Source organism: Pseudophryne corroboree (assembly GCF_028390025.1).
Source record: "Pseudophryne corroboree isolate aPseCor3 chromosome 3 unlocalized genomic scaffold, aPseCor3.hap2 SUPER_3_unloc_4, whole genome shotgun sequence".
Classification (NCBI taxonomy): domain Eukaryota; kingdom Metazoa; phylum Chordata; class Amphibia; order Anura; family Myobatrachidae; genus Pseudophryne; species Pseudophryne corroboree.
This window is the reverse complement of record NW_026967530.1, coordinates 1,197,501-1,260,682: the sequence shown is the minus strand read 5'-3', so window position 1 is coordinate 1,260,682 and position 63,182 is coordinate 1,197,501. Positions and strand designations below refer to the sequence as shown.

The window sequence follows — 63,182 nt, the reverse complement described above, 5'->3', positions numbered from 1 at the left end:
AGGTCGCCTCTCAACATAAGATCAGGCGCAGTCCTTTCGTTCCCATAAGGGCAAGCGGGCAAAAGGTTCCTCACTTCTGCCCCGTGACAGAGGGAGAGGAAAAAGGCTGCAGAAATCAGCCATTTCCCAGGAACAGAAGCCCTCTCCCGCTTTTGCTAAGCCCTCAGCATGACGCTGGGGCTTTACAAGCGGACTCAGGCACGGTGGGGGCCCGTCTCAAGAATTTCAGCGCGCAGTGTGCTCACTCGCAAGTAGACCCCTGGATCCTTCAGGTGGTATTTCAGGGGTACAAATTGGAATTTGAGTCGTCTCCCCCTCGCCGTTTCCTAAAGTCGGCTTTACCGACGTCTCCCTCCGACAGGGAGGCAGTTTTGGAAGCCATTCACAAGCTGTATTCCCAGCAGGTGATAATCAAGGTACCCCTCCTGCAACAGGGAAAGGGGTATTATTATTCCACACTGTTGTGGTACCGAAGCCGGACGGCTCGGTGAGACCGATTTTAAATCTTAAATCTTTGAACACTTACATACAGAAGTTCAAATTCAAGATGGAGTCACTCAGAGCAGTGACTGCGAACCTGGAAGAAGGGGACTACATGGTCTCTGGACATCAAGGATGCTTACCTTCATGTCCCATTTTACCCTTCTCACCAAGGGTACCTCAGGTTTGTGGTACAGAACTGTCACTGTCAGTTTCAGACGCTGCCGTTTGGATGGTCCACGGCACCCCGGGTCTTTACCAAGGTAATGGCCGAAATGATGATACTCCTTCGAAGGAAGGGAGTTTTAGTTATCCCTTACTTGGACGATCTCCTGATAAGGGTAAGATCCAGAGAACAGTTGGACAATATTCCAAAATCGCAGCTGGTTCCGACGACTCGTCTTCTGTTCCTAGGGATGATCCTGGACACAGTCCAGAAAAAGGTGTTTCTTCCGGAGGAGAAAGCCAGGGAGTTATCCGAGCTAGTCAGGAACCTCCTAAAACCGAGCCAAGAGTGTATCAATGCACAAGGGTTCTGGGAAAAATGGTGGCTTCCTACGAAGCAATCCCATTCGGCAGTTTCCACGCAAGAACTTTCCAGTGGGACCTGCTGGACAAATGGTCCGGGTTGCATCTTCAGATGCATCAGCGGATAACCCTGTCACCAAGGACAAGGGTGTCCCTCCTGTGGTGGTTGCAGAGTGCTCATCTTCTAGAGGGCCGCAGATTCGGCATTCAGGACTGGGTCCTGGTGACCACGGATGCCAGCCTGCGAGGCTGGGGAGCAGTCACACAGGGAAGAAATTTCCAGGGCTTATGGTCAAGCCTGGAGACATCACTTCACATAAATATCCTGAAGCTAAGGGTCATTTACAATGCTCTAAGCTTAGCAAGACCTCTGCTTCAAGGTTAGCTGGTGTTGATCCAGTCGGACAACATCACGGCAGTCACCCACGTAAACAAGGGTGGCACAAGAAGCAGGAGGGCAATGGCAGTGATAGCACTGTCAGCAGTATTCATTCCGGGATTGGACAACTGGGAAGCAGATTTCCTCAGCAGACACGACCTCCACCCGGGAGAGTGGAGACTTCACCCAGAAGTCTTCCACATGATTATAAACCGTTGGGAAAAACTCGACAGGTATTGCGCCAGGTCAAGGGACCCTCAGGCAATAGCTGTAGACGCTCTGGTAACACCGTGGGTGTACCAGTCAGTGTATGTGTTCCCTCCTCTGCCTCTCATACCCAAGGTACTGAGAATTATAAGACGGAGAGGAGTAAGCACTATATTCGTGGCTCCGGATTGGCCAAGGAGGACTTGGTAACCGGAACTTCAAGAGATGCTCACGGAGGATCCGTGGCCTCTACCTCTAAGAAGGGACCTGCTCCAGCAAGGACCCTGTCTGTTCTAAGACTTACCGCTGCTGCGTTTGATGGCATGGCGGTTAAACGCCGGATCCTAGCAGAAAAAGGCATTTCGGATAAGTCATCCCTATCCTGATCAAAGCCAGGAAGGATGTAACCGCAAAACATTATCTCCGCATTTGGCGAAAATATGTTGCGTGGTGCGAGGCCAGTAAGGCCCCGACGGAGGAATTTCAACTGGGTCGATTCCTACATTTCCTGCAAACAGGAGTGTCTATGGGCCTGAAATTGGGGTCCATTAAGGTTCAAATTTTGGTCCTGTCAATTTTCTTCCAAAAAGAACTAGCTTCAGTCCCTGAAGTTCAGACGTTTGTAAAAGGGGTACTGTATATACAGCCTCCTTTTGTGCTTCCAGTGGCACCTTGGGATCTCAATGTAGTTTGGGTTCCAAAAGTCACATTGGTTTGAACCACTTAAATCTGTGGAGTTAAAATATCTCACATGGAAAGTGGTCATGCTGTTGGCCCTGGCCTGGGCCAGGTGCGTGTCAGAATTGGCGGCTTTATCCTGTAAAAGCCTTATTTGATTTTCCATTCGGACAGGGCGGAATTGAGGACTCGTCCTCAGTTTCTCCTTAAGGTGGTTTTCAGCGTTTCACCTGAACCAACCTATTGTGGTGCCTGCGGCTACTAGGGACTTGGAGGACTCCAAGTTGCTAGACGTTGTCAGGGCCCTGAATATATATATATTCCAGGACGGCTGGAGTCAGAAAATCTGACTCGCTGTTTATCCTGTATGCACCCAACAAGCTGGGTGCTCCTGCTTCTAAGCAGACTATTGCTCGTTGGATTTGTAGTACAATTCAGCTTACACATTCTGTGGCAGGCCTGCCACAGCCAAAAATCTGTAAATGCCCATTCCACAAGGAAGGTGGGCTCATCTTGGGCGGCTGCCCGAGGGGTCTTGGCTTTACAACTTTGCCGAGCAGCTACTTGGTCAGGAGCAAATAAGTTTGTAAAATTCTACAAATTTGATACCCTGGCTGAGGAGGACCTGGAGTTCTCTCATTGGTGCTGCAGAGTCATCCGCACGGAAATTTTCAAAGCCCTAACTACATCCAGGGACTCGGAATCCTCCAAGTCTCGTGTAGCCATAGGCACCACAATGGGTTGGTTCATATCAAAAGATGACACCACCTTGGGCAAGAACTGAGGACGGGTCCGCAATTCTGCTCTATCCATATAGAAAACCAGATAGGGGCTTTTATGAGACAAAGCCGCCAATTCCGACACTCGCCTAGCCGAAGCCAAGGCAAGTAACATGACCACCTTCCAAGTGAGATATTTGAACTCCACCATTTGAAGTGGTTCAAACCAGTGTGACTTAAGGAAACTCAACGTCACGTTAAGGTCCCAAGGCGCCACCGGAGGTATAAAGGGAGGCTGTATGAGTATGAAGCACTCCCTTCACAAACGTCTGTACTTCAGGAAGAGAAGCCAATTATTTTTGAAAGAAAAAGGATAAGGCCGAAATCTGAACCTTAGTGGAGCCCAATTTTAGGCCCAAATTCACTCCAGTCTGTAGGAAGTGAAGGAGACAGCCCAGATGGAATTCCTCCGTAGGAGCATTCAGCCCTCATACCAAGAAATATATTTTCGCAATGTACGGTGATAATGTTTAGCTGTCACGTCTTTCCTGGCCTTTATCAGCGTAGAAATAATCTCATCCGGAATGCCTTTTTCCGCTAGGATCCTGCGTTCAACCGCCATGCCGTCAAACGCAGCTGCTGTAAGTCTTGGAAAAGACATGGTCCCTGTTGTAACAGGTCCTGTCTTAGAGGAAGATGCCACGGATCGTCTGTGAGCATTTCCAGTAGCTCCGGATACCAGGTCTTTCGTGGCCAATCTGGAACAATGAGAATTGTTCTCACTCCCCTTTTTCTTATTATTCTCAGCACCTTGGGTATGAGATGAAGAGGAGGAAACACATAGACCGACTGAAACACCCATGGTGTCACTAGGGCGTCTACAGCTACCGCCTGAGGGTCTTTTGATCTTGCGCAATACCTCTGTAGCTTTTTGTTGAGGCGGGACGCCATCATGTCTATCTGGGGCAATCCCCATCGACTTGCAATCTGTGCGAAGACTTCCTGATGAAGTCCACACTCTCCTGTATGCAGGTCGTGTCTGCTGAGGAAGTCTGCTTCCCAGTTGTCCACTCCCAGAATGAACACCGCTGACAGTGCGCTTACATGATTTTCCGCCCAGCGAAGAATCCTGGTGGCTTCCGCCATTGCTCCTCTGCTCCTTGTGCTGCCTTGGCGGTTTACATGAGCCACTGCGGTGATGTTGTCTGACTGGATCAGAACTGGTTGATTGCGAAGTAAGGTCTCCGCTTGACGTAGGGCGTTGTACATGGCCCTCAGTTCCAGGATGTTGATGTGAAGACAAGTCTCTTGACTTGACCACAGACCTTGAAAATTTCTTCCCTGTGTGACTGCTCCCCACCCTCGGAGGCTCGCGTCCGTGGTCACCAGGATCCAGTCCTGAATGCCGAACCTGCGGCCTTCTAGAAGGTGAGCACTCTGCAGCCACCCCAGGAGAGATACCCTGGTTCTGGGGGACAGGGTGATCAACTGATTAATTTGACCCAGACCACTTATCCAGTAGGTCCCACTGTTAAATCCTCGCATGGAACCTGCCAAAGAGAATGGCTTCGTATGCTGCCACCATCTTTCCCAGGTCTTGAGTGCAATGATGCACTGACACTTGTTTTGGCTTCAATAGGTTCTTGGCCAGAGTCATGAGTTCCTGCGCTTTTTCTATCGGAAGAAAAACTTTTTTCTGGTCTGTATCCAGAATCATGCCCAAGAAGGTCAGACGAGTCGTAGAAACCAACTGTGACTTCGGGATATTGAGAATCCAGCCGTGTTGCTGTAACACCTTCAGTGAAAGTGATACGCTGTTCAACAACTGCTCTCTCGATCTCGCTTTTATGAGGAGATCGTCCAAGTACGGGATAATTGTGACACCTTGCTTGCGCAGGAGCACCATCATTCCCGCCATTACCTTGGTGAAAATCCTCGGGGCCATGGAAAGCCCAAACGGCAACGTCTGAAAATGGTAATGACAATCCTGTACCGCAAATCTCAGGTACGCCTGGTGAGGTGGATAAATGGGAACATGAAGGTAAGCATCCTTTATGTCCAGAGATACCATAAAATCTCCCCCTTCCAGACTGGCGATGACCGCTCTAAGCAATTCCATCTTGAATTTGAACCGTTTTAAGTAAAGGTTCAGGGAGTTTAAATTTAAAATGGGTCTGACCGAACCGTCCGGTTTTGGGACTACAAACTGGTTGAGTAATATCCCTTCCCTCGGTGAAGCAAGGGAACCTCAACCACCACCTGTTGAAGACACAATTTGTGAATTGCATTTAACACTATCTCCCTTTCTGAGGGAGAGGCTGGCAGAGCAGATTTGAAAAACCGGCGAGGAGGCACCTCTTCGAATTCCAGCTTGTATCCCTGAGAAACAATTTCCATTGCCCAGGGATCCACCTGTGAGCGAACCCAGATGGGACTGAAAAGTCAAAGACGTGCCCCCACTGGAGCGGACTCCCTCAGCGGAGCCCCAGCGTCATGCAGTGGATTTTGTAGAGGCCGGGGAAGACTTCTGCTCCTGGGAACTAGCTGTGTTGTGCAGCTTTTTTCCTCTGCCCTTACATCTGGCAAGAAAGGACGATCCTCGTACTCTTTTGCTTTTATTTGAACGAAAGGACTGCATTTGATAATGTGGTGCTTTCTTAAGCTGCGAGGGAACATAAGGCAAAAAATTCGATTTACCTGCCGTAGCTGTGGAGATGAGGTCCGAGAGACCTTCCCCAAACAATTCCTCCCCCTTGTAAGGTAAAACCTCCATATGCCTCTTTGAGTCGGCATCACCTGTCCACTGCCGGATCCATAGGACTCGTCTAGCAGAAATAGACATAGCGTTTATTCTGGAACCCAGTAGACTAATGTCTCTTTGAGCATCTCTCATATATAAGACAGCATCTTTTACATGCCCTAGGGTCAATAAAATTGTATCCTTATCAAGGGTCTCAATATCCGCTGACAAGGTATCCGTCCATGCTGCTACAGCGCTACAAACCCAAGTCGACGCAATTGCCGGTCTGAGCAATGTACCAGAATGTGTGTAAATGGACTTCAAGGTTACCCCCAGCTTGCGGTCCGCAGGATCCCTGAGGGTAGCCGTATCTTGGGATGGCAGCGCTATCTTTTTTGATAAGCGTGTCAATGCTTTGTCCACCTTAGGGGAGGATTCCCACCGTATCCTGTCCATTGGCGGCAAAGGATACGCCATAAGAATCCTTTTGGGAATCTGCAGTTTTTTGTCTGGAGATTCCCAAGCTCTTTCACATAATTCGTTCAACTCATGTGAGGAGGGAAAGGTCACATCTGGTTTCTTTCCCTTATACATGTGTACCCTCGTGTCAGGGACAGGGGGTGCCTCTGTGATATGCAAAATATCTTTTATTGCAATAATCATATAACGAATACATTTAGCCACTTTTGGCTGTAACTTTGCATCATCATAGTCGACACTGGAGTAGAATCCGTGTCGGTATCTGTGTCTCCTATTTGGGATAGTGGGCGCTTTTGAGACTTCGAAGGTCCCTGCGACATAGGGACAGACATGGGTTCACTCCCTGGCTGTTCCCTATCTTCAGCTTTGTCTAATCTTTTGTGCAATAAGTTTACATTAGCACTTAAATCATTCCATATATCCATCCAGTCAGGTGTCTGCGCTGCCAACGGAGACCTCACATTCATATGCTCCCCCTCGTCCCTAGGCGAGCCTTCTACCTCAGGCATGTCGACACACGCGTACCAACACACCACTCACTCAGGGAATCCTCTTATCTGAAGACAGTTTCCCCACAAGGCCCTTTGGAGAGATAGAGAGTATTCCAGCACACACCCCAGCTCTATATGACCCAGGAAAAAACACAAAATGTTTACCCAGTAGCGCCTTTATATATATACCTGTATATGCGCCAATTATGTGCGCCCCCCCTCCTTTAAAACCCTCTTTCACCGTGAATAAGCAGGGGAGAGTCCGGGGAGCTTTCTCTCAGCGATGTGCTGTGGAGAAAATGGCGCTGGTGAGTGCTGAGGGAGAAGCCCCGCCCCCTCGACGGCAGGCTTCTGTCCCGCTCAAATATATTGAAAAACTGGCGGGGGCTCTCTCTCTCTCTCTCTCTCTCTCTCTCTGTATATATATATATATATATATATATATATATATATATAGTGCCCATCTGCATATATATATATATATATGTATTTTTGCCAAAGAGAGGTTTTCATGCTGCCCAGGGCACCCCCCTGCGCCCTGCACCCTTACAGTGACTGCCGTGTGTGAGGTGAGTGGGAGCAATGACGCACAGCTTTACTGCTGTGCGTTACCTCAGTGAAGATCATGAAGTCTTCTGCCGCCTCTGAAGTTTTCTTTCTTCTCATACTCACCCGGCTTCTATCTTCTGGCTCTGCGAGGAGGATGGCGGCGCGGCTCTGAGACAGACGGCAAGGGCGAGACCTGCGTACCAATCTCTCTGGAGCTAATGGTGTCCAGTAGCCTAAGAAACAGAGCCTTGAAACTCACAGAAGTAGGTCTGCTTCTCTCCCCTCAGTCCCTCGATGCAGGGAGTCTGTTGCCAGCAGGCTCCCTGAAAATAAAATACCTAACAAAATACTTTGTCAGGAAGCTCAGGAGAGCTCTCTGTAGTGCACCCATCTCCTCTGGGCACAGTATCAAACTGGGGTCTGGAGGAGGGGCATAGAGGGAGGAGCCAGTGCACACCCAGACCTAAAGTCTTTCTTAAAGTGCCCATGTCTCCTGCGGAGCCCGTCTAGCCCCATGGTCCTTACGGAGTCCCCAGCATCCGCTAGGATGTAAGAGAAATGTGATTAGAGATTAAAAATGTGTGTACGCGTGTTTATTCTAATGCCCACTTAGGCATACTATTGTTCCTAGTTTAAACCAGTGTATTAATTTGATCAATTATCAGTAAATTATTAACAAGGTCACTTACTCATATATCAAAATGCCGTAATTGTCCCACTCATATAATGATGTTAGTGGCTGACAGTATAATTCTGCTTTTCTCGGCCAATAATCATATGCTACTTGTCATATTTCCAGCACTCTCATAATAGTACTGATAATGTAGTTTGCAGTTATCCACACTGTATACTCTGGAGGATGATATTCTTTATTATATATTACTTGTTATCCAACTGCTCAAATAAGACTCCTTGCAGACATATGAGGTGTATATATATATATATATATATACAGTGGCGGAACAAGCAAGCGGTGGGCCCAGGTGCAACAAAATGCTTTGGGCCCCCCATCCAAGTACACCCCATGGGCAGTGCGCGCCGTAGGCGCGCGCGCAAAAATACATAGTGGCGTGGCTTCGTGGGGAAGGGGTGTGTCCACAAAATAATACCAATTCATAAAACGGTGCACAGTAGTCTCCATTCTTCAAATTACGCCGCACAGTAGCACCACTACACCAGGTAGAGACCCTTTTACTCCTTACAGCGAACAGATTCCCCTTTTTACACATAACGGCAGACAGCGTGCACTTTTTACACATAACGGCAGACAGCGTGCCCTCGTTACACATAGCGGCAGACAGCATACACTTTTTACACAATGGCAGACAGCGTACCCTCGTTACACATAGCGGCAGACAGCGTGCCCTCGTTACACATAGCGGCAGACAGCGTGCACTTTTTACACATTACGGCAGGCAGCGTCCCCATTTTACACATTACGGCAGACAGCGTCCCCATTTTACACATTACGGCAGACACCATACACTTTTACACATAACGGCAGATAGCGTGCCCTTTTTACACATTACGGCAGGCAGATTCTACCTTTTTACACATAGCGGCAGGCAGATTCCCCATTTTTACATTGCGGCATGCAGATTCCCCATTTTTATACATAGCGGCAGGCAGTCCCCCCTTTTTACACATTGCGGCAGGCAGTCCCAACAAATAAAAAAAGAAATTACCTGCTTGTTGCCAGGGGTTTCATGCACTTGGTTCCATGCACAGTGCCAGGATGTCATGCTCGTTGCCAGGGGTTTCATGCACTGGGTGTCATGCTCGTTGCTAGTGGGTAGTGCTTGTTGCTAGGGCCGTGCTCCCAGTGCCACATATGCTCCCAGTGCCAGATATTCCCCCACAGTGCCAGGTATATGCACCAAGTGCCAGATATTCTCCCACAGTGCCAGATATTCCCCCCCAGTGCCAGGTATATGCCCCCAGTGCCAGGTACATGCCCCCCCAGTGCCAGTTATATGCCCCCAGTGCCAGGTATATGCCCCCAGTGCCAGATATTCCCCCCCAGTGCCTGCTTCCCCCCCAGTGCCAGGTATATGCCCCCAGTGCCGGGTATATGCCCCCCCAGTGCCAGATATTCTCCCACAGTGCCAGATATTCCCCCCCAGTGCCAGGTATATGCCCCCAGTGCCAGATATTCCCCCCCAGTGCCAGGTATATGCCCCCAGTGCCGGGTATATGCCCCCCCAGTGCCAGATATTCTCCCACAGTGCCAGATATTCCCCCCCAGTGCCAGGTATATGCCCCCAGTGCCAGGTATATGCCCCCAGTGCCAGGTACATGCTCCCCCAGTGCCAGTTATATGCTCCCAGTGCCAGGTATATGCCCCCCCAGTGCCAGATATTCTCCCACAGTGCCAGATATTCCCCCCCAGTGCCGGTATATGCCCCCAGTGCCAGGTATATGCCCCCAGTGCCAGGTACATGCTCCCCCAGTGCCAGTTATATGCTCCCAGTGCCAGGTATATGCCCCCCCAGTGCCAGATATTCTCCCACAGTGCCAGATATTCCCCCCCAGTGCCAGGTATATGCCCCCCAGTGCAAGGTATATGTCCCCAGTGCCAGGTATATGTCCCCAGTGCCAGATCTGTCCCCCCAGTGCCAGGTATATGTCCCCAGTGCCAGATCTGTCCCCCCAGTGCCAGGTATATGTCCCCAGTGCCAGATCTGTCCCCCCAGTGCCAGGTATATGTCCCCAGTGCCAGATCTGTCCCCCCAGTGCCAGGTATATGTCCCCAGTGCCAGATCTGTCCCCCCAGTGCCAGGTATATGTCCCCAGTGCCAGATCTGTCCCCCCAGTGCCTGCTCCCCCGGTCCCCCCTCCCCCCCCTATGTGTTGGAGGGACACGAGCGCATCGCGCGTCTCTCCTGTGTCCCTCCTGGCTCTCCCCCGCTGGTCTAATGAAGCATGTGCCGTTCGTGAGCCAATCAGAGCTCACGAACGGCACATGCTTCCTTAGAGCGGCCGGGGGAGAGCCAGGAGGGACACAGAGAGACGCGCGATGCGCTCGTGTCCCTCCAACACATAGGGGGGGGCCGGGGGAGCAGGGGAGCAGCAAGGAGGGAGAGGAGAACGCAGATTGACATGCGGACTCTCGTCCGCATGTCAATCTGTTCTAAATGCCGGCCGGCGGCTGTGGGCCCCTGAGTGCGGCGGGGCCCCAGTGCAATGCACTGCCTGCCCCGCAAGTAGTTCCGCCCCTGTATATATATATATAGATGTGAGTATCAGATCACTCCTCCTTTTGTACACTGACAATACAGTCTTTTCTTTTTTCTACTATGTTTGCCAAAATGCACCTGAAGGACTCTCAGACCACGAGAAACAAAATTCTCTGGTCTGATGAGACAAAGATTGAACTCTTTGGTGTGAATGCCAGGCGTCATGTTTGGAGGAAACCAGGCACCGCTCATCACCAGGCCAATACTATCCCTACAATGAAGCATGGTGGTGGCAGCATCATGCTGTGGGGATGTTTTTCAGCGGCAGGAACTGGGAGACTAGTGAAGATAGAGGGAAAGATGAATGCAGCAATGTACAGAGATATCCTGGATGAAAACCTGCTCCAGAGCGCTCTTGCACTCAGACTGGGGTGATGGTTCATCTTTCAGCAGGACAACGACCCTAAGCACACAGCCAAGATATCAAAGAAGTGGCTTCAGGACAAGTCTGTGAATGTCCTTGAGTGACCCAGCCAGAGCCTGGACTTGAATCCGATTGAACATCTCTGGAGAGATCTGAGAATGGCAGTGCACCAACGCTTCCCATCCAACCTGATGGAGCTTGAGAGGTGCTGCAAAGAGGAATGGGTGAAACTTCCCAAAGATAGGTGTGTCAAGCTTGTGGCATCATATTCAAAAAGACTTGAGGCTGTAATTGCTGCCAAAGGTGCATCCACAAAGTATTGAGCAAAGGCTGTGAATACTTATATGCATGTGATTTCTTAGTTTTTTTATTTTAATAAATTTGCAAAAATCTCAAAAACACTTTTTTCACGTTGTCATTATGGAGTATTGTGTGTAGAATTTTGAGAGAAACATTTTATTTATTCCAGTTTGGAATAAGGCTGTAACATAACAAAATGTGGAAAAACTGAAGTGCTGTGAATACTTTCCGGATGCACTGTATATACAGTGCCTCGCTAAAGTATTCACCCCTTTGCATTTTTCATGTTTTGTTGCCTCACAACCTGGAATAAAATGGATTGTTTGAAGGTTTGCATCATTTCATTCACAGAACATGGCTACATCTTTGAAGATTTTTTTTTTTTTTATTGTGATGCAAACAACAAATAGGACAAAATAACAGAAAACTCAGCGTGCATAACTATTCACCCCCCTGGAGTCAGTACTTTGTACAGCCACCTTTTGCGGCAATTAAAGCTGCAAGTTGCTTTGGATAAGTCTCTATGAGCTTGCCACATCTTGCCTCTGGGATTTTGCCCATTCCTCAAGGCAAAACTGCTCCAGCTCCTTCATGTTGGATGGTTTCCACTTGTGAACAGCAATCTCCAAGTCTGACCACAGATTCTCAATTGGATTGAGATCTGGGCTTTGACTAGGCCATTCCAACACATTTAAATGTTACCCCTTAAACCACTCGAGTGTTGCTTTAGCAGTATGCTTCGTGTCATTGTCCTGCTGGAAGGTGAACCTCCGTCCCAGTCTCAAATCACAGGCAAACAGGTTTTGCTCAAGAATATCCCTGTATTTAGCACCATCCATCTTTCCCTCGACTCAAAACGGTTTCCCAGTCCCTGCTGCTGAAAAAACATCCCCACAGCATGATGCTGCCACCACCATGTTTCACTGTGGGGATGGTGTTCTTGGGGTGATGGGATGTGTTGGGTTTGCGCCAGACATAGCATTTGCCTTGGTGACCGAAAAGTTCACTTTTAGTCTCATCTGACCAGAGCACCTTCCTCCATAGATTTGGGGAGTTGTCCACATGCCTTTTGGCAAACTCAAAACGTGCCTTCTTATTTTTAACACTAAGTAATGGCTTTTTTTCTGGCCACTCTTCCATAAAGCCCAGCTCTATGGAGTGTACAGCTTATTGTGGTCACATGCACAGATACACCAGTCTCTGCTGTGGAACTCTGCAGCTCCTTCAGGGTTACCTTTGGTCTCTGTGCTGCCTCTCTGATTAATGCCCTCCTTGCCTGGTCTGTGAGATCTGGTGGCTGGCCCTCTCTTGGCAGGTTTTTTGTGATACCATGTTCTTTCCATGCGAAGATGATGGATTTGATGGTGCTCTGGGGGTTCATCAAAGATTTGGATATTTTTTTTATAACCCAACACTGGCTTGTAATTCTCAACTTTGTCCCTCCCTTTCCCCGTTTTCCCCTTGTTTTTGCAAGACGTTTGTTGTTCAGGAGCGTCTTGACAAGAGGAATCTGACATTTGAAGTCCTAGTCCAGGATCAGTCTGTGTGTGGTGGCTCTTGAGGCACTAACTCCAGCCTCAGTCCTCTCCTTGTGAAGCTCCCCCACACTTTCGAATGGCCTTTTCTTGACAATCCTCTCCATGCTACGGTCATCCCTGCTGCCTGTGCACTGTTTCCTGCCACACTTTTCCCTTCCACTTAACTTTCTATTAATGTGCTTTGATGCAGCACTTTGAGAACATCCAACTTCTTTTGCAATTTCCTTTTGGAAGGTGTCAATGATGGTTTTCTGCACAACTGTCGGGTCAGAAGTCTTCCCCATGATTGTGAATTGTATTTAACCAGACTGAGAGAACCCTTTGCAGGTGGTTTGGATTAATTAGCTAATTATAGTGTGACGCTCTGAGCCTACAATATTGAACCTTTTCACAATATTCTAATTTAATGAGATTTTGGATTTGGGGGTTTCTAAAGCTGTAAGCCACAATCATCAAAATTATAACAAACAAAGGCTTGAAATATCTCACTTTGCATGTAATGAGTCTATATAATAGTTTCACCTTTTAAGTAAAATTACTGAAATAAATGAACTTTTGCACGATATACATGTGATCTCTTAGTTTTTTTATTTTTATTTTACAAAAGTATCAAAAAAACTTTTTACGTTGATGAATTTATTTCATTTTGGAACAAGGCTGTAACATAACAAAATGTGGAAAAAGTGAAGTGCTGTGAATACTTTCCGTGCACTGTAATAGTTCACCTAAAAAGAGTCATTTTTGTTTCACCTCTGTGAATCGTTACATTTAGATTGTAAGCTCCATTGATGCATGTACTGATGTGAAGGCAATTGCATAGGCCCAAGATGGCTTGCTGATCTTATACAAATGTATACAAAGTGTTTGGGTTCCACTGAGAAAAAGTCAATATACACGCACAATCATTTTATTACAGATTTATTACATGTAAAATATTAATGCAATCTTCTTTCATTTCTACCAACTCAAGGAAATGTAAATGTGACTTTTTTCATGTCTTACATTAGCTAGTTCTCACCTGTGTGACTTTTTCTGATGTTTTATAACAGAAGATTTCTGTGTAAAACATTTCCCACACTCAGAACATGAAAATGGTTTTTCACCTGTGTGAATTCTCAGATGTTCAACAAGATATGATTTTCGTGTAAAACATTTCCCGCACTCAGAACATGGAAATGGTCTTTCACCTGTGTGACTTCTCTGATGTATAGTAAGTTCTGATTTCTCACTAAAACATTTCCCACACTCAGAACATGAATATGGCTTCTCACCTGTGTGACTTCTATGATGTCCAGCAAGATGTGATTTACTTGTAAAATGTTTCCCACACTCAGAACATGAAAATGGCTTCTCCCCTGTGTGACTTCTCTGATGCTTAAGAAGATTTGCTTTCAATGTAAAACATTTCTCACACTCAGAACATGGAAATGGCTTCACACCTGTGTGTATTCTCTGATGTGCAACAAGATTTGAATTACGTGTAAAACATCTCCCACACTCAGAACATGGAAATGGTTTCTCACCTGTGTGAGTTCTCTGATGTTTAAGAAGATTTGCTTTCAATGTAAAACATTTCCCACACTCAGAACATGGAAATGGTATCTCACCTGTGTGACTTTTCTTATGCATAACTAGAGATGATTTGTGTGTATAACATTTCCCACACTCAGAACATGCAAATGGATTCTTTCCTGTTTGATGTCCCTTATGTCTAGCAAGAGCTAGTTTATGTGGAAAATAATTCCCACATTCAGAAGAGGAACTGACTGTATCACTGCTATGGTCTGTACTATGTGCAGCAATATGTGAGTTACCAGGAGAACATTCCTCAGGAACAGAGGGATCAGATGATATATCTGCACTGTGAAGTGCTGGATGTATATTTAGAGAAATGGGGTTTTCTTCTGGAGACCCTCGTGTGACGTTCTTATCTTCTAATTTACAATCTGGAAACCGAACAATTTGTCCCTCCGAGGTATTTCTTGTATTGCGTCCATCTGGTAGAAATAAAATAATTAACCAATTATCCCCCAGCAAAGACATCATTAGTCATTATTTCATCTCACCCCTATTCCCATCAGTTTATGCTTAGTAGAACCTCATGCAGAACACTTTGTGTGTGCTACAGAACCTCTCACGCTCACACATAACACTGGAGAAGCAAGGGGAGTTTCTCTGACGCCCTAGTGGATGCTGGGTACTCTGTAAGGACCATGGGGAATAGCTGGCTCCGCAGGAGACTGGGCACTCTAAAGAAAGATTAGGTACTATCTGGTGTGCACTGGCTCCTCCTTCTATGCCCCTCCTCCAGACCTCAGTTAGAATCTGTGCCCGGCCCAAGCTGGTTGCACACTAGGGGCTCTCCTGAGCTTCTAGAAAAGAAAGTATTTGTAGTTTTTTTATTTTCAGTGAGATCTGCTGGCAACAGACTCACTGCTACGAGGGACTAAGGGGAGAAGAAGCGAACCTACCTGCTTGCAGCTAGCTTGAGCTTCTTAGGCTACTGGACACCATTAGCTCCAGAGGGATCGAACACAGGCCCAGCCTTGGTCGTCTGGTCCCGGAGCCGCGCCGCCGTCCCACTTACAGAGCCAGAAGCAAGAAGAGCATCCTGGAAATCGTCGGCTGAAGACTTCGGTCTTCATTAAGGTAGCGCACAGCACTGCAGCTGTGCGCCATTGCTCCCTATGCACACCACACACTCCGGTCACTGATGGGTGCAGGGTGCTAGGGGGGGGGGGGGCCCTGGGCTGCAATTAGAGTACCTTACATTGGCAAATGGCACATAATATAGTCTAATAAGCTATATATGTGCAAAAATCCCCTGCCATAATAAAATTATAAGAGCGGGAGAAGTCAGCCAAAAAAGGGGTGGGGCTATCTCCCTCAGCACACTGGCGCCATTTCCTCTTCACAGCTCCGCTGGAAGAGAGCTCCCCAGCCTCCCCCCTGCAGTTTCCAGGCTCAAAGGGTAAAAAAGAGAGGGGGGGCACTAAATTTAGGCGCAAACTGTGTATAAAAGACAGCTATAGGGAAAATCACTTCTGTTAGTGTAAATCCCTGATTATATAGCGCTGTGGTGTGTGCTGGCATACTCTCTCACTGTCTCCCCAAAGGACTTTGTGGGGTCCTGTCCTCAGTCAGAGCATTCCCTGTGTGTGTGCGGTGTGTCGGTACGGCTGTGTCGACATGTTTGATGAGGAGGCTTACGTGGAGGCGGAGCAGGTGCCTATAAATGTGATGTCACCCCCTGCGGGGTCGACACCAGAATGGGTGGATATGTGGAAGGTATTAACCGACAGTGTCAACTCCATACATAAAAGGTTGGATGACGTAACAGCCGTTGGACAGCCGGCTTCTCAGCCCGTGCCTGCCCAGGCATCTCAAAAGCCATCAGCGGCTCAAAAACGCCCGCTACCTCAGATGGCAGACACAGATGTCGACACGGAGTCTGACTCCAGTGTCGACGAGGATAAGACATATACACAATCCACTAGGGGCATACGTTGCATGATTACGGCAATGAAAAATGTGTTACACATTTCTGACATTAACCCAAGTACCACTAAAAAGGGGTTTTATGTTTGGGGAGAAAAAACAGCCAGTGTTCTTTCCCCCATCAGATGAGTTAAATGAAGTGTGTGAAGAAGCGTGGGTTCCCCCGTTAAGAAACTGGTAATTTCTAAAAAGTTACTGATGGCGTACCCTTTCCCGCCAGAGGATAGGTCACGTTGGGAGACATCCCCTAGGGTGGATAAGGCGCTCACACATTTGTCAAAAAAGGTGGCACTGCCGTCTCAGGATACAGCCGCCTTGAAGGAGCCTGCTGATAGAAAGCAGGAGGCGATCCTGAAGTCTGTATATACACACTCAGGTACTATACTGAGACCTGCAATTGCCTCAGCATGGATGTGTAGTGCTGCTGCAGCGTGGTCTGATACCCTGTCAGAGAATATAGATACCCTCGACAGGGATACTATTTTGATAACCATAGAGCATATTAAAGACGTCGTCTTATATATGAGGGATGCACAGAGGGATATTTGCCGGCTGGCATCCAGAATTAATGCAATGTCCATTTCTGCCAGGAGGGTATTATGGACCCGGCAGTGGACGGGTGATGCTGATTCTAAAAGGCACATGGAGGTTCTGCCTTATAAGGGTGAGGAATTGTTTGGGGATGGTCTCTCGGACCTCGTATCCACAGCAACAGCTGGGAAATCGAAATTTTTACCTCAGATTCCCTCACAACCTAAGAAAGCACCGTATTATCAGGTACAGTCCTTTCAACCTCAGAAAAGCAAGCGGGTCAGAGGCGCTTCCTTTCTGCCCAGAGGCAAGGGAAGAGGGAAAAAGCTGCACCAGACAGCCAGTTCCCAGGATTAAAAATCTTCTCCTGCTTCCTCTAAATCCACCGCGTGACGCTGGGGCTCCACAGGCGGAGCCAGGTGCGGTGGGGGCGCGTCTCCGGAACTTCAGCGACCAGTGGGCTTGCTCACAGGTGGATCCCTTGATTCTGCAAGTAGTATCACAGGGATACAAGCTGGAGTTCGAGGCGACTCCCCCTCGCCGTTACCTCAAATCAGCCTTGCCTGCTGCCCTCAGAGAAAGGGAGGTAGTACTGGCGGAAATTCACAAGCTGTATCTTCAGCAGGTGATAATCAAGGTACCCCTCCTTTAACAGGGACGGGGTAACTATTCCACAATGTTCGTGGTACCGAAACCAGATGGTTCGGTGAGACCCATTCTAAATTTTAAATCCTTGAACATTTATATAAAAAAGTTCAAGTTCAAGATGGAATCGCTCAGGGCGGTTATTGCAAGCCTGGAAGAGGGGGATTTTATGGTGTCATTGGACATCAAGGATGCTTACCTGCATGTCCCCATTTATCCACCCCACCAGGAATACCTCAGGTTTGTGGTACAGGACTGTCATTACCAATTCCAGACGTTGCCGTTCGGTCTATCCACGGCACCACGGGTATTTACCAAGGTAATGGCCGAAATGATGATGCTCCTCCGAAAGAAGGGAGTCATAATTATCCCGTACTTGGACGATCTCCTTATAAAGGCGAGGTCCAGGGAGCAGTTGCTAGTCAGCGTAGCACTATCTCAGGAAGTGCTACATCAGCACGGCTGGATTCTGAATATTCCAAAGTCACAGCTGATTCCTGCGACGCGTCTACTGTTCTTGGGCATGATTCTGGACACAGAACAGAAGAAGATTTTTCTCCCGGAGGAGAAGGCCCAGGAATTATCATCTCTGGTCAGGGACCTCCTGAAACCAAAGCAGGTGTCGGTGCATCACTGCATGCGAGTCCTGGGAAAGATGGTAGCTTCATACGAAGCAATTCCCTTCGGCAGGTTCCATGCAAGGATCTTCCAGTGGGATCTGTTGGACAAGTGGTCCGGATCGCATCTCCAGATGCATCGATTGATCACCCTGTCCCCGAGGGCCAGGGTGTCTCTGCTGTGGTGCTGCAGAGTGCTCATCTGCTCGAGGGACGCAGATTCGGCATACAGGACTGGGTCCTGGTGACCACGGATGCAAGCCTCCGAGGTTGGGGGGCAGTCACCCAGGGAAGAAACTTCTAAGGACAATGGTCGAGTCAGGAAACTTCCCTACACATAAATATTCTGGAACTAAGGGCCATTTACAATGCCCTGAGTCAAGCAGAACCCCTGCTTCAAATCCAACCAGTTCTGATTCAGTCAGACAACATCACAGCGGTCGCCCATGTAAACCGCCAGGGCGGCACAAGAAGCAGGATGGCAATGGCAGAAGCCACAAGGATTCTTAGATGGGCGGAGAATCACGTGATAGCACTGTCAGCAGTGTTCATTCCGGGAGTGGACAACTGGGAAGCAGACTTCCTCAGCAGGCACGACCTCCACCCGGGAGAGTGGGGACTTCATCCAGAAGTCTTCCAAATGATTGTAAACCGTTGGGAACGGCCAAAGGTGGACATGATGGCGTCCCGCCTCAACAAAAAACTAAAAAGATATTGCGCCAGGTCAAGAGACCCTCAGGCGATAGCTGTGGACGCTCTAGTGATACCGTGGGTGTACCATTCGGTTTATGTGTTCCCTCCTCTTCCTCTCATACCCAAGGTACTGAGGATAATAAGAAGAGGAGTAAGAACTATACTCATTGTTCCGGATTGGCCAAGAAGAGCTTGGTACCCAGAACTTCAAGAAATGATCTCAGAGGACCCATGGCCTCTGCCGCTCAGACAGGACCTGCTGCAGCAGGGGCCCTGTCTGTTCCAAGACTTACCGCGGCTGCGTTTGACGGCATGGCGGTTGAACACCGGATCCTAAAGGAAAAGGGCATTTCGGAGGAAGTCATTCCTACGCTGATTAAAGCTAGGAAGGATGTGACCGCAAAACATTATCACCGCATATGGCGGAAATATGTTGCTTGGTGTGAGGCCAGGAAGGCCCCAACGGAGGAATTTCAGCTGGCTCGATTTCTGCACTTCCTACAGTCAGGGGTGACTATGGGCCTCAAATTGGGTTCCATTAAGGTCCAGATTTCGGCTCTGTCGATTTTCTTCCAAAAAGAACTGACTTCACTGCCTGAAGTTCAGACATTTGTTAAAGGAGTGCTGCATATTCAGCCCCCTTTTGTGCCTCCAGTGGCACCTTGGGACCTCAATGTGGTGTTGGATTTCCTAAAGTCGCATTGGTTTGAGCCACTTAAAACCGTGGAGCTAAAATATCTCACGTGGAAAGTGGTCATGCTGTTGGCCTTGGCTTCGGCCAGGCGTGTGTCAGAATTGGCGGCTTTGTCATGCAAAAGCCCTTATCTGATTTTCCATACGGATAGGGCGGAATTGAGGACTAGTCCCCAATTTCTTCCTAAGGTGGTGTCAGCGTTTCATTTGAACCAACCTATTGTGGTGCCTGCGGCTACTCGGGACTTGGAGGATTCCAAGTTGCTGGACGTAGTCAGGGCCCTGAAAATCTATGTTTCCAGGACGGCTGGAGTCAGGAAAACTGACTCGCTATTTATCCTGTATGCACCCAACAAGCTGGGTGCTCCTGCTTCAAAGCAGACTATTGCTCGCTGGATCTGTAGCACGATTCAACTTGCACATTCTGCGGCTGGACTGCAGCATCCTAAATCTGTAAAAGCCCATTCCACGAGGAAGGTAGGCTCTTCTTGGGCGGCTGCCCGAGGGGTCTTGGCTTTACAACTTTGCCGAGCTGCTACTTGGTCGGGTTCAAACACATTTGCTAAGTTCTACAAGTTTGATACCCTGGCTGAGGAGGACCTTGAGTTTGCTCATTCGGTGCTGCAGAGTCATCCGCGCTCTCCCGCCCGTTTGGGAGCTTTGGTATAATCCCCATGGTCCTTACGGAGTACCCAGCATCCACTAGGACGTCAGAGAAAATAATTTACTCACCGGTAATTCTATTTCTCGTAGTCCGTAGTGGATGCTGGGAGCCCGTCCCAAGTGCGGACTCTCTGCAATACGTGTATATAGTTATTGCTTAACTAAAGGGTTATTGTTATGAGGCTCATTTGTTGTTTCATACTGTTAACTGGGTATGGTTATCACAAGTTGTACGGTGTGATTGGTGTGGCTGGTATGAGTCTTACCCGGGATTCCAAATCCTTTCCTAGTAATGTCAGCTCTTCCGGGCACAGTTTCCCTAACTGAGGTCTGGAGGGGGGGCATAGAGGGAGGAGCCAGTGCACACTAGAAAGTACCTAATCTTTCTTTAGAGTGCCCAGTCTCCTGCGGAGCCCGCTATTCCCCATGGTCCTTACGGAGTACCCAGTATCCACTACGGACTACGAGAAATAGAATTACCGGTGAGTAAATTCTTATTTTTTGAGTGTGTACTCTGTGTCTTGTGACTTGGTGCCCTGTGTCATAGGTTCTACTGGCTGGTTAGGTAGGTTCCATTATATGGTGTACCTAAATCTGATGACATCATTACCCTTTAAATTAGGGAATAGGGGGAGTATGGGTGTAGCGGGTATGGGACTCAGGGTCGACAGTGTGTAGGTCAACACCTATTGGTCGACACAGGAAATGGGTCAACACGGCCATGAGGTCGCCGTGAACAAGGTTGTCATGGAAAAATGTCGACTGAGTTTTTTATGTTTTTTTTGGTGTCTTCTTCTCTGTAAGGTGACGGGGAACCCCAATTAGTGCATCGTGTTCACTCGCCATGCTTCGGGCAAGGTGCCTCGCTGCGATTGGCACAGGTTACCATTCCCAATTGTAGTCCATGTGGATCGTAAAGTATGAAAAAGTAAAACAAATGGGAAAAACTCATGTCAACCTTTTTTCCATGTCAACCTAATGGTTGTGTCTACCTATTTCCTGTGTTGACCTAATGTGTGTCGACTTAGACAGTGTCAACCTAGAGTCTGGATACCGGGTGTAGCTCATGAGAAGTTGTACCAAGACTAAGGGGGAACTTCAGGTTTCATTTGTTATGAGACTGGGGGAAGTAATGAGGAGGCTACTGTACATGGATGGAATTGATGTTAGAATTATAGGGTAATCACTTTAAAGGAGTAAATTATATTAAGTATTATTAATGGGGTTGCTACATGGGCAATAGAGCACTGGGACACCTGTAACACAGACCAGCCAAATTGGGATTCAGGGGCTGCAAATGTATAAAAGAACCTGACAAAAGTATTTTGACCAGACCAGGTAGCTGCGCAACACTGATTGCGTAGCTGAAACCCCTCGGGCAGCCGCCCACAAGAGGGTCCCACCAATCATGGAGTTTGCAGAAAAGAATGGTGGTGGAGTTAGAGAGGAACCCAAGTAGGCCTGCTTAATAGTAAGGTGAACCCAGCAAGCCAACATCAGCCTTGAAGCAGGTGACCCCGGCTGAGCCGTCCTGTCCACCAAGATGCACAGGGCCAAACGACCTATAGGCTGGTTGATTGGAAAGAAGAAACCACCTTAAGTGGAAATTTCTGTCTTGTGCGGACTTTTGCTCTAACCTCATAGAAGACTAGATTAGGAGAGTGACACGACAGAGCTCCCAGTTCCGAGACCCGTCTGGCTGGCTGAAGCCAATGCGAGAAGGATCACAGTCTTCAAGGAGAGAAAGTGGGAGTCAGCCATTTTGAAAACTGTGACAAATGACTGGAGGAAAAATAGTACAAGGTTTAGGTCCCAAGATGCAAGTCTGCACTTTCTGTACTAAAGCCAGGCTCCCCTGGAAAAAAAATTAAATCGAGAGAGCACATGCAGTTTCAAAAACCCCAACCTGAAACCTGCCGAAAATCCTGCTGCAAAAAAAAACCGAGCAGGAATCGGGACAATCCGAACGACGTGGTAGGAGCTTGCTCTTTTCCCACACCACGCATCATAGGACTTCTAAATATCATACTAATGCACAGAAGTCACCTGCTTTTGAGCCCTAATCACAGATCTGGGAAAACCCTTTTGTCTCAGTAGCACGGTCTCAAGAGCCACGCCATCAAAAGACAGACCCTGTAAGTCTGGATAGACAAACGGACCCGTTGGAGAAGGTCCTCCCTGATAAACAGTGGCCAAGGGCCGTCTATGAGAAGAATATGCAGGTAGGAGTACCCTGCCCTACAAGGCCAGCCCGGAGCTATTATGGTGGGTTTGCGCTTGATGACATCTGGAGTAGGATCGAGGAAGTGGACGGTCTTGCCTGGATGCCATGAGGGCTATCTGAGGCTCACCTCATCAATGGATGAGATGTGTGAAGCCTGTGGATGGAGTGCCCATTTTCCCGGAAGAAGATCCTGACAACCTAGGCAGTCCGTGTTACAAATTGAGTACTTGGAACTCTGGAAACTGGGTGGCAACTGGGGTGTTCCAGTACTCACGTTTGGAGCTGCGACTGAATACGTATAATCACAGCTACACCTACTCTAGCCACTGACTCTGTTATTCCTCCCAGTGGTCGGATGGTGCCTGCAGAGCTAGGCTTTGCCTTTAGCAGCCGCATTTGAATGAGAGAATTGGGTCCGCCCAGACTCTGATTGCTCCAGGTCTTACGAGATTACAAGGCACCAACCGATACTGAGAGTAAATAAGAGGAAAACGAAGACTAATGTGACTACAAGCGGGTAAGAATACAGAACAAAACAATAAACAGATTATGTGCGGCGCGGCCGCCAAAACCCCAACGCAGGAACCAAGGCAAACGGCGGAACCGGAGAGGACGATTCCGTTGCTGCTCGAGGTGTACAACAAAAAGTATCGTGGCCTAGCCACAACATGCAACTCCGTTGCAAAATAAACAACAAAGGCCGCGAGTAACCACCGCAGAAAACGACACAATTAAAGTATAATAAAAGATGCGACTTCTGCCGCTAAATACGGCAGAGCCGCAAACTCACGGGGCCACGAGAGGTGAGCGAAGAAACTACCGGATCTCCGAGCTGTACTGGAACCGGATAAACTCAACTGGAAGCAGACCAGAAGACATGCTGGACACGACCCCTTTAACTGGGTTATGGGCCGTTGGGTCAACACAACTTAGGTCGACAGTCATTAGGCCGACCACTATTAGTCAACATGCTTTAGGTCAACAGGGTCAATAGGTCGACAGGTCAAAAGCTCGGCCTAAGTGGTGTCGACCTTATCCCTTTAACTGATGCAGGTTACAGGAACACCAGGAATTACAGGCAGGAACCTGAGACAACCAGGAGGTTAGCAGACAGACTTGCAAGAAGCTATCACCAGCGGGGCTGTACTGACCTGGCCCCCAAAAAAAGGTCCAGACAACCAATCATGGGAGAGCCAGGTCGCCCAACCCCCTGGACCCTGATTGCACCAGCTGCTACTTGGCGCGCTGCGCGCGGTGTCCCTGCTGCTCAGTAACAGCCGACTGCTTTGGAGACCAGTCGCCTGGTGTCTATGGTCGCCAGGCTAACCGCCCGGAGCAGAACGCCCGGCAGCAGAAGGGATACGCCAGCCCCATTGCCTAGTAATGCCTGTGAGCCGGCGCCTACCGTCACCGGCGGCTAACAGTCTGCTTCCCAAATGTCTACCTCGTGGATGAATATCACTGACATTGCCGTGGTATTCTTTACAGCCAAGAGGAGAATGAGGCTTACCTCCCGCATAATTCCTCTGCTTCCAGTCCGCTTTGCCTGTTCATGCATGCCACCATTATAGCATTGACTGGATTCGCCTGACCTCTGAGTAGAGGAAAGGACATAGCCAGATTAAGGGGGGGATGCAGGGCATACTGTACTCTGGGCCCCCATGTGTCAGGGGGCCCCCCAGCCAGAGCACACTGATACCACTAGCTTTCCTTCTTAATGCGAGAGCCAGAATGCAGTGCAGTCAGAGACACAGGAAAATCATGTTTCATGAGCTACCGATGGAGCTTTCTGACCAGACGAGAGATAGGTTCTCCTCCCTGCCTGGGAGTCTTGTGTAAACTTTCATGCAACTAAACCATTTGGGTCTAGAGATAGAGACACACACACACAAACACACAGAGTCCTCCTGAGTCCTATCCCAGTGTGTAAGTAATACAGAGGCTGATGCTAGTCTTGCATGTGACCAGATACATTTTATTTTTCTATGTACTTTAGAGTTCTTTAAGTTGTCTTTATTCCACTTCAAGAAAATGTAATAAAATTGTTGTCTTTCTATTAGGTGGAGCTATAAACAGTACCCAGGCATTATTACACTATTTGTTTAAAACTAATATACACCATTGGTTTAAATTTAATAAACACATCTATACCTCCCACCATGACCCATTCCCGGAGGTGCAAAATGCTCTCTACCTGGACTTCCTTCTTAATTTATGATTGCAAACACCTGTGTTGAAACATCTTTCTTATCAATTAAATAGTTCAACACAGGTGACATCAATCATATATTAAGAGGGAAGTCCAGGTAGAGAGCATTTTGTCCCTCCTGAAATGAGACATGTTGGGAGGTATGCACAATCTAATATACATCCCTCACCTTCCACCTGGCACCCCCTGTCTTAAGTGCCCCGGGCACCCACAAGGCTTAATCCAGCCCTGGAAAAGGACATACTAAGGGCATTGTATACAACCCTGGGCTCCAGGTTAGCGATTGATAGGGATGACTATTGAGTGGACCAACACCTCAGGAAGTGACTGTTTATTGACAAGACACCCAAGCCTCGAAGACTGGCATCCACCGTGAGGAGAACCCAGTTCCATATTCCAAATTGAAGGGCCCTCTAGAAGGTAAGAGGTCTGCTGCCCCATAGAAGCAAATTTGCACACTGAGTGTTAGGCGAATTAGTCAATGCGTCTATAAATGTGACCTGTTCCATTGGGACAGGAGGTCCAATTACCAGATTTTCTTTCCAGCCAGCCAGATCTGGCAGATGATTTGCCAGAAAATTGTGTAGTGGATGCCTAGCTGATCCTGGTGTCCTGAGACTGTTGCAGCTTGACCTCTACCTCTTTTACACAAAAGGATCTCTTGTTGACAGTTCCTCAGCCTAGGCTTCAATAGCCTTTTGAACCCAGGAACTGAGACGAGCATGGTGAAGATTTAGCTCTGCTACAGTGTAATGAGACTTAAGAATAGTCTCCAACTTACAATTTGATGGATCCTTTAGGGAAGGAACGCCAGGAACTGGGAGTACAGTCTTCTCTGACAGACAGGAGATAGAAGGGTCCCATGTTGGAGGAGTCTCCCATCGTACTCTATCTGCCGGAAAGAGTGAAAGAGGCAAACAGATGTTTGGAAACTTATTATGGTCCCAAGCTAATGCTATCAAGTCAATTAATTCCTGTTGGAGAAATGACCAAAGACCTGTGTTTCTTCCCAAAAAGGGAAGGTTGTGCAGGTCCTTGGTCGGGAACCATTAGTACCTGACGCACCGCCAGGATCCATGCCCTAAGAAATCACCTCCATGTCCTACTTTGTAAAACAGATGGTAAAAGAGCCTGATGCATGTCTTGTAGGACCTAGAACCTTGGCTAGACACTCCACCGACAGAGCTAGCGCCTACGCCCAAGCCGCTTCTGGTGTAGGCATCTGCACTGCCAACTGTGATCTTTTTGAGAGGCTACCAGCTCAGAGGATAAATCCAACCCGATTCCTCCGGGCGTGGACACTGCTGGAGCAGGGGTTTTACATAGGGTGAGCTACTTGTGGAACTCAATTTCCAGGCTCATTTGACCCACGGAACAGAAATGCATCTGACAGGTTTTGGGTTTCACTCTCTATAATCCTAAACACATATAGACCAGAGCAATAATATTTATATATCATCCATAGAGAAATATATATGTGCACATGCTTCTGCACCAGTACTGGCCCCCACAGTAAGGGTCACAACCTCCGAGAGGGCTGGATGCAGGGAGCTTCAGTGCTGTTGCTGTAGAAAACAGCGCAGTTAGGAGCAGAATGGAACAGCAATGTGCTCTTGCAAAGGAAGACTTTTAGTCACAGTGACATGATGTGAGGGGGGAGAGCAGGAGTATAATAGGGGCTGATGGCTCCTGATGTATGAGATACACCAGAGAGTGTGGGGAGGAGACTGGTCAGATCTCTGGGCTGGTAACACACAGTGACATGATGTGAGGAGAGCAGGAGTATAATAGGGGCTGATGTCTCCTGATGTACGAGATACACCAGAGAGTGTGGGGAGGAGACTGGTCAGATCTCTGGGCTGGTAACACACAGTGACATGATGTTAGGGGGAGAGCAGGAGTATAATAGGGGCTGATGGCTCCTGATGTATGAGATACACCAGAGAGTGTGGGGAGGAGACTGGTCAGATCTCTGGGCTGGTAACACACAGTGACATGATGTGAGGAGAGCAGGAGTATAATAGGGGCTGATGTCTCCTGATGTACGAGATACACCAGAGAGTGTGGGGAGGAGACTGGTCAGATCTCTGGGCTGGTAACACACAGTGACATGATGTGAGGGGGAGAGCAGGAGTATAATAGAGGCTGATGGCTCCTGATGTATGAGATACACCAGAGAGTGTGGGGAGGAGACTGGTCAGATCTCTGGGCTGGTAACACACAGTGACATGATGTGAGGGGGGGAGAGCAGGAGTATAATAGGGGCTGATGGCTCCTGATGTATGAGATACACCAGAGAGTGTGGGGAGGAGACTGGTCAGATCTCTGGGCTGGTAACACACAGTGACATGATGTGAGGAGAGCAGGAGTATAATAGGGGCTGATGTCTCCTGATGTACGAGATACACCAGAGAGTGTGGGGAGGAGACTGGTCAGATCTCTGGGCTGGTAACACACAGTGACATGATGTGAGGGGCGAGCAGGAGTATAATAGGGGCTGATGGCTCGTGATGTATGAGATACACCAGAGAGTGTGGGGAGGAGACTGGTCAGATCTCTGGGCGGGTAACACACAGTGACATGATGTGAGGGGAGAGCAGGAGTATAATAGGGGCTGATGGATGAGGAGAGCAGGAGTATAATAGGGGCTGATGGCTGCTGATGTATGAGATACACCAGAGAGTATGGGGAGGAGACTGCTCAGATATCTGGGCGGGTAACACACAGTGACATGATTTGAGGGGGAGAGCAGGAGTATAATAGGGGCTGATGGCTCCTGATGTATGAGATACACCAGAGAGTGTGGGGAGGAGACTGGTCAGGTCTCTGGGCTGGTAACACACAGTAACATGATGTGAGGGGAGATCAGGAGTATAATAGGGGCTGATGGCTCCTGATGTATGAGATACACCAGAGAGTATGGGGAGGAGACTGCTCAGATATCTGGGCTGGTAACACACAGTGACATGATGTGAGGGGGAGAGCAGGAGTATAATAGGGGCTGATGGCTCCTGATCCTCTCACTGGGCAGATACATTTCCCTCATTAGTCTGTACTGACAGAGGAGGGTGTAGGATAAGATATTGCTGTAGTTATTGAGCAATGAGAATCTGTGATTGTTCTGTAATAAGTGTTTATTACTCACCTGTGCCGATATCTGTAGGGATCTCCTCCTCCTTACACTGCTGATCACTTCTCACATACGTCTCTTCTTCTCCCTCTATATCTTCTGCCTTTATATCAGTCACATACGTCTCTTCTTCTCCCTCTATATCTTCTGCCTGTATATCAGTCACATACGTCTCTTCTTCTCCCTCTATATCTTCTGCCTTTATATCAGTCACACGCGTCTCTTCTTCTCCCTCTGGATCTTCTGCCTTTATATCAGTCACATACGTCTCTTCTTCTCCCTCTATATCTTCTGCCTTTATATCAGTCACACGCGTCTCTTCTTCTCCCTCTGGATCTTCTGCCTTTATATCAGTCACATACGTCTCTTCTTCTCCCTCTGTATCTTCTGCCTTTATATCAGTCACATACGTCTCTTCTTCTCCCTCTATATCTTCTGCCTGTATATCAGTCACATACGTCTCTTCTTCTCCCTCTATATCTTCTGCCTTTATATCAGTCACACGCGTCTCTTCTTCTCCCTCTGGATCTTCTGCCTTCATATCAGTCACATACGTCTCTTCTTCTCCCTCTATATCTTCTGCCTTTATATCAGTCACATACGTCTCTTCTTCTCCCTCTATATCTTCTGCCTTTATATCAGTCACATACGTCTCTTCTTCTCCCTGTATATCTTCTGCCTTTATATCAGTCACACGCGTCTCTTCTTCTCCCTCTGGATCTTCTGCCTTCATATCAGTCACATACGTCTCTTCTTCTCCCTCTATATCTTCTGCCTTTATATCAGTCACATACGTCTCTTCTTCTCCCTCTATATCTTCTGCCTTTATATCAGTCACATACATCTCTTCTTCTGCCTTTATATCAGTCACATACATCTCTTCTTCTGCCTTTATATCAGTCACATACGTCTCTTCTCTCTTCAATAAAAGAAGACTGTAATAATTGTTGATTTAAGTAATAGATTAAACAACACAAATAAAATTACGCATTTAAGTTTTGTTCTTATCATAAAGTGATAGTAACTTTGGTATATTGATGAGACCCTAAATCCCACCTACTTGATCCTCCTGTGGGGTCCTGTGATTCTCCTCTGTACAATCCTGGGAATACAGAGGACGGGGACATCTCTCTGGGGTATCTCTGTTACTGGGCCCATCTGTAGGAGACACACAGTGACTGAGTACAGTATATATATGTGATTATCAGATGTGTGTATATAGGGGGCCCCCATACCTGCTCTCCCCTGTACAATACATGACAGTCTCCTCTTACCCAGTGATGTGAGGGGCCGGTGATTCTCCATCACCACGTCCTTGTACAGACCCCTGTGTTCCTCTATATACTCCCCCTCCTGCATGGAGACATAGACAGTGACATCCTGACACCTTATAGGAACCTGACACACACAGTGATACAGTCATCACCCAGACACATCCCCTGGTGTTACTATATAATGCCCCATTCCCAGCAGTCACCTCTCCAGTCATCACCTAGACACGTCCCCTGGTGTTACTGTATAATGTCCCATTCCCAGCAGTCACCTCTCCAGTCATCACCCAGACACGTCCCCCGGTGTTACTGTATAATGCCCCATTCCCAGCAGTCACCTCTCCAGTCATCACCCAGACACATCCCCCGGTGTTACTGTATGATGCCCCATTCCCAGCAGTCACCTCTCTTGTCATCACCCAGACACGTCCCTTGGCGTTACTGTATAATGCCCCATTCCCAGCAGTCACCTCTTCAGTCATCACCCAGACACATCCCCTAGTGTTACTGTATAATGTCCCATTCCCAGCAGTCACCTCTCCAGTCATCACCCAGATACGTCCCCCGGTGTTAATGTATAATGCCCCATTCCCAGCAGTCACCTCTTCAGTCATCACCCAGACACGTCCCCTGGTGTTACTGCAAAATGAACTATTTCCTGGCAGTCACCTCTCCAGTAATCACCCAGACACATTCTCCGGTGTTGCTGTATAATGCCCTATTCCCAGCAGTCACCTATCCAGTCATCACCCAGACACATTCCCTGGTGTTACTGTATAATGTCCCATTTCCAGCAGTCACCTCTCCAGTCATCACCCAGACACATCACCCGGTGTTACTGTATAATGTCCCATTCCCAGCAGTCACCTCTCCAGGCATCACCCAGACACGTCCCCTGGTGTTACTGCAAAATGCCATATTTCCTGGCAGTCACCTCTCCAGTCATCACCCAGACACATCCCCCGGTGTTACTGTATAATGTCCCATTCCCAGCAGTCACCTCTCCAGTCATCACCCAGACACATCCCCCGGTGTTACTGTATAATGTCCCATTCCCAGCAGTCACCTCTCCAGTCATCACCCAGACACATCCCCCGGTGTTACTGTATAATGCCCCATTCCCATCAGTCACCTCTCCAGTCATCACCCAGACACATCCCCTAGTGTTACTGTATAATGTCCCATTCCCAGCAGTCTCCTCTCCAGTCATCAGCCAGACACATCCCCTGGTGTTACTGTATAATGGCCCATTCCCAGCAGTCACCACCCAGACACATCCCCAGGTGATACTGTATAATACCCCATTCCCGGCAGTCACATCTCCAGTCATCACCCAGACATGTCCCCTGGTGTTACTGTATAATGTCCCATTCCCAGCGGTCACCTCTCCAGTCACCACCCAGACACGTCCACTGGTGTTACTGTATAATGTCCCATTCCCAGCAGCCACCTCTCCAGTCATCACCCAGACACGCCCCCTGGTGTTACTGTATAATGTCCCATTCCCAGCAGGCACATCTCCAGTCATCACCCAACACATCCCCTGGTGTTACTGTATAATGTCCCATTCCCAGCATTCACCTCTCCGGTTATCACCCTAGACACATCCCCCGGAGTTACTGTATAATGTCCCATTCCTGGCAGTCACCTCTCCAGTCATCACCCAGACACATCCCCTGGTGTTACTGTATAATGCCCCATTCCCAGCAGTCACCTCTCCAGTCATCACCCAGACACGTCCCTTGGTGTTACTGTATAATGCCCCATTCCCGGCAGTCACATCTCCAGTCATCACCCAGACATGTCCCCTGGTGTTACTGTATAATGTCCCATTCCCAGCAGACACCTCTCCAGTCATCACCCAGATACATCCCCGATGTTACTGTATAATGACCAATTCCCAGCAACCACCTCTCCAGTCATCACCCAGACACGTCCCCTGGTGTTACTGTATAATGCCCCATTCCCAGCAGTCACCTCTCCAGTCATCACCCAGACACGTCCCCCGATGTTACTGTATAATGTCCCATTCCCAGGAGTCACCTCTCTGGTCATCACCCAGACACGTCCCCTGGTGTTACTGTATAATGTCCCATTCCCAGCAGCCACCTCTCCAGTCATCACCCAGACACGTCCCCTGGTGTTACTGTATAATGGCCCATTCCAAGCAGTCACCTCTCCAGTCATCACCCAGACACATCCCCTGGTGTTACTGTATAATGCCCCATTCCCGGCAGTCACATTTCCAGTCATCACCCAGACATGTCTCCTGGTGTTACTGTATAATGCCCCATTCCCAGCAGTCACCTCTCCATAGAAACATAGAATTTGTCGGCAGATAAGAACCACTTGGCTCATCTAGTCTGCCCTTTTTTTTTTTTTTTATATTATTTTTTATCTCTAACCTTTTTTGATCCTTATTTCTTTGTAAGGATATCCTTATGTCTATCCCATGCATGTTTAAATTGCTCTACTGTCTTCGCCTCTACCACCTCTGATGGGAGGCTATTCCACTTGTCCACTTCCCTTTCTGTGAAATAATTTTTCCGCAAATTTTCCCTGAACCTCCCCCCCTCCAGTCTCAGTGCATGTCCTCGTGTCCTATTGCTTCTCTTCATTTGGAGAATGTTTCCCACCTGGACTTTGTTAAAACTAGAGATGAGCGCCGAAAATTTTTCGGGTTTTGTGTTTTGGTTTTGGGTTCGGTTCCGCGGCCGTGTTTTGGGTTCGACCGCGTTTTGGCAAAACCTCACCGAATTTTTTTTGTCGGATTCGGGTGTGTTTTGGATTCGGGTGTTTTTTTCAAAAAACCCTAAAAAACAGCTTAAATCATAGAATTTGGGGGTCATTTTGATCCCAAAGTATTATTAACCTCAAAAACCATAATTTCCACTCATTTTCAGTCTATTCTGAATACCTCACACTATTATTTTTAGTCCTAAAATTTGCACCGAGGTCGCTGTGTGAGTAAGATAAGCGACCCTAGTGGCCGACACAAACACCGGGCCCATCTAGGAGTGGCACTGCAGTGTCACGCAGGATGTCCCTTCCAAAAAACCCTCCCCAAACAGCACATGACGCAAAGAAAAAAAGAGGCGCAATGAGGTAGCTGACTGTGTGAGTAAGATAAGCGACCCTAGTGGCCGACACAAACACCGGGCCCATCTAGGAGTGGCACTGCAGTGTCATGCAGGATGTCCCTTCCAAAAAACCCTCCCCAAACAGCACATGACGCAAAGAAAAAAAGAGGCGCAATGAGGTAGCTGACTGTGTGAGTAAGATAAGCGACCCTAGTGGCCGACACAAACACCGGGCCCATCTAGGAGTGGCACTGCAGTGTCATGCAGGATGTCCCTTCCAAAAACCCTCCCCAAACAGCACATGACGCAAATAAAAAAAGAGGCGCAATGAGGTAGCTGACTGTGTGAGTAAGATAAGCGACCCTAGTGGCCGACACAAACACCGGGCCCATCTAGGAGTGGCACTGCAGTGTCACGCAGGATGTCCCTTCCAAAAAACCCTCCCCAAACAGCACATGACGCAAAGAAAAAAAGAGGCGCAATGAGGTAGCTGACTGTGTGAGTAAGATAAGCGACCCTAGTGGCCGACACAAACACCGGGCCCATCTAGGAGTGGCACTGCAGTGTCACGCAGGATGTCCCTTCCAAAAAACCCTCCCCAAACAGCACATGACGCAAAGAAAAAAAGAGGCGCAATGAGGTAGCTGACTGTGTGAGTAAGATAAGCGACCCTAGTGGCCGACACAAACACCGGGCCCATCTAGGAGTGGCACTGCAGTGTCACGCAGGATGTCCCTTCCAAAAAACCCTCCCCAAACAGCACATGACGCAAAGAAAAAGAAAAGAAAAAAGAGGTGCAAGATGGAATTGTCCTTGGGCCCTCCCACCCACCCTTATGTTGTATAAACAGGACATGCACACTTTAACCAACCCATCATTTCAGTGACAGGGTCTGCCACACGACTGTGACTGATATGACGGGTTGGTTTGGACCCCCCCCAAAAAAGAAGCAATTAATCTCTCCTTGCACAAACTGGCTCTACAGAGGCAAGATGTCCACCTCATCATCATCCTCCGATATATCACCGTGTACATCCCCCTCCTCACAGATTATCAATTCATCCCCACTGGAATCCACCATCTCAGCTCCCTGTGTACTTTGTGGAGGCAATTGCTGCTGGTCAATGTCTCCGCGGAGGAATTGATTATAATTCATTTTAATGAACATCATCTTCTCCACATTTTCTGGATGTAACCTCGTACGCCGATTGCTGACAAGGTGAGCGGCGGCACTAAACACTCTTTCGGAGTACACACTTGTGGGAGGGCAACTTAGGTAGAATAAAGCCAGTTTGTGCAAGGGCCTCCAAATTGCCTCTTTTTCCTGCCAGTATAAGTACGGACTGTGTGACGTGCCTACTTGGATGCGGTCACTCATATAATCCTCCACCATTCTTTCAATGTTGAGAGAATCATATGCAGTGACAGTAGACGACATGTCCGTAATCGTTGTCAGGTCCTTCAGTCCGGACCAGATGTCAGCATCAGCAGTCGCTCCAGACTGCCCTGCATCACCGCCAGCGGGTGGGCTCGGAATTCTGAGCCTTTTCCTCGCACCCCCAGTTGTGGGAGAATGTGAAGGAGGAGATGTTGACAGGTCGCGTTCCGCTTGACTTGACAATTTTCTCACCAGCAGGTCTTTCAACCCCAGCAGACTTGTGTCTGCCGGAAAGAGAGATCCAAGGTAGGCTTTAAATCTAGGATCGAGCATGGTGGCCAAAATGTAGTGCTCTGATTTCAACAGATTGACCACCCGTGAATCCTTGTTAAGCGAATTAAGGGCTCCATCCACAAGTCCCACATGCCTAGCGGAATCGCTCCGTGTTAGCTCCTCCTTCAATGTCTCCAGCTTCTTCTGCAAAAGCCTGATGAGGGGAATGACCTGACTCAGGCTGGCAGTGTCTGAACTGACTTCACGTGTGGCAAGTTCAAAGGGCATCAGAACCTTGCACAACATTGAAATCATTCTCCACTGCGCTTGAGACAGGTGCATTCCACCTCCTATATCGTGCTCAATTGTATAGGCTTGAATGGCCTTTTGCTGCTCCTCCAACCTCTGAAGCATATAGAGGGTTGAATTCCACCTCGTTACCACTTCTTGCTTCAGATGATGGCAGGGCAGGTTCAGTAGTTTTTGGTGGTGCTCCAGTCTTCTGTACGTGGTGCCTGTACGCCGAAAGTGTCCCGCAATTCTTCTGGCCACCGACAGCATCTCTTGCACGCCCCTGTCGTTTTTTAAAAAATTCTGCACCACCAAATTCAAGGTATGTGCAAAACATGGGACGTGCTGGAATTTGCCCATATTTAATGCACACACAATATTGCTGGCGTTGTCCGATGCCACAAATCCACAGGAGAGTCCAATTGGGGTAAGCCATTCCGCGATGATCTTCCTCAGTTGCCGTAAGAGGTTTTCAGCTGTGTGCGTATTCTGGAAACCGGTGATACAAAGCGTAGCCTGCCTAGGAAAGAGTTGGCGTTTGCGAGATGCTGCTACTGGTGCCGCCGCTGCTGTTCTTGCGGCGGGAGTCCATACATCTACCCAGTGGGCTGTCACAGTCATATAGTCCTGACCCTGCCCTGCTCCACTTGTCCACATGTCCGTGGTTAAGTGGACATTGGGTACAACTGCATTTTTTAGGACACTGGTGAGTCTTTTTCTGACATCCGTGTACATTCTCGGTATCGCCTGCCTAGAGAAGTGGAACCTAGATGGTATTTGGTAACGGGGGCACACTGCCTCAATAAATTGTCTAGTTCCCTGTGAACTAACGGCGGATACCGGACGCACGTCTAACACCAACATAGTTGTCAAGGCCTCAGTTATCCGCTTTGCAGCAGGATGACTGCTGTGATATTTCATCTTCCTCGCAAAGGACTGTTGAACAGTCAATTGCTTACTGGAAGTAGTACAAGTGGGCTTACGACTTCCCCTCTGGGATGACCATCGACTCCCAGCAGCAACAACAGCAGCGCCAGCAGCAGTAGGCGTTACACGCAAGGATGCATCGGAGGAATCCCAGGCAGGAGAGGAATCATCAGAATTGCCAGTGACATGGCCTGCAGGACTATTGGCATTCCTGGGGAAGGAGGAAATTGACACTGAGGGAGTTGGTGGGGTGGTTTGCGTGAGCTTGGTTACAAGAGGAAGGGATTTACTGGTCAGTGGACTGCTTCCGCTGTCGGCCAAAGTTTTTGAACTTGTCACTGACTTATTATGAATGCGCTGCAGGTGACGTATAAGGGAGGATGTTCCGAGGTGGTTAACGTCCTTACCCCTACTTATTACAGCTTGACAAAGGGAACACACGGCTTGACAAATGTTGTCCGCATTTCTGGTGAAATACTTCCACACCGAAGAGCTGATTTTTTTGGTATTTTCACCAGGCATGTCAACGACCATATTCCTCCCACGGACAACAGGTGTCTCCCCGGGTGCCTGACTTAAACAAACCACCTCACCATCAGAATCCTCCTGGTCAATTTCCTCCCCAGCGCCAGCAACACCCATATCCTCCTCATCCTGGTGTACTTCAACACTGACATCTTCAATCTGACTATCAGGAACTGGACTGCGGGTGCTCCTTCCAGCACTTGCAGGGGGCGTGCAAATGGTGGAAGGCGCATGCTCTTCACGTCCAGTGTTGGGAAGGTCAGGCATCGCAACCGACACAATTGGACTCTCCTTGTGGATTTGGGATTTCGAAGAACGCACAGTTCTTTGCTGTGCTTTTTCCAGCTTGAGTCTTTTCATTTTTCTAGCGAGAGGCTGAGTGCTTCCATCCTCATGTGAAGCTGAACCACTAGCCATGAACATAGGCCAGGGCCTCAGCCGTTCCTTGCCACTCCGTGTGGTAAATGGCATATTGGCAAGTTTACGCTTCTCCTCCGACAATTTTATTTTAGGTTTTGGAGTCCTTTTTTTACTGATATTTGGTGTTTTGGATTTGACATGCTCTGTACTATGACATTGGGCATCGGCCTTGGCAGACGACGTTGCTGGCATTTCATCATCTCGGCCATGACTAGTGGCAGCAGCTTCAGCACGAGGTGGAAGTGGATCTTGATCTTTCCCTAATTTTGGAACCTCAACATTTTTGTTCTCCATATTTTAATAGGCACAACTAAAAGGCACCTCAGGTAAACAATGGAGATGGATGGATACTAGTATACTTATGGACGGACTGCCGAGTGCCGACACAGAGGTAGCTACAGCCGTGGACTACCGTACTGTACTGTGTCTGCTGCTAATATAGACTGGATGATGAGATGTGGTATGTATAAAGAAGAAAGAAAAAAAAACCACGGGTAGGTGGTATACAATTATGGACGGACTGCCGAGTGCCGACACAGAGGTAGCTACAGCCGTGGACTACCGTACTGTGTCTGCTGCTAATATAGACTGGTTGATAAAGAGATGTAGTATGTATGTATAAAGAAGAAAGAAAAAAAAACCACGGGTAGGTGGTATACAATTATGGATGGACTGCCGAGTGCCGACACAGAGGTAGCTACAGCCGTGGACTACCGTACTGTACTGTGTCTGCTGCTAATATAGACTGGTTGATAAAGAGATGTAGTATGTATGTATAAAGAAGAAAGAAAAAAAACCACGGGTAGGTGGTATACAATTATGGATGGACTGCCGAGTGCCGACACAGAGGTAGCTACAGCCGTGGACTACCGTACTGTACTGTATCTGCTGCTAATATAGACTGGATGATAATGAGATGTAGTATGTATATAAAGAAGAAAAAAAAAAACACGGGTAGGTGGTATACAATTATGGACGGACTGCCGAGTGCCGACACAGAGGTAGCTACAGCCGTGGACTACCGTACTGTGTCTGCTGCTAATATAGACTGGTTGATAAAGAGATGTAGTATGTATGTATAAAGAAGAAAGAAAAAAAAAACACGGGTAGGTGGTATACAATTATGGATGGACTGCCGAGTGCCGACACAGAGGTAGCTACAGCCGTGGACTACTGTACTGTGTCTGCTGCTAATATAGACTGGTTGATAAAGAGATGTAGTATGTATGTATAAAGAAGAAAGAAAAAAAAACCACGGGTAGGTGGTATACAATTATGGATGGACTGCCGAGTGCCGACACAGAGGTAGCTACAGCCGTGGACTACCGTACTGTACTGTGTCTGCTGCTAATATAGACTGGATGATAATGAGATGTAGTATGTATATAAAGAAAAAAAAAAAAACCACGGGTAGGTGGTATACAATTATGGACGGACTGCCGAGTGCCGACACAGAGGTAGCTACAGCCGTGGACTACCGTACTGTGTCTGCTGCTAATATAGACTGGTTGATAAAGAGATGTAGTATGTATGTATAAAGAAGAAAGAAAAAAAAACCACGGGTAGGTGGTATACAATTATGGATGGACTGCCGAGTGCCGACACAGAGGTAGCTACAGCCGTGGACTACCGTACTGTACTGTGTCTGCTGCTAATATAGACTGGATGATAATGAGATGTAGTATGTATATAAAGAAGAAAGAAAAAAAAAACCACGGGTAGGTGGTATACAATTATGGATGGACTGCCGAGTGCCGACACAGAGGTAGCTACAGCCGTGAACTACCGTACTGTGTCTGCTGCGACTGGATGATAAATAATGATATAAAAAATATATATATATCACTACTGCAGCCGGACAGGTATATATTATATAATGACGGACCTGCTGGACACTGTCTGTCAGCAGAATGAGTTTTTTATTTTATAGAATAAAAAAACACCACACAAGTCAGTCACACGACGTGTGTTTAACTTTTACAGGCAGACACAATCAATCACAATACAATATAGTATACTATACTGGTGGTCAGGTCACTGGTCAGTCACACTGGCAGTGGCACTCCTGCAGCAAAAGTGTGCACTGTTTAATTTTAATGTACTCCTGGCTCCTGCTATAACCTAACTGCTCCCCAGTCTCCCCCACAATTAAGCTGTGTGAGCACAGTCAGATATTATACATAGATGATGCAGCACACTGGGCTGAGCACAGATATGGTATGTGACACTGACTGAGTCACTGTGTATCGTTTTTTCAGGCAGAGAACGGATTATATTAAATAATATAAAACTGCACTGGTGGTCACTGGTCAGTCACTAGTATAACTAACTAATATACTATCAGCAAAATTCTGCACTCTCTGTCTGAGTACTCCTCCTAAGCTCCAGTAAATGAAGTGTCACTGTCTCACTCTCACTCTCCTATCTATTTCTTCTCTAGTCTAAACGGAGAGGACGCCAGCCACGTCCTCTCACTATCAATCTCAATGCACGTGTAAAATGGCGGCGACGCGCGGCTCCTTATATAGAATCCGAGTCTCGCGACAGAATCCGAGCCTCGCGAGAATCCGACAGCGTCATGATGACGTTCGGGCGCGCTCGGGTTAACCGAGCAAAGCGGGAAGATCCGAGTCGCTCGGACCCGTGAAGAAAAAACTGAAGTTCGGGCGGGTTCGGATTCCGAGGAACCGAACCCGCTCATCTCTAGTTAAAACCCTTCATATATTTGAAAGTTTCTATCATGTCCCCCCTTTCCCTTCTCTGCTCCAAATTATACATATTGAGATTTCTTAGTCTTTCTGGGTATGTTTTGTGATGTAGACCATACACCATTTGAGTTACCCTCCTTTGTACAGTTTTTAATGTATTAATATCCTTTTGAAGATATGGCCTCCAGAACTGAATACAGTATTCTAGATGAGGCCGTACCAATGACCTATACAGTGGCATTATTACTTCTTTCTTTCTGCTGCTGATTCCTCTCCCAATGCAGCCAAGCATCTGACTAGCCTTCCTCATTGCCTCCAGTCACCACCCAGACATGTCCACTTGTGTTACTGTATAATGTCCCATTCCCGACAGTCACCACTCCAGTCGTCACCCAGAAACATCCCCTGGTGTTACTGTATAATGCCCCATTCCCAGCAGTCACCTCTCCAGTCATCACCCAGACACGTCCCCTGGTGTTAACGTATAATGCCCCATTCCCAGCAGCCACCTCTCCAGTCATCACCCAGACACGTCCCCTGGTGTTAACCTAAAATGTCCCATTCCCAGCAGGCACCTCTCCAGTCATCATCTAGTCACATCCTCGGATGTTACTGTATAATGCCCCATTCCCAGCAATCACCTCTCCAGTCATCACCCAACACATTCCCTGGTGTTACTGTATAATGCCCCTTTCCCGGCAGTCATCTCTTCAGTCATCACCCAGACACGTCCCCTGGTGTTACTGTATAATGTCCCATTCCCAGCATTCACCTCTCCGGTCATCACCCTAGACAAATCCCCCGGTGTTACTGTATAAAGTCCCATTCCTGGCAGTCACCTCTCCAGTCATCACCCAGACACATCCCCCGGTGTTACTGTATAACGCCCCATTCCCAGCAGTCACCTCTCCAGTCATCATTCAGATATGTCCCCTGGTGTTACTGTATAATGCCCCATTCCCAGCAGTCACCTCTCCAGTCATCACCCAGACACATCCCCTGGTGTTACTGTCTATTGACCCATTCCCAGCAGTCACCTCTCCAGTCATCACCCAGACACATCCCCTGGTGTTACTGTCTATTGACCCATTCCGGCAGTCACATCTCCAATCATCACCCAGACACGTCCCCTGGTGTTACTGTATAATGTCCCATTCCCAGCAGTCACCTCTCCAGTCACCACCCAGACACGTCCACTGGTGTTACTGTATAATGCCCCATTCCCAGCAGTCACCTCTCCATTCATCACCCAGGCACGTCCCCTGGTGTTACTGTATAATGGCCCATTCCCAGCAGTCACCTCTCCAGTCATCACCCAGACACATCCCCTGGTGTTACTGTATAATGCCCCATTCCCAGCAGTCACCTCTCCAGTCATCACCCAGACACATCCCCTGGTGGTACTGTATAATGCCCCATTCCCGGCAGTCACCTTTCCAGTCATCACCCAGACACGTCCCCTGGTGATACTGTATAATTCCCCATTCCCGGCAGTCACCTATCCAGTCATCACCCAGACACATCCCCTGGTGTCACTGTATATTGTCCCATTCCCAGCAGTCACCTCTCCAGTCATCACCCAGACACGTCCCCTGGTGTTACTCTATAATGTCCTATTCCCAGCAGGCACCTCTCCAGTCATCATCTAGTCACATCCTCGGATGTTACTGTATAATGCCCCATTCCCAGCAGTCAGCTCTCCAGTCATCACCCAACACATCCCCTGGTGTTACTGTATAATGCACCATTTCCGGCAGTCACCTCTTCAGTCATCACCCAGACAAGTCCCCTGGTGTTACTGTATAATGTGCCATTCCCAGCATTCACCTCTCCGGTCATCACCCTAGACACATCCCCCGGTGTTACTGTATAATGTCCCATTCCCGGCAGTCACCTCTCCAGTCATCACCGAGACACATCCACCGGTGTTACTGTATAATGCCCCATTCCCAGCAGTCACCTCTCCAGTCATCACCCAGACACATCCCCTGGTGTTATTGTATAATGGCCCATTCCCAGCAGTCACCTCTCCAGTCATCAGCCAGACACATCCCCTGGTGTTACTGTATAATGCCCCATTCCCGGCAGTCACCTCTCCAGTCACCACACAGACACGTCCACTGGTGTTACTGTATAATGTCCCATTCCCGACAGTCACCTCTCCAGTCCTCACCCAGAAACATCCCCTTGTGTTACTGTATAATGCCCCATTCCCAGCAGTCACCTCTCCAGTCACCACACAGACACGTCCACTGGTGTTACTGTATAATGTCCCATTCCCAGCAGGCACCTCTCCAGTCATCATCTAGTCAAATCCCCGGATGTTACTATATAATGCCCCATTCCCAGCAGTCACCTCTCCAGTCATCACCCAACACATCCCCTGGTGTTACTGTATAATTTCCGATTCCCAGCATTCACCTCTCCGGTCATCACCCTAGACACATCCCCCGGAGTTACTGTATAATGTCCCATTCCTGGCAGTCACCTCTCCAGTCATCACCCAGACACATCCCCCGGTGTTACTGTATAATGCCCCATTCCCAGCAGTCACCTCTCCAGTCACACCCAGACACGTCCCCTGGTGTTACTGTATAATGTCCCATTCCCAGCAGTCACCTCTCCAGTCACCACCCAGACACGTCCACTGGTGTTACTGTATAATGTCCCATTCCCGACAGTCACCTCTCCAGTCCTCACCCAGAAACATCCCCTGGTGTTACTATATAATGTCCCATTCCCAGCATTCACCTCTCCAGTCATCACCCAGACAGGTCCCCTGGTGTTACTGTATAATGCCCCATTCCTGGCAGTCACCTCTCCAGTCATCACCCAGACACGTCCCCTGGTGTTACTGTATAATGCCCCATACCCAGTCATCACCCGGACACATCCCCTAGTGTTACTGTATAATGTCCCATTCCCAGCAGTCACCTCTCCAGTCATCACCCAGACACGTCCCCTGCTGTTACTGTATAATGCCCGATTCCCAGCAGTCACCTCTCCAGTCATCACCCGTACACATCCCCTAGTGTTACTGTATAATGTCCCATTCCCAGCAGTCACCTCTCCAGTCATCACCCAGACACGTCCCCTGCTGTTACTGTATAATGCCCCATTCCCAGCAGTCACCTCTCCAGTCATCACCCAGACACATTCCCTGGTGTTACTGTATAATGTCCCATTCCCAGCAGTCACCTCTCCAGTCATCACCCAGACACATCCCCCGGTGTTACTGTATAATGGCCCATTCCAAGCAGTCACCTCTCCAGTCATCACCCAGACACGTCCCCTGGTGTTACTGTATAATGTCCCATTCCCAGCAGTCACCTCTCCAGTCATCACCCAGACACATCCCCCGGTGTTACTATATAATGTCCCATTCCAGGCAGTCACCTCTTCAGTCATCATCCAGACACGTCCCCTGGTGTTACTGTATAATGTCCCATTCCCAGCAGTCACCTCTCCAGTCAACACCCAGACACGTCCCCTGATGTTACTGTATAATGCCCCATTCCTGGCAGTCACCTCTTCAGTCATCACCCAGACACATCCCCTGGTGTTACTGTATAATGTCCCATTCCCAAAATGCACCTCTCCAGTCATCACCCAGACACATCACCCGGTATAACTGTATAATGTCCCATTCCCAGCAGTCATCTCTCCAGTCATCACCCAGACACGTCCCCTGGTGTTACTGTATAATGTCCCATTCCCAGCAGTCACCTCTCCAGTCATCACCCAGACAAGTCCCCTGGTGTTACTGTAAAATGCCCCATTCCTGGCAGTCACCTTTTCAGTCATCACCCAGACACATCCCCTGGTGTTACTGTATAATGCCCCATTCCCAGCAGTCACCTCTCCAGTCATCACCCAGACACATCCCCTGGTGTTACTGTATAATGTCCCATTCCCAGCAGTCACCTCTCCAGTCATCACCCAGACACGTCCCCTGGTGTTACTGTATAATGCCCAATTCCCAGCAGTCACCTCTCCAGTCATCACCCAGACACGTCCCCTGGTGTTACTGTATAATGTCCCATTCCCATCAGGCACCTCTCTTACATTGGTGTGTGTGTGTGTGTGTGTGTGTGTGTGTGTGTGTGTGTGTGTGTATATTACAGTGTATGAGGTATAACAGGGATATAATATACAGTATAATACAGATCAGTGATGACATTGCTGTGTGTGTATATTACAGCGTATGAGGTATAACAGGGATATAATATACAGTATAATACAGAGCAGTGATGACATTGCTGTGTGTGTGTATATTACAGTGTATGAGGTATAACAGGGATATAATATACAGTATAATACAGATCAGTGATGACATTGCTGTGTGTGTATATTACAGTGTATGAGGTATAACAGGGATATAATATACAGTATAATACAGATCAGTGATGACATTGCTGTGTGTATATATTACAGTGTATGAGGTATAACAGGGATATAATATACAGTATAATACAGATCAGTGATGACATTGCTGTGTGTGTGTATATTACAGTGTATGAGGTATAACAGGGATATAGTATACAGTATAATACAGATCAGTGATGACATTGCTGTGTGTGTGTATATTACAGTGTATGAGGTATAACAGGGATATAATATACAGTATAATACAGATCAGTGATGACATTGCTGGGTGTATATTACAGTGTATGAGGTATAACAGGGATATAATATACAGTATAATACAGATCAGTGATGACATTGCTGTGTGTGTGTATATTACAGTGTATGAGGTATAACAGGGATATAATATACAGTATAATACAGATCAGTGATGACATTGCTGTGTGTGTGTATATTACAGTGTATGAGGTATAACAGGGATATAATATACAGTATAATACAGATCAGTGATGACATTGCTGTGTGTATATTACAGTGTATGAGGTATAACAGGGATATAATATACAGTATAATACAGATCAGTGATGACATTGCTGTGTGTGTATATTACAGTGTATGAGGTATAACAGGGATATAATATACAGTATAATACAGATCAGTGATGACATTGCTGTGTGTATATTACAGTGTATGAGGTATAACAGGGATATAATATACAGTATAATACAGATCAGTGATGACATTGCTGTGTGTGTATATTACAGTGTATGAGGTATAACAGGGATATAATATACAGTATAATACAGATCAGTGATGACATTGCTGTGTGTGTATATTACAGTGTATGAGGTATAACAGGGATATAATATACAGTATAATACAGATCAGTGATGACATTGCTGTGTGTGTATATTACAGTGTATGAGGTATAACAGGGATATAATATACAGTATAATACAGATCAGTGATGACATTGCTGTGTGTGTGTGTGTGTGTGTGTGTATATTACAGTGTATGAGGTATAACAGGGATATAATATACAGTATAATACAGATCAGTGATGACATTGCTGTGTGTGTGTGTGTGTATATTACAGTGTATGAGGTATAACAGGGATATAATATACAGTATAATACAGATCAGTGATGACATTGCTGTGTGTGTGTGTATATTACAGTGTATGAGGTATAACAGGGATATAATATACAGTATAATACAGATCAGTGATGACATTGCTGTGTGTGTGTATATTACAGTGTATGAGGTATAACAGGGATATAATATACAGTATAATACAGATCAGTGATGACATTGCTGTGTGTGTGTATATTACAGTGTATGAGGTATAACAGGGATATAATATACAGTATAATATAATATAACATCAGGGATTATTACGCTGCAGGACACATACTCACCGTGTGATATCAGGAAATGAGATGAGGAAACAAAGCATGCTGGGTAGTGTAGTACATATCAGGTGACCACTAGAGCTTCCCTATCAAATGACACATTTGTCCTCTTCCAGGTGGCCATTTCGTGTAGGGTTAATACCTCCATGAAGGGTCACAGGCTTCTGTAATATGGATGTTACTTATTTTGTAAGGCTAGTGCTGGTTGTAACTGTGTCACATGACTGTGCTGTTTGTGGGTCACATGACTGTGAGAGTCAATCATAACAGAGAGTGCACAGTCATATGACTGTGAGAGCCAATCAGTGCAGAGTGCATTGTCATATGACTTTATGTCACATGACTGTGAGAGCTAATCAGAGCAGAGAGGGCAGGATCACATGACTGTGAGAGCCAATCAGAGCAGAGAGTGCAGGGTCATATGACTGTGAGAGCCAATCAGAGCAGAGAGTGCAGTGTCACGTGACTGTGAGAGCCAATAAGAGCAGAGAGTGTAGCAGTGAGGGGGCAGTGGAGGTGTCAGTGAGTACGGAGCACATACAGTATAATGAGGTTGGGGTGTGACTGCTGCTACTATGGGGACAGTGAATCCTTTAATTGTATTAGTGCCATTTTTTCATGTTTACTGCGGTTTTGTTTAAAGATATTTGGATAATATTTCCGATGATTTTTTGTTTTTTATTTTTTAATTCTGACACAATTCTTCAAAATTGTTCAATATTTTATTATAGAAAACAGCGATCGCCGGACTTTTTTGATCAATAGCAAAACAATGAGACTGGGAGTTTTAGTAACATGTTGATTCGCTTCTCTTCTCTTTTCTGCCAATAGTTGTTCTAGATTCGGATTCTGGACTCCTGATCCGTTTAATCTAAAACATTCGGTAATTTCTCATCACTTATGGAGCTATCAGCATTATTTTCATTTATATGTTTTAATACATAAAAGCTCTTTCTGTACAGTTCTCTGATAAATTTATGTAGCACCAAAAATTTGGATCTTTGCTTGACGCAAAATGTAAACCCTTTTGTAACAATTTAATGTCATTAGTCGAGGGGGGATATTTACTAAGGGGGTCATTCCGAGTTGATCATAGCTGTGCTAAATTTAGCACAGCCTACGATCATTCACACTGACATGCGGGGGGACGCCCAGCACGGGGCTAGTCCGCCCTGCATGTCAGTTCCGCCCCCGCAGAAGTGCAAAGGCATCTCACAGCGGCGATGCCTTTGCACTTCAAGAGTAGCTCCCGGCCAGCGCAGCTTTAGCGTGCTGGCCGGGAGCTACTCATCGCTCGCCGTCACGCAGCCACTGCGGCCCACCCCCCATTCGGTCAGGCCAAGCCTGCGTTGGCCGGACCGCTCCCACAAAACGGCGGACGCACCCTCCCGCCCAGCGATCGCTTCTGCCTGTCAATCAGGCAGAGGCGATCGCAGCCCTGCTACGGCCTTCGGCCGTCTGGCATGCGCAGGCGCAGTAGGGACCCGTACGCTCGGCTGCGACAAAAAGCAGCGAGCTAACTGGTCAGAATGACCCCCAAAGATTCTCATTTCTGCTGATGCCAGCCGAGATCAATCTGGGCTGACATCGGCAGTGTGAGATTGCAACTTTTTGAGGAAAATCACGTTAATTTACTAACCTACCGTGTTTTTTAAATTCCAGTTCACCGATGTCGATGTAATTCATATTGCCAGGGGTGTTTTACGGGCGAGAATAGTAAAACACTGTCGAAATTAACACAATGAAGCGTGGTCGGATCAGTGAGATCCATGTAGGGCTTCATTTTGTACAGTATAGAAATAGATTAAAATAAAAATTGCGTAAGCATAACCAGCCACAGGCTCTTTGAAACGGTCCTGGTTGTTTAAATACCGGGGGAAAATTGCGTAGGGTTCCCTGTATTTATATAACCAGCACCGGGCTCTTGGTCCGGTCCTGTTTCCAAAAATACGGGGGACAAAAGACGTAGAGGTCCCCCGTATTTTTTAAACCAGCACCGGGCTCCACTAGCCAGGGAGGTGATGCCGCAGCTGGGAGACAGTTTTATACAGGTCCCTGCGGCCAAAGCATCACTCCCCCCAACTAGTTACCCCTGGCTGGGGTTCCCTGGGGGAGTGGGGACCACTTAAATCAAGGGGTCCCCCCCTCCAGGCCCCAAAGGGCCAGTGGTGAAGCCCGAGCCTGTCCCCTCCATTCCTGGGTGGTGGATGGGGGGCTGATAGCCTTTAAAAGTGTAAAAAAAAGAATATTGTCTTTAGCAGTGGAACTACAAGTCCCAGCAAGCCTCCCCCACTTGCTGGTCCTTGGAGAACCACAAGTACCAGCATGCTGGAAAATAACGGGCCCGCTGGTACCTGTAGTTCCACAACAAAATAAATACCCAAATAAAAACACAACACACACACACCGTGAAAGTACAACGTTAATACACATACATGCACACTTACACACTCACACATACTTACCTAAGGGGTCATTCCGACCTGATTGCACACTTGTTTTTTTCACTGCGCTGTGATCAGTTCAAAACTGTGCATGCACCGCAATCCGCAGGTGCGTCGTACGGGTACAGAGCGGATCATTGCTGAGTGATGGATTTAATGAAGGATCCATTCGCACAGCCGATCGCAAGGAGAGTGGCAGGAAGAGGGCGTTTGTGGGTGGCAACTGACCGTTTTCTGGGAGTGGTTGGAAAAACGCAGGCGTGTCCAGGCGTTTGCAGGGCGGGTGTCTGACGTCAATTCCGGGCCCGGACAGGCTGAAGTGATCGCAGCGGCTGAGTAAGTTCTGGGCAACTCAGAAACTGCACAAAACGTTTTTGTACCGCTCGGCTGCACATGCGATCGTACACTTCCAAAGCGCATATACACTCCCCTATAGGCGGTGACTATCTGCTCGCAGCGCTGCAAATAATAGCTAGCGAGCGATCAACTCAGAACGACCCCCCTAGTGTCCAGGGCCGATTCTAGACCTTGTGGCGCCCGAGGCGAACGTTTCCTTGGCCCGCCCCCCTCCACCCACACACACACACACAGGTAAAACAGCTAGTGAGTAAAAAAAAACAGGGGCGTGGTTTCATATTGAAGGGGCGTGGCCACAGTTATGCCCACCCCAGTAGCTGATGATTAATAGCTGCTGCTATCTCTTGAGTTGCCGACTTGCTCACTGGTCCCTGCACCTTACAAGTCACACCCTCTTTATTATAGATGCACATTTTACAAGTGTCATTCCCAGGATTAGAAACCACGACCTGTTACACTGGAAGCAGACACCTTACTGATGAAGCTGGTTGCTCCTGTATAGGAAGCATGAGAATTCTAACTACATGAAGTTACTTCTCTGACAATGACACGAAACTTCATATAGTTAGAATTCTCACGCTTCCTCTACAGGAGCAAATAGCTCCATCAGTAAGGTGTCATCTAAATATAGGGGGGGGCACCGATATTTATCTTGCTTACGGGCAACTGGGACAAACTTACACCACTGCCCCCTTTAGCTGTGCCCATGTAGCTGTCCCCCTGTAGTTGTGGCCCCTATAACTATGCCTCCGTTAGCTGTGCCCCCTGTAGTAGCGCCGCTTGTAAACAGAAAAGCAAGAAAAAATAAAAAAAAAATACTCACCAGCCCTGCTCCTGCTTCTGGACCGCTTCTGCTCCGTCTCTGGCCGCCCGCTCCTCTTTATGGGGGAGATATCATGACGTCTCTACCGTATCAGCTACAGCATCGCACAGACACTAGAGGTCAATTATGACCTCTAGCATCTGTCAATGGCGCCGGCTGCAGCAGGTGCCCACACAGCCCACGGCACTTGCTGCAGCCGGGGAGCGGGTTAGGGATGCTGATGGGCGCCTGAGGTTTGACTGCGGCGGCACCAATGGGCTGCAATGCACTGGGTGCGCCCGTTGCTTGCCCGTGCCTAGCTCGCTCCTGTCCGTGTCCCACGGAGCTCATCGGTCCCCTTGTCACCGTAGAATCCATTGGTGTACCTGTAAGTAAAAACCCAAAATACTCACCTATAATCCAGTGATGATCGATCCTCTTCTGTCCATGTAGGCATCCCAGGGGTTAAAAAAAGAAAAACGCAAAAAACACGATCCACGCCACTAAATGGGTTCCATGTTTAGACATGGAACCCTTTTCCCCGAATGCTGGGACCCTCCGTGACTCCTGTCACTAGAGGACCTGGCAGCCAATCAGGGAGTGCCACGTGATAGCGCTCTCCTGATTGGCTGTGCGCTCCTGGCCTGTTAATCAGGGGGAGCTCACTGGCTAAAATGGAGGTTCACGTTCCTCCATTATACTCTGTGGTGGGAACTTTGCGATCTGCGGCTAATCGTGAGGTTAATGGAGGTCACCCACAAGAGTGGTTTACTTCTTTTTCCCTAACCGTCTATTGAGGCCTCCTGGTGATGTCTGTACACCTGATGGGCTCCCACATTCCCTTCCTAGAAGGTTCCTTCTCCATCTTGGATTTAAAAAAAAAAAAAAAGAGTGTTTATTAGCATTTAAACATCTTAGACTTTCATATCTATTAGTATGTGTAAATCTGGTATAATCATTCGGGTTGTTAGACCGTTTCCTTCCTCTGAACCTCCTCGTATTTTTAGGGGTTTCCCAACGTACCTCCTGATCAGTGACGTGCGGTGAGGCCAGAGAATGGTGAGGCACTGACTTATTGCGCCCCCCCCCCCCCAAGAAAAATATACAGCCATATAATGAGAGAATATGTAACACAACCTGTGTGTCAACACAACCAATAATAAGATACCGCATGGCATGGCATGAACAACGTCAGCAACAGCCTGACTGAAAAGAAACACCACAAGAGTGTAACCATAACCAATAACTGCAGAAATAGTCCGCACTGGGACGGGCGCCCAGCATCCTCTATGGACTAAGAGAAAAGGATTTACCGGTCGGTATGAAAATCCTATTTTCTCATACGTCCTAGAGGATGCTGGGGACTCTGTATGGACCATGGGGTTATACCAAAGCTCCAGACCGGGCGGGAGAGTGCGGACGACTCTGCAGCACCGATTGAGCAAACATGAGGTCCCCATCAGCCAGGGTATCAAACTTGTAGAGCATAGCAAAAGTGTTTGAACCCGACCAAGTAGCCGCTCAGCAAAGTTGAACCGCTGAGACTCCAAGGGCATCCGCCCAAGAAGAGCCCTTCTTCCTAGTAGAATGGGTCACCACCGAATTCGGTAACGGCTATCCAGCCGTAGAACGAGCACGCTGAATCGTATCACAGATCCAGCGTGTAACAGTCTGCATATAAGCAGGGGCCCCAATTTTGCTGGGAGCATACAGGATAAACAGAGCCTCCGTTTCACCAATCTGAGCCGATCTGGCGACAAACATTCAAAGCCCTGACTACATCGAGAGACTTTGAATCAGCCAATGCTTAAGTAACCACCGGCATCATAATAGGCTGGTTTCTGTGAAACACAGAAACCCCTTTTGGAAGAACTATTTTCCGAGTCCTCAATTCCGCTCTATCCACATGGAAAATCAAATAGGGGCTCTTGTGAGACAAAGCCGCTAATTACGACACCCGCCTTGCGGACGCCAAGGCCAACAGCATGGCCACTTTCCAAGAGAGAAATTTTAACACAACCTTTTGTAAAGGTTCAAACTAGTGTGACATAAGAAACAGCAACACCACGTTAGGGTCCCACGGTGCCACTGGGGGGCACAAATAGAGGTTGGATGTGCAGCACTCCCTTCACGAAAGAATGAACTTCTGGAAAGGTGGCCGCTTCTTTTTGAAAGAACATTTATAAGGCCGAAAACTGCACTTTAATGGAGCCTAACTTTAGGCCTGCATCCACACCTGCTTGCAAAGAATGGAGAAAAACGACCCAGCTGAAATTCTTCCGTAGGAGCCTTCTTGGATTCACATCAAGACACATACTACCTCCAAATATGGTGGTAAAGCTACGACGTTACTCCTTTCCTAGCTTGAAGCAATGTGGGAATGACTTCACCGGAAATACCCTTTCGGGCTAGGATATGGCGTTCAAACGCCATGCCGTCAAACGCAGCCGCGGTAAGTCTTGATACATGCCCGGTCCCTGCTGCAACAGGTCCTCTCGTAGAAGAAAAGGCTATGGATCTTCTATGAGTACGTCTTGAAGATCTGGATACCAAGCCCTCCTTAACTAGACCGGATCAAAGAGGATCGCCTGAACCTTTGTTCTTCATATGTTTATCACCTTCGGAAAGAGTGAAAGTGGAGGGGACACATAGACCGACTGAAACACCCAAGGTGTCACAAGGGCGTCCACTGCTATAGCTTGAGTGTCCCTTGACCTGGAACAATATCCCTGAGGTTTCTTGTTGAGGCGAGACGCCATCATGTCCTAGTGAGCCATTCCTCAAAGACTTGTCACTACTGTGAAAACTTCTCGATGACGACTGCATTTCTCCTGGATGGAGATCGCGTCTGCAGAGGAAATCTATTTCTCCGTTGTCTACATCCGGAATAAAGACTGCCAATATAGCATTTACCTGCCTTTCAGCCCAGCGGAAAACTTTTGTGGCTTCTGCCATTGCTGCTTTGCTCCTTGTTCCGCCCTAACGGCTTACGTCAGCGCAGCCGCCCCTCAGCCACATACAGTTTTAGTTTTGTGCCTTGGAGTGAAGGCACACTTTTCTTTGCTCATAGATTTTAGTTAGGTTTTATTTCTAATTGTTTTCTTGTTTGGTGTTTAGTCCCTAATGTTGGCGACAAACACATCCAGAGTGAGAATAGTTAGGTTAGAGAGCTTCTGTGAGCTCTATTTCTCACTCTGCACTGCCTCTGGGGAGTCACTACACCGCTGAGGTCCCTGGGTCTCTCCCTTCCGGCTCACAGAATTCGAGGAGGCACTGGGTCAGGTAGGAACAGCCTCAGCCTACTGAGGTAGTGCTGGGCTGTGACCCTTCTCATACTAGCATATGACAGTCCCTCAGAGTGAGTCCCCCATGCTGTGTGTCTGCTGGTTGTATGTCTCCTGTGCCCTGGCTGGGTCACTGTAAGGGCTGTATGAAGGACTGTATGTGGCTGAGGGGCGGCTGCGCTGACTCCTGGGACTAGCGGTGGCCAGGGGACACTGAGGACAGTATTATTAAGTGCCTCAGGTCCTGGGCAGGAGCCATTTTGTGCAGCTTCTTTGCTGCATGCTAAGTCCCTCTCTCTGTATTTCTTCAGCCATGAGGCAGTGACCAGCACACCAGTGCAAGAGTCCAATATGTATAGAGACCTAAGTTCTAGCCCAACTCTGGACAGAAACATTGTTATTCTCTTTATTGTAGGGAGTTGCTGGGTGTTTTGCTGCCCTCAAACCAGTCTAAACTGCCTCACCCGATTAGGCCCTGCCCCCAGCAACACTGCAGGAAGCTCCTGATCACATGTCAGCAGCTCAGCATGATGGGGAGCACTGTCTTTCTTTGCACTGAGATAGTGGGACCATTGCTGTGATCAGTAACAAGCCCACAGGGTGGTAACTTTATAAGTGATCTACCTATAGTGTAATATACACAATAGCAAGTATTCTGGGACTATTGCAGGTTTCTGTAGTTAGCCCAGCAACTATGCCAAATATACACATGATATATGCTTGTTAGAATATCCTACCTGTGTTGTCATGCACAAACAACGCCCTCTCCTCACAAATTATGGGCACTACAGTAAATATAGTGGCTATTACTGTGTTCACCATTTAGTCCACCAAATTGGTGATATAGCTTTATTCAATAGCTGGTACAGTGGGACTTTTACTGCCTCTATTACGTAGCCCACCAACTGCAACCAATGTGCAAGTGATAGTTACTTATTATCTCTGCCTTTTAGCAAAGTTCAGGTGTAATATTTGTTTTTATCAGTTTAATATCTGATACGCTTCCTATTTATGGACCATATATCACATGAATTTTTAGTAAGATAGAAGAGGAGCTTGCTCTGTCCACTTTATACATTGACCTGGTATTGCAGTGCGTCCAGGACCAGTACACACATACCGGTATTGTCAGAGTCTGCCTTTGCTTGCACTATGACAAGGGACTGGTACTCTGTTTACTACTTAGCCCACAAACCTTGGTAAAATGTTAATGGCTGAGTTAATGTAAAATACTCTGTGGTTAATACTTTCACCTAAAGCAGTGATTGTTGGTAGTCTGTTTTCCTTTCGCTATTTCTATGTCAAGACACAAGACAGACTATTTATTTGTTTATTTTTTCTTGTGCACTATGTACCTATAAATTGCCAAAATGGCTGCACAGAGCTAAACGCTCCTTACGCAGCTTATACAGTGCAGTGAGTCAGGTCCTTGACAGATACTATAGCTCAGTTACTTCAAAGGACAATAATTTGTCCTAGTTGTTATGCTCTTTAGTTATGGTCACTTCTAAGGCAAGTCTTCATTTTATACTTCCTGGTGTCTGTCTGAGATGGCTACCTTAAGCAGGATGATTGTGTCCTCAGGCTGTACCGCCAATTGGCGGAGTACTACACCTTCCTCTATTTCGTTCCTGGTTCTGATCCACATTTTGAGGCTTTATCTCAGGAAATTGGTAAAATAAATCCTGTCAGGGAGGATACTTCAGGATAGGAATAAGAAATAGACTACTGAGTTAATTGGTTTTCCCCTCTTCCCTCACGTTGGGACGATGTAGCGGTTCATGTTTCCAGGTTAATGCGTCTGTCTCTAGTACACAATATTGTTTCTTCAGATCTGGTGGCTCACAGTTACAGACAGTGTTTCTTTATCCTTTCGCTGATGAAGAAGCTGACCTGATGGAGGTTCCACTAATAATTAGTGGACGCCTCCATCATGTGGTGGCCTAAGACGACTGTCTTTCCTAAAGTACAGTATGTGACCTTGAATCACCGCAGATTGACAACAGTGAGGCGGTTATTACATAGGAATATTCCTGTCAGAATGAATACCAATGCCCTATCCTGGCTAATGCATGGATCTTAGAGCGGTTGCAGATTGCATAATGCAAGTTGTCAATTATTGTATTAGATGATCCTTTTCAAATAATCCATTGACAGATTGGGTCTCTGAAGCTCTATCCTCTGTCAATGTTGTTTTCTTGGATTCTATTTCTATTCAATCCTGCATCTCTGCCTTGTCAATGATGCCCATATATTCATTTTGATTGTGATTTGTGGAATTCTGCTTCCAAATCATAGCGTGCCTTGCAGGCAGGAGAAAATAGCTCTAGCAGTAAGGTGTCTGCCTTCAGTATAACAGGTCATAGGTTCTCATTCTGAGTATGACTGCTAAAAAAAATGTGTTATTTAAAATAAATATCAATAAAATATGTATTCTCTTAGAAGGCATTTGTACACCTGGAACTCGGACTTCCGATATGTCGTCTGCAGGGCTTATGGAGTCGGGTGGTCTGGTTCTCAGTGGGGGAAAGCCAACTTTCTCATATGCCACTGGTCCGTTGGATATACCGAATTATATCATGAGCATATATTCTGAATCTTGGGGAACACGTACCAAGCAGGATTCTTTGTTATCCCTCTTATTTGCGTTTCATCCAAGAGACAGGCTCTAATCCTTGCAGTCTGTTCGCTATCCAACGCGGGAGTATTCATTACAATCCCTTTCCCATCAACAGGGTCTTGGGGTTATTACTGTTACTTTCTCATCACTGCCATATTTGGTCGATTGTTGCAAAAAGAGCTCCGTCTCATGCACCTTTTTGTCATACACATCTACAGTGGACCTTGGTTCCGGATTTCTTACTTTGTGGAGGATGGTGTTCAGGGGTTTTCTATTCGACCCCAGGTATCTCGGTCTTTTGGCTGAGTGCAGGATTTCCAGACTAGAATACACTCTTTTCGCAGTTTCCTCAGGGGTCAGTGATCCATGGCATACACTTCCTCTGCAAGATAGAGGCGACTTTACAGGGGGCTCCATTCTCCCGGTCTCATGCCTGGATTCTTCAATCTCAAATTCTATGTTATTAATCCCAGGCAGAATTGAGTTTACATAAACAGTTCAGTATGTCACTTCAAAAACGACAATATCTTCGTTGGTGTCTACACAATCCGAATCTGACCCATAGGACTCCCATTTTCTGTCTTGACATAGGTCATAACCACAGTCACTAGTCTCAGACGTTACGGTTTTGGGTTTCAACTTTGGTTTTCAAAAACATTGAGGTCCACAGTGGAGATGTTACTTCCATCTTCGGGCAATCCACGACGCCTTGGCTCCAGCTCAAGGCTTTCTACAAGTGCTCGATTTGTCAGCACATATATACTAGAAAAAGAAAGAAAGAAAATTGGAACGATACATAGATTAGCATGGTCTTGCATCCCGCATCCAGTCGAACTTCAACACTGCAGTGGCCTATATCAACATGCACAGTGGCACTTGCAGCTGGAGAGCCATCTGAACTGTATCTCACATATGCAGAGGGCGGAACTTTGGGTTCCGGCAATATCAGCCAGTTCCAGAATGGACCACGCAGACTTCCCGGGTTGTCATGCTTTTCTTCCCCAAAGAATGTGAAATAATCCAACAGGTTTTTCTGATTTTGATGCACCTGTGTGACAAGCCGACATCGCCATCAGGGCTACTCGTCTCTGCAAAAAGGACTTCCCTAGTATGGTGATCACTCCAGGGATCCTCTTGTGGCAATCATGGACGCCGTGTTAGCGCCTTGTCACTTTCATCTGGCATATTTGTTTCTGCCTCTGGCAAGATCCAGTGAGTGCTTCAACGCATTTGACCAGTGGCTCTTTCGGTCTAACTAAATCGCTCTGGATTTGCCTGTCGAAACTGCTCCGCAATGCTTCAGATCAGGGGGGCCAAGGCTCCTTATAGTGTACCTCTTCGGCCAGATCTTCACTTTCAAACTGTGTCATCACCGGGATTTGTCTCGTCTGACGGTGACGGCGTGATTGTGGAGAACAGCATCATCAGAGTAATAAGTTTACCTCAGTCAGTAGCCCTGACACTGTTTCAGGCTCGCAAACCAATCGCAGTGCCCAGTAAAACGTTTAATCTTTTGGTGCGACTATGCGGATGTTCGGTGTTTCCTTCGCAGCTTTTTGCATATACAGTTTCCCTGTGTAGCTCCTGTGTCTCCTTTCCAGCCTCTGGACTCTGTTGGGTGGCGGTTCCTTCCTCTTACGGTGGTTTTGTTTTCTTTTGCCCATTGCCTCAACTCGGTGTGTTTCTGAGTTGGCAGTCCGTTACTGCAGTCCACCTTTGTTGGTTTTCTATTGGGATAGAGTGGTTTTACATACATACAAAACTTTTTATTTATTTATTTTTTTAACACAGGAGCTGTGGCTCAGCGCACTAATGCTAGAGACCAGTGTATATTAAGATCTCGGTTCAAGACGAACCTTGAACTGAAACATTTGAAGTTCGCCGTACGGACACGTTGTTAGTTCTTAGTGGGGCGTCCCAGCGAGATTGACCGGTCTCTAAGAACGCTGAGGCTCGTTGGGTCACATCAGTTACCCGTCAGCCTTATGTGTGCTCTGCTGTTCCTGTTCCTGACCCTCTGCGGAATTGTGCGACTCAGGCCGTTGGGGCCTTCTGGGCTGTTCGCGGAGGTGCCTCTATTGTGCAGCTGTGTAGAGCGGCAACCTTCACAGGATTCTATTGTTTCCATACTTTTGGTATGGGGGGATGCGATGCCTCTGTTGGGCGTCTGATCTTAGGGGCAGATTTCCCGCCTGTGTGCCCCCCCTCTTTGGCTTGCTTTGGGATATCACCCAAGTGTAAGTGCGCAGCGTCCCCCAGATGGATGATAGAGAAATTTGGATTTTTTACTTACCGTAAAATCTCTTTCTCTGAGTCCATCTGGGGGACGCTGCGATCCCTTCCCTCTTGTCTGGTTATTGATTGTTGGTTTTGTTTTCTCTCTCTCGGCTTTGTTAAACTTTAACTGAGGAGTGCTTCCTGTGAACAGGGGGTTGATGGGAGGGGTTAGAGGGGGAGGAGTTAGTTCTTTTCATAGATTACGGCTTAAGTCGTCCGACAGAATCAAGACGGGCAGATCACAAAGAAGATGTTAGTTGAAAACAGCTCTTAATTCAAGAATGCTTATTGCAGACAAGCTTCCCAGCTTGACCTTTTCCCCTGGAAATTCTTCCCCTGGAAAGACTGCTCCCCAGCCTTGGAGACCTGCATCCATGGACACCAGGATCTAATCCTGGATCCTGAACCTTCATCCCTCTGGTAGGTGAGAACTGTGCAGTCACCACAGGAGAGATATCCTGGTCTTTAGGATTATTTTCCGGTGCATGTGCAGGTGAGACCTGGACCACATGTCCAACTGGTCCCGTGTAAACCACTCTGGCATTTGACCTGCTCACCGAAAAGGCCTCTTAGGCCGCAGCCATCTTCTTCATCAACAGAACATATTGATGGGTTGTCACTGCAAACTGATCCGACTCTGGATCCTCAGATCTCTTTCCCCAGGAAAAAACAACTCTCAACAGTTCAGTATCTAATCTTATTCCCACCTTCGACATCTGCGTCTTTGGGATCAACAGCGATTCTCTGTGTTTTAGAACTGTCAGAGAGAAACAACGATTCGTACCACTTGTTTCTTGACCTCGCCGTAGTCAGGAGAGCGTCCCAGTACAGAATAATAATGGCTGTTACTATTAAAGGAAAACCATCATACTGCCATCACTCCGATGAAATGACAATCCTGGATAGCAAACCCAGGTAAGCTTAATGCGGATGAAACCACATTTAAACCCTCTTTCTTCTTTTACGGGTTGGAGATCCCTGGCCTGAGAGATTCCATCCTGTAGTTCAATTTCTTAAGTAGAAATCTTTTTTTTTTTTTTTTAAATGACAGGGACAGCATGACAATGTCCTGATCCTGACGCAACTCCTGGTATGGCGTTGCATACTACCTACCCTTCCAGAGGAGAATCGGTAAGATCTATTTGAAAAATCAGTGAGGGGAATCATCTGGAAACTCCAGTATGTCCCCCTTTGGATTCTATTTTCAACTCACTAGTCCAAGTCCATTCCAGGACTGACCGAAGAGTATTAGATGAGTTCCCACCGGTGTGGGCTCCAGCAAGATAGATCCAGCGACATGCGGTGGATGTGGTAGAAACAGAAGACGATATCTGCTTCTGCGAACCTGAAAAGGCTGCAGACCTCTTACCTTTTCACCTTCCACTATCTGCAAAGAAGGGGAAAAATAAGAATTTACTCACCGGTAATTCTATTTCTCGTAGTCCGTAGTGGATGCTGGGAACTCCGAAAGGACCATGGGGAATAGCGGGCTCCGAAGGAGGCTGGGCACTCTAGAAAAAATATGACTACCTGGTGTGCACTGGCTCCTCCCACTATGACCCTCCTCCAAGCCTCAGTTAGGACACTGTGCCCGGACGAGCTGACATAATAAGGAAGGATTTTGAATCCCGGGTAAGACTCATACCAGCCACACCAATCACACCGTACAACTCGTGATACTATATCCAGTTTGACAGTATGAAAACAACTGAGCCTCTCAACCGATGGCTCAACAATAACCCTTTTGTTAACAATAACTATGTACAAGTATTGCAGACAATCCGCACTTGGGATGGGCGCCCAGCATCCACTACGAACTACGAGAAATAGAATTACCGGTGAGTAAATTCTTATTTTCTCTGACGTCCTAGTGGATGCTGGGAACTCTGAAAGGACTATGGGGATTATGCCAAAGCTCCCAAATGGGCGGGAGAGTGCGGATGACTCTGCAGCACCGAATGAGAGAACTCCAGGTCCTCCTCAGCCAGGGTATCAAATTTGTAGAATTTAGCAAACGTGTTTGCCCCTGACCAAGTAGCTGCTCGGCAAAGTTGTAAAGCCGAGACCCCTCGGGCAGCCGCCCAAGATGAGCCCACCTTCCTTGTGGAATGGGCATTTACAGATTTTGGCTGTGGCAGGCCCGCCACAGAATGTGCAAGCTGAATTGTACTACAAATCCAACGAGCAATAGTCTGCTTAGAAGCAGGAGCACCCAGCTTGTTGGGTGCATACAGGATAAACAGCGAGTCAGATTTTCTGACTCCAGCCGTCCTGGAAACATATATTTTCAGGGCCCTGACAACGTCCAGCAACTTGGAGTCCTCCAAGTCCCTAGTAGCCGCAGGCACCACACTAGGCTGGTTCAGGTGAAACGCTGACACCACTTTAGGGAGAAATTGGGGACGAGTCCTCAATAAATTGGGGACGAGTCCTCAATTCTGCCCTATCCGTATGGAAAATCAGATAAGGACTTTTATATGATAAAGCCGCCAATTCTGATACTCGCCCCGGCCGAAGCCAAGGCCAATAACATGACCACTTTCCACGTGAGATATTTCAGATCCACGGTTTTCAGTGGTTCAAACCAATGTGATTTTAAGAAACTCAACACCACGTTGAGATCCCAAGGTGCCACAGGGGGCACAAACGGGGGCTGAATATGCAGCACTCCTTTTACAAATGTCTGAACTTCAGGTACTGAAGCTAGTTCTTTTTTAAATAAAATCGACAGAGCCGAGATCTGTACTTTAATGGAGCCTAGTTTCAGGCCCATATTCACTCCTGTTTGCAGGAAATGCAGAAATTGACCTAGTTGAAATTCCTCTGTTGGTGTTAGGCGCCGAGGGTCCGCTCGTCAGTGCGGCCGGCGCCTAGCAACGGGGACACCACTGTCGGATCGTGTTCCCCGTTGCTGGGTCTAAGTTTATATCATCACTGGTTTCCTGGCTGTGTAGCATGCAGCTGCACGGCATGTTGTAATTATCACTCATCTGTTTTCCTGGCCATGCAGCTTGTCAGCTGCATGGCATTTAATCCAATCAGCCTCCAAACAGCTGATTGGAAGACTCTCTGTTAAAAGCACTCCCAGGACTCCTCACAGACGCCGGTGATAGCTTCCTGTTTGCCTGATTCTGCTACAGAGAGTTCCCAGTCCCGGTCTGTTAGTTTGTTCCTGTTCTCAGTGATCCTGTACTCGGAAGTTACCATCTGTTCCTGGAGTCTGATCGAGCACCTTTAACATCTGGTGGCGTTCGTGAGTCGCGGCGCAGCCGTGTGTTGCGGCTTGTCCGCTACTATTTATTATTGTGTTTATTTTGAGTTCTGGAGCTTTGCGGAGGATTCCGCTTCCACAAGATCCACTCTGGTGTCCAGCGGTGCCGGATAGGAGTGTCGGATCCGTGGATCTTTGGTTGTCCTTTTCCCTGGCGGCTAGTCCGCACATACCTTTTGATTTAGTTTAGTTAGCTTGTAACCCCTGGCTTGGTTGCTTAGTCAGAGGGCCCCTTGTTATCACCCTGTCTCGGACTTCCCCTTGTCTCCCATTAAGACCTGCGGGGGCATCGGGGTTGGGCAGACATAATCCGCCCTTCGAACGCGGCTGCCATGGGCTCAAGCAACCATAGTCTCGCAGGGGATTTCTGATAACACGGGCGAGACAACGGAGTTAGGGCGCCAGGGGTTACTAGGCTCTCCAGCTCCCACAACCTGTATTTCATTCCTGTACTCAGATCTCTGCCATAAGATCTTCTCCAGTCTGGAGTACAGGAATCGTAACATTATCACCGGCCAGACAAAAGAAAAAATTTTCAACAGGAGTTAATTTTTTCACTTATCCAGTTGGGAGAATTTTGTCGGCCTCATGAATCCCACCGGTGTTGGGCCAAATCCTGGCCAGTTTTTGGTTAGTCAGATTCAGGAACTTACCCAGATGGTTCAGGATCTGTCCCTCCGGGTGAGCTCACAGGAAGATCTGTTACGGACTTCCCCGAGGGTCATCCCTGAACCAAAAATGCATCTGCCTGACCGTTTTTCTGGGGATAGAAAACAGTTTTTTAATTTTAAAGAGTCTTGTAAACTGTATTTTCGTTTAAGACCAGTTTCCTCAGGTACGGAGGCTCAGCGGGTTGGAATTATAATTTCTCTGCTTCAGGGGGATCCTCAGACCTGGGCTTTTGGTTTAAAGACAGACGATCCGGCCTTATCGTCTGTAGACGCCTTTTTGAAATCTTTAGGGCTATTGTATGACGACCCTGATAGAGAGGCATCCGCAGAAAGTCAGTTGCGTGCTCTAAGACAGGGTAGGAATCCTGCAGAGAATTATTGTACAGAGTTTCGCCGTTGGTCGAACGACTGTGGCTGGAATGATCCTGCCCTGCGCAGTCAGTTTCGCCTCGGCTTATCTGAATCTATAAAAGACAGCCTCCTTCAGTATCCCGCTCCTGAGAACCTTGATAAACTCATGGAGCTCTCTATTAAAATAGATCGTAGGCTCAGAGAGCGGAGGACTGAGAAAGGGGCATCTGTAGTTTCTTTTCCCTGTGTTTCTTCCGTTCCGGTAGACATGGAGGAGCCTATGCAGATTGGTCTCTCCAAATTGTCTCTGGAAGAAAGAACCAGGAGGCAAAATTCTGGTCTGTGTTTGTACTGCGGAGGTAAGGGACATTTTGCCCGTAGTTGCCCAAACAAGTCGGGAAACTTCCTGACCAAGTGAATAGTGAGGGGGTTCACTTTGGTCTACAGCTCATCTCCTCAAATAATTCACTATTGGTTCCTGCTAAAGTTTCTTATGACAGCCTCTGTTCCTCGGTCTCTGCTTTTGTGGACAGTGGAGCTGCAGGAAACTTTATGGACTTAACATGGGCCAAGGCCTTAGGTATTCCTCAGTTAACCTTAAGTAGGTGTATCACCATGCATGGTTTAGATGGGAGTCCCTTATCCAATGGGGTTATTTCTCTATGTACACCTCCTGTTTTGCTCTCGGTGGGAGCTCTACATTCTGAAAAGATTGAGTTTTTTCTTACCCATTGTCCAGCAGTTCCTGTGGTTCTGGGTCACCCTTGGCTGGCCTTTCATAATCCCATCATAGATTGGCAGTCTGGGGAGATCCTACAATGGAGTACCATCTGTGATAAAGAATGTATTACACTTCCTATCCGAGTAGCTGCTGCCAGGTCCGCACATATTCCTGGAGAATACCAAGATTTTTTGGATGTGTTTTCCAAGGGCAATGCGGATATTTTGCCTCCCCATAGGCCTTATGATTGTACCATTGAGTTAATTCCTGGTGCCACGTTGCCTAAAGGAAGGTTATATGCATTGTCTGGTCCTGAAACTGTGGCCATGAATGAGTATGTGAAAGAAAGTCTTGAGAAAGGGTTTATCAGGCCATCTAAATCCCCTTTAAGTGCAGGTTTTTTCTTCGTAGAGAAGAAGGATGGTTCCCTCAGACCCTGCATTGACTTTCGAGCCCTGAATAAAATCTCAGTAAAGAATACTTACCCTCTGCCTCTGATCTCTGTCCTCTTTGATCAGCTACGTTCGGCTGTTATTTTTTCTAAGATTGACCTGAGAGGAGCATATAATCTCATTAGAATCAGATCAGGGGATGAGTGGAAAACGGCATTCAGTACTCAATCAGGTCACTATGAGTATCTGGTCATGCCATTCGGCCTATCTAACGCTCCGGCAGTCTTTCAGGATCTCATTAATGATGTGCTCCGTGAGTTTCTGGGAAGATTCGTTGTGGTCTATTTAGACGACATTTTGATTTATTCTGACTCTATAGAACAACATGTTACCCAGGTGCGTCAGGTACTTAAGAAATTACGTGAAAATCACTTGTATGCCAAACCGGAGAAGTGTGAATTTCACGTCACGGAGGTATCCTTTTTAGGGTACATTATTTCCCCTCGGGGATTCCGAATGGAACCTAAGAAGCTCCAAGCCATCCTGAGTTGGGCGCAACCCACCAACTTAAAAGCAATTCAGCGCTTTTTAGGGTTTGCAAACTACTATAGAAGGTTTATTCACTCTTTCTCTGACATAGTTGCTCCCATTGTGGCACTCACTAAGAAGGGAGCAGATCCTACCAATTGGTCATGTGAAGCTAAAGTATCTTTTCAGGCCTTGAAACAAGCCTTTGTCTCAGCCCCTGTCCTTAGACATCCCAACCCAGAATTGCCTTTCATCGTTGAGGTAGATGCCTCGGAGGTTGGTGTAGGGGCTATCCTTTCTCAGAAGGATCCAGATTCCCTTGAGTTACATCCTTGTGCCTTTATGTCCAGGAAATTCTCATCTGCTGAATCCAACTACGATGTTGGTAATCGGGAGTTGCTGGCTATTAAATGGGCTTTTGAGGAGTGGAGACATTGGCTTGAAGGAGCGACCCATACCATTTCTGTTTTGACGGATCACAAAAATCTTCAATACATTGAATCAGCTAAGCGACTGAATGCCCGACAGGCTCGTTGGGCTTTATTTTTCACTCGTTTCAAATTCATTATCACCTTCAGACCTGGTTCCAAGAATACCAAGGCAGATGCCCTCTCACGCAGTTTTCTTCCCGTTCAAGACAACAGTCCGGTTACTCTCATACTTCCGCCTGCAGTCATTCAGGCAGGTCTCACACAGGATGTTTTTTCTCAATTGAAGCTGCTTCAACATCAAGCTCCGGGAAATACTCCTGCTGGCCGTCTTTTTGTTCCTGAGTTTTTGAGAGCAACTGTTTTGGAGGAATTTCATGATAGCAAAGTTGCAGGGCATCTGGGAGTCGCTAAAACTTTTGAATTGGTATCCCGCTCAGTGTGGTGGCCTGGTCTTTCTAAAGACATTAAAGAGTTTGTTGTTTCGTGTCAGGTCTGTGCACAGCATAAAGTTCCCCGTTCTTTGCCTATTGGTCAACTTATGCCATTGAATGTTCCCCTTAGACCATGGTCGCATATCTCCATGGATTTTGTGGTGGATCTCCCTCTGTCAGCTGGATGCACAGTCATATGGGTGGTAGTGGACCGTTTTAGTAAGATGGCTCATTTTATTGGTCTTCCCCGATTGCCATCTGCCCAGGGATTGGCAGTCTTGTTCCTCCGTCATGTTTTCAGACTCCATGGGTTACCCACTGATATTGTTTCTGACAGGGGTCCACAATTCATTGCACAGT

The 63,182-nt window shown here is 47.5% G+C and overlaps 1 protein-coding gene and 1 non-coding gene across 6 annotated transcripts; one reads left to right on the top strand and one right to left on the bottom strand.

Moving 5' to 3' along the window:
* Positions 1–13,591: 13,591 nt before the first annotated feature.
* Positions 13,592–44,454, bottom strand: LOC134984195 (zinc finger protein ZFP2-like). Of its 5 annotated transcripts, none has more exons than XM_063949827.1 (5): positions 44,249–44,454; positions 28,653–28,750; positions 27,608–28,527; positions 25,244–25,354; positions 13,592–14,686 (listed from the first exon to the last, which is right to left on the bottom strand). In XM_063949827.1, the coding sequence occupies exons 2-5, from the start codon at positions 28,748–28,750 to the stop codon at positions 13,704–13,706; spliced, it is 2,112 nt and encodes a 703-aa protein (XP_063805897.1). In that variant the 5' UTR covers positions 44,249–44,454; the 3' UTR covers positions 13,592–13,703. The 5 variants fall into 5 exon arrangements, with proteins under 5 accessions (XP_063805897.1, XP_063805896.1, XP_063805895.1 ...); XM_063949826.1 differs by lacking the exon at positions 44,249–44,454 and adding an exon at positions 28,867–28,946; XM_063949825.1 differs by lacking the exon at positions 44,249–44,454 and adding an exon at positions 28,867–28,941 and having other exon boundaries at positions 27,608–28,511.
* A 7,608-nt stretch (positions 44,455–52,062) lies between these two features.
* Positions 52,063–52,248, top strand: LOC134984211 (U2 spliceosomal RNA). Its single transcript, XR_010191719.1, has one exon. It is a non-coding gene; the product is annotated as a U2 spliceosomal RNA (small nuclear RNA).
* The last annotated feature ends 10,934 nt before the right edge of the window (positions 52,249–63,182 follow it).

What these genes read in the sequence shown, in the direction of transcription:
- LOC134984195 (XM_063949825.1), bottom strand. Translation starts at nt 28,897, where the DNA reads ATGGAGAATCACCGGCCCCTCACATCACTGG. An exon ending in CCGGCCCCTCACATCACTGG is followed by an intron (nt 28,751 to 28,866) that starts GTAAGAGGAGAC and finishes TGTCTCCTACAG; the next exon opens with ATGGGCCCAGTAACAGAGAT. An exon ending in CCTAAAGGATCCATCAAATT is followed by an intron (nt 14,687 to 25,243) that starts GTAAGTTGGAGA and finishes TATTTCTACCAG; the next exon opens with ATGGACGCAATACAAGAAAT.